The sequence below is a fragment of the Atractosteus spatula genome, chromosome 17 (genome assembly GCF_055471065.1).
Source record: "Atractosteus spatula isolate fAtrSpa1 chromosome 17, fAtrSpa1.hap1, whole genome shotgun sequence".
NCBI classification, from domain to species: domain Eukaryota; kingdom Metazoa; phylum Chordata; class Actinopteri; order Semionotiformes; family Lepisosteidae; genus Atractosteus; species Atractosteus spatula.
Window position 1 is genome coordinate 18,543,407 of NC_142722.1, and position 72,089 is coordinate 18,615,495.

The 72,089-nt window shown below is 41.5% G+C and overlaps 1 protein-coding gene across 2 annotated transcripts; it reads right to left on the reverse strand.

Annotated features, from left to right (window-relative positions):
* Positions 1-12,383: 12,383 nt before the first annotated feature.
* lhx5 (LIM homeobox 5) lies at positions 12,384-43,749 on the reverse strand. 2 transcript variants are annotated; one of them, XM_088935900.1, is made up of 6 exons: positions 43,580-43,749; positions 40,340-40,563; positions 37,654-37,668; positions 33,912-34,189; positions 21,671-21,836; positions 12,384-12,739 (listed from the first exon to the last, which is right to left on the reverse strand). In XM_088935900.1, exons 1-6 carry the CDS (start codon positions 43,747-43,749, stop codon positions 12,384-12,386), a joined length of 1,209 nt encoding a protein of 402 aa, XP_088792026.1. The 2 variants fall into 2 exon arrangements, with proteins under 2 accessions (XP_088792026.1, XP_088792027.1); XM_088935901.1 differs by lacking the exon at positions 37,654-37,668.
* Between the last annotated feature and the right edge of the window lie 28,340 nt (positions 43,750-72,089).

Here is a 72,089-nt window from a genome sequence, read left to right on the forward strand (position 1 = left end):
AATTACTTCAGAACAGAATTAAGGTGGAACTATAGGTCTCCAGTTTGCACAATCTGAGGGTAGAATTTAGCCAGGACACCAGGGTTCACAACCCTACTCCTTTGAAAAGTTGCAAATGAAGGCAACACGTTAGTTTAATGTCTCATTCAAATGACAGCATCCTTAACCAGACAGTTTTTCCAGTCCCCATACTGGAGCATTGCATTGAAAATTCTTGTCTCAAAGCCCCACCTACCATTTACAGCAGCACATTGTCTTCGCTTGGAGGTCTCCCATCCTAGTAGTGACCAGGCTCAGCCTAGTTGAACTTCCAGGGTAAAAGTGTACGTTCTAAACCGCACGTGGATGTATCGCCTCATTTTGAATACTGTTCACATTTGGTCTTTGGTCAGCATGTTACAAAAAACTATTTGGAATCAGTTAGTTACATTCCCAGGCTTAAAGGGATTTTATGCCTTGACTTGCTTAAAGCACTGAATCTTGTTCATATTAAACATTGATAAGGCCAACTAAACTCAACTTCTTCAAAATCAGAACTGGCACGCAGACCAGGAGACAAGCAGAAAACTACATGGAAGTGACTTCAAAACTAAAAAGCAAGAGGTACCTGTTTTATAAAACCACCATGGGGGTCCAGAGTAAGCTACCCAACTCTGATGTTCAAGCTGATACCCTGATGCATTCAATAAATATCAGGTTGACTTCGCTAGATTAATTAGCTACTAGAATCCACATGAGTTACAGGGGGCAGATGTCTTTCTCTTGTTTCTAACATATTTTATTTTTCTCCGTGTGTAATGAAAATAAATACAACTATCAAATGTGTTTTTCCTTCAGCTAGAAAACTACAGCCTAATAATAGCACTGAACCATGAAAAAGAAATCCAGGTGAATACCAACTAATTCATATTCAGGGTTAAGTGAAAATGTGCAACTGTTGTTTGACTGCCATTGTTCCTTGTAGAATGCCAATCTTAAGGACTGGTGGGAAATCATCTCTCTGGGACATTCAGCATGGCAAATTGCCAAAATCATTGAAATACAAAAAGCTTTTCACTTTGGTCAATCAGGACTGCTATTGGTGCATTAGCGTGAATGAATTATTGTAATCCTCGTCAGAGCTGCAGTTAATTACAATTACTCACGCTGACAGGTAATTTATTTCAGGTACTGTAACTGTATTAACTGTAATATTCACTAATTCCTCCAAGGTGCAGTATGAAACAGCAGATGTAATTGCATTATAAATTACAGAGAACACCGCTTGTGTGCACAGCTCTGAACGGGGACTGGCAGCCCGGCGGTGCTGATACCGTCAGGCTCTGGGACTGGATTGGATGACGGAACTGGTCACACCTTCTCAGTAGCAGCCCATGGGAAACAAAAAGGTCGAGTGCTTCCCCTCTACAACCAGGATTTGTTATGGACTGGTACATGCAGGCAACTCTAGAAAGGTAATTCACTGTGTCTGATTGCTTCCATGTCTGACGGTTCAGTAAAACTATAAGAATAAGACCGCGGAGAAGGAACCCAGAATTCCTATAGCATTCTGCGATGAATGAATTTGAAAAAGCATATATGTGATATAAGGGTCTTGTCACACAGGCCACCTGAGTGTCGAACTTCGCTCCAGTTGCTACAAAACCCTTCCCTCCCACATGGCCTCATCACGAGACCCTGTCGCGTGACCTTGAGGTGCAGCGAGCTTCAGCCTCTTCTTGTGTTTTCAACCCCTCCGCTCGGAGCTGAACGTGACAGGAAGTGGGTGTTTGTGCGCCAGTGCTGGCCCAGGTCTGTGCCAGAGAAAGGGGGACCCTTGCTTCTTTGTGCTCCTGGATTGAAGAAGCTGTTCAGCTGTGTGGTTCCCTTCACCCTTCTCAGTTAGTCTCCAGCCCCCTGCCCTCCTGGGGGTCCTCCTCATTGTCTGCTACCTGAAGCCTACCTGACCAGCATTGTTCCAGCTGGGAAACAAAGCCACTGCCGCAGGTGTTTGGAATAAAAGACACGTCTATCTCTTATCTTCTTATCTGTAATTCCCTGTTGCTCATGTGGGGGCCATGCTTGCCTGCGTTTAGCAAACATTGACATCAGCAGTACATGCGGCGCGGGCTTGTGTGCATGTAGAAGCTTTACACATCTACTGTATATAGACTGTACACACGCGGAGGGAAATACAGGTTTTCCAAGACCTAGATCTGCAGCACTAAATCATTTTCATTTCTTTTGTAGTGCTCTTCTTATGAAGACATTCTAAAGGACGACACAATTGAGGGAACTGGGTAATAAGCTATTAAAAAACAGCAAGAATAATTAAATGTTGTTTTTGTACACAGCGATAGAAAAAGAAATAGTACGTGAAATATAAATAAAATAGAGCTTCAACAAGAGGCAGTGCAGCTCATTTAAAATCAAATAGAAAGACAAGCAAGTACATTAAAGTACGATAATCTGTATAGGAATGATGTTGATTTAATCGGTAAATAATGGTTTCGGCACTTCTCATTAAGAATGGACATCAGTCCAGGTTTGGATTCTATGAAACGAGTTGAAAACTGAGAGCAAGTCACTCAGGAACGTGTCCTTACTCAGCTTTCTCCATCCTTGCTGTTCTCATTTCTGACTGAGGGTGCAGGGTGGTCAGAATGAACCTGGCCACTGCTCCAGCTCTGTTAGTTTGTGCTCATCTCCCCACCCCCACTCTCCACAAACACACCTTGACAACCCCCCACCCCCCCTTCCCAGTTTTGTAATGGATTTCCCCGGTCTGCTCCTGCGGGAGAGAGCAGTGCCGCGCGCAGTGCCCTTATAAATCACCCGCTCAGCCCTGCTCCCCATCCCCCCTCACCCAGAGTGCGAGCAGCGCTGGCACACCAGAGCTCCGAGCTCCGAGCTCCGAGCTCCTGCCTGGGGCTGGGAAATCCTATTACCCTGCAAGTAGGAGACAGAGGGAAGGTCACAGCATTAATTACAGCAGGGTCCCCGAACCGCCACTGCCTCGCTCAGCCCCTCACCACACATCCGTAGAGCTTCCCCTTCAGCTGCAGGAGAGCTGTGGCTCTGTGCTCAGCGCGCAGTGAGCCTCCAGCTCCCTTTACAACCGAGTGGATCAGCATCATATCTCATTTTCCGGTATTGTCCATATCTGATCCACAGAGAGGGCCGGCACGGGGACGTGGGTTTCCACCAGGTGCTCTGGTTTCCTCCCGCAGTCCAAAGACCTGCTGGTAGGTTGGTTGGCTTCTGGGACAATGGGCCCTGGTGTGTGTGTGTCTTGTGTGGCCTGAGATGGTTGGCCCTGTGCTCTTAGCCTGCTGGGATAGGCTCCGGACCACTGTGATCCTGCACAGGAAAGTTGATGACGATGATGGGATAATAACAGTCTACAGTGATTAGAGATGCGAAATTCCTATGGTAGCAATTCTTGGTCTTCATGCAAGGCATTATCTTAGACATGCTGGACTGTGAGAGAGGTTGATGCCGATGTTTCTTTATTTCCCTCTGTTGCACACTGGGGCCTTGGGCTTCTCAGGGTCACTGGCAAATTGGTGCGGCTCTCTACACTGGAGGCTGGCTGGAAAAGTGATTTTAATGCTTTGTGGATACAACCAGAAGCACCTACCACTGACATATCACTCAGATTCTGAGAGTCATTCACCGTCTGGGCCTGTCCTGAAAGGCATTCACAAAGTTATTCCAATGGACTGCTTCAGGATCAGTAAACACAAGGACCTGCAGATGTTAAAATAAATGAATAGCAAGTGCTTACAGCCACAAGCTACTAAGACACAGTATTGAACCTGTTTGTCTGGAATCTTTCAGGAAGTGGCAGGACGAGAACATTGGATCAATAATCTGCTGGGAACCAAAGAAGCATCTCTTGTTTGTGACCCTACTAGTTATCTTATATATTCTCAAGCTGGCATTAAGGTTGTGTTCTCTGTAAGGCCCTGCTGTGTGTTGGTTTTATCTGAAATGCAAAAAATATTCATGCCTGAAATACATACACAATGTTCTATTGAGCTCAAAGTGAATGTGTCTTATGGTAGCTTGCATAAATTGTCCAATAACTTAATCATATCATAAGACGGTGAAGGACAGTGCAAGAGAAAAATGTACATTAATTAAAAGACAAATATGTTTCATTGCCTCAGCAAACCAATTTTTTACAACAAATATTTACTGTTCTATCCCTTATTTATATTGATGCTCTCCATGTAGAGCATTGTTTGCCATACTACATAGGTGTTCAAGGAATACAAAGATGGTTCATTCCACAGGAGTTTGCACCTTTGATGAAATGCACTTCCAAAACCTCTGTTTGGAGGAATTCTGTCCCTAATTCCCCCAGAGAGCCAGCTGAAAGCTCTGTGGGACTCGGGAATGTCACCTTGAAGCTCACCTGTAATGGCAATCCAAAGAACACCCCTGGGACTGCACTGGAGAGGAATGTAGCGAGAGGTGTGTTCAAGAAGCAAGGTATTGCTTAAACTCTGAGGGTATCTATCTTGTCCGTGTTTGTACATTACGGCTGAGAGTAGAGCCAGGTTTTCTTCCTGGTCTTCAATGAAATGCACAAAGACCCCCCAGGGAGAGAACTGTGCAGGGCCTAGCCTGCCTCTCATTACTCTTACATTAAAACTAGTCATGGGGAAAATTGCTACAACCCCCCACACACACACCAGAGGACCACCTGGATTATAGCAGGAGGAAACAATGTGTGTATCTGGCAAGGGTATGGTACAGAACCTTTATACTACCACAGTACCAAATCAGATAACTTATGGACTTTGTTAATAGTGCTGACACGTTGCAAAGATCATGCACAAAGCAAGAAACCCAAAAATGCTAATTAAAAATCTATTTTATAGCTTTACAGCATAGATATACCAAAAACCAGAGCACAGATGTTCCTAATTGAGGATGCTTTGTTTTTAAATTTGTTGCATGTGATACAGCAAGATTATATGATATAGCTTATGGGCAGTCATGCATGAAAATGCATAAATGTATTATTAAACAAACGAAGTCTAATTTATTTGTTTAGGTAAGAGTGTACTATCATACTATACAAATAGGAAAAATACACATGAGTTTAAAAAGGTAGTGTCGACTCAACATAGCATTGCAATAACTAACTGCACCATGCTAAAATGTTAAGATTTCTTTATTGTGTGATGGACTTCAATTACTGTCACAGCACAGTATGATGTGAAGAACTGGGTATGAGGAGGAAATGCATCAAAGTACCAGGTTCTTGTTTCCAAAACATCTGCAGTGACAGCAACATCTTAAAAAAAGCTGATACTCAGCATAACAAAAAGAGGATGTTTCTGTTTCAGTCATCCGGAGGACGATGAAGTTAGGCCTTTGTGACGATATGAAAAAGAATGACTCAGAGGCTCAGGGAGGATTTCCAAGAGCCCGGAGTTGCTTGCAGATGATGTTAAACACAAAGTCCTCCAAGACTGATCAGATCAGGGTTGAGTGTTACAGCATGGAGCTACAGCTGAGCTGCACTGTGGCCTCACAGCAGTCACTGGAAGGTCTGCAAGACATCTCCACTCATCCACTTATCTGAAGAAAGTGTTTAAGGTACTGTAAGTATAATTATTATTATTATTATTATTGTTCAAGTAGGAAAATAAAACCCCAGGACACAGTGTGTAGTAATAAAGAAAAGACAAAAAGACAAAATAGTACAATAAAAAGAAAAAAAATAACTAGAACCATCATACAGGACAGAATGCAGGGCAATTGGACATAGGCCTTGGTAAAAAGGTGAGTTTGTAAGTTCTGGTTTACAGAGAGCCAAAGAATTGGTCTCTTGAAGAGTCAGAGGAAGAGCAGTCCATAACAAAGGGGCAGAGACAGAAAAAGCACAGCCATCAAAAGTCCAGGATTTAGTCCTGGGCACAGAGAGCAAAGGCCCTGCCTGGCTGAATGGTGCCTTGGAGAGGGAGTGTGAGTGTAAAGGAGCTCACTGATGTGTGATTGAGCCAGATAATTCAAAGAGTAAAGTCAGTAACAACATCTTGTATTGAATCTGTGGCTTTACAGACAACCAATGTGGAGACTGAAGAGTAGGAGTGATATGCTGCCAGGGTCTGCTGTGAGCAGCGCAGCTGCATTGGTTTGGACATATTGCATGTTGTTGAGAAGAGAGGGAGAAGTTAGGGAGCCCATAGAGTAAAGAGTTGCAGAAAACAAACATTGATATTGGAAATGCATGAATCAGGCACTCAGAAATTGCCTAATGCAGGCAAGATTTCTAAGGTGAGAAAAAGACGTCTTCATCAGATTTTTCACATGGGGCTCAAGAGAAAGGAGAGGATCAAGTGTGACTCCCAGATTCCTGACTATGGCTACTCCAGAATGGGGAAGCCATCAGCCATAACTGTGGTGCTCCCCAGCTTTTCCAGCTGACATCTGCTGCCCATCAATACAATTTCTGCTGTGTTGCTATCTAGCTTCAGCGAATGTGCTGATACACTACCAGAGCACCAGAAGAGATTTTGAGCAAGCCTCTCAGACCAGACAAGTGCACAAGGACATGAAGAGCACTGCGTCACTGCCTCTTCACGCCCTGTTCCTCTGACCTGCCACACGGCGGCGCTGGAGAGCGTGATCAGCAATGGCCATAGCAATCTGCACACGCAGCATAAGTGGCAGACCTGGGTTTTGACACACTTTCCAGGGTGCTAATCGACACCCCAGTAAAGAAAGACAGAGCAAAGTTGACAATCAAAAGAAGAGCTTGGTGTAAGGCTTAACTAAAACATTTTTTTATTATTGTTATTCACATTGAAACAACAGAAACAGCAACATGTATTCATCTGCCTGCACTGGCAGACGGATCCCTGCCCCCACCCCCGGCATCTTACTCCAGCCCACTCAGGCTTCACACGATACATAAGAGCTCCCAACAAAAGGCATACATCCCGTCTGGCTTCCATACGGAGTACGCAATCCAGGAGCAATCGATTTCCAGCAATTAGGAAAAATATAGATTATATATATATGTACATACAAACTCTCTGAAGGACATAGTTTACAAAATTTGTGATGAGACAAAAATTCAGGATATTCTTGTTTGCAGACATGAGAACAATGGTGAATCCGGTCAAAAAAAAAGAAAGCAATCTACTGATGTTTTCGCACATTCACATGAGAAAGATGAGAAAATCCATGTCTACCCCCTCTCTTGCTTTGTGTATTAGTAACACACCCGAAATGTCCTGGAGATGGATTTCGAGAGCACAACAGAATTAGACTGATCCTGTTAGAAGTTTTATTCAAATGTGTTCTTCTTATTAATTAACTTTGGATGAATGGAATTCACATTCTCTGGTGGCTATTTTATATTATAAACAAAGTACTCCAAACCAGATTATGTGCTAACAACACAAGTTGTATACTTACATGCACTTTTGTTTTCACTAGACAGAACCTTTCTTAAAAAACACCCAACTGAAAATGAGTTATTTATTCCTTATTTTCAGTAAGCAGTTATGTTCAGCCATGCGTCAGAGACTACTCTTGTTTAACCTTCTGACTTTACACAGCTTCTCCAACAGATGGCAAAGTGGAGCCTTTTCTCAGCACTCAGCTGCATGGCTGAGTCACATATGTTGCTGTTTATTGTTTTTTTTCATAGATTTTCTGGGTTGGGGTGGAAAAAAACACACCATTCACCAAGAAAGCCTCAGCTGTTGTAGGGAATCATCAATAATGGATTCAATGTTCTCTCCTTATGTTTTTCTTTAAAGCAAAAGCAGTGAAAATGGAGGTCAATAGGTACAAAACGAAATGAAGCAAGTATTTTAGAACCTCCTGTAGCATCCGGAGAACGGACACTGGGGACACGATGCTGTCTATGGAAAAGAGTTTTTTAAAAAGACTCCCCCTGCTCTCTCCCTGCAGCTAGACCACATTTTGTGAACCTGTCCTAAAACCGCAAAGGTCCTATTTCACCCTCAAGTCCTTCTCAAAGAGGACACTCGCCATGAGTTGGGGACAAAATACAGCCACACATAAAGTGTTGGGAAAATACTTTGATCTGTCTCAAGTCATCTCATGCCTGAAGAAACAGTGTTCAGCAATTTCATTATTAAAGTCATGTTTGTTTTAACAGCTTGATTTACATTTTCCACAGAGTGTACACCTACATATTTTCTGCAGGTTCTGGAAGTATAGGCAGTGTGGAACCCAGCTATGTTGTTGAAGCCAATACCCTGGCTTTGTTCAAGAACTGGCTGCAGTTCCTTGGATCAATGAACTATGAAGAAGGGTAAGATGGGGTGAACGGTCTCCTCTTGTCTGTAACCTCCCTTATTTTATTATGGATGAAAAATAGGATTTAAAAAAATATTTTAACACAATATACCAAGGGTGGCCAAATCTAATCCTGAAGAGACACAGTCCAGCAGATATTATGGGTGAATCATCTATTTTTATAAAACTCTGAAAAATCATCTATTTCTATAGAATGATTTCATTTTGTGAACAGGTCCATGTGATTTCTTCAATTAAATTGTTTAGGGATCATTTGATGTGAAATACAAATATCCAGCTCACAGTTTGCCATTGCTAATTGAATTGAACCAATTAACCTGGTAATTGATAAATAATCAAAACTCACATGTGTTCCAATCTTTAGAAATTGATGTCTTCAGGGTGACCTATGAGACCTGCTGGACTGTGGCTCTTTAGGACCAAGGTTGGCTCACACGTATTATGTACCACGTAAAACAAGAATAACAATTAAAGTTAATGCTCAGCATTATCATATAGAGGCCCAAAATGTATTGCTTGATCTTCTGGAAATAAATCATGGGAAAAGTAATACAGGAATATAACATGGTCATTCATGAATAAGTAATCTAATAAGAAAAGCAATCTTCCATTAATGCTAGCATTAGTACTAATTCTTAACATAATTCTTACTTAATTCTTCAACACTGAAGAGTTTTTTTTATATTCCCTCCTTAGTAACTTCATGAAAGCAAATCAAGAACAGATGACAGTTTAAAAATAAATTTGCTTCTTCTTCTGAAACAAGTGATTTAAAAACCTTATCCAAGAACAAATTAAAGCTTTCCTAAAGCTCAAAACGTTGGTCAATCTTAAATTCTGAAATCTCTGCTTCAATAGAAAATTGGTAATAAGATGATCTGACTATCGGGTAAAATGAAAGCTTAAATCATACTCATGGATTCTATGACTTTTATTTGGTATTTGGTGAGTGATCAGGACCAGAAATAGAAAGATATTTTACCCCTTCATGCCCCTGGAGCAGCAGGGGTTGTGGTGAAGGAGCACTTGGGACAAATGGCCTGGTCATTATTGTACAAGAATAATGACCTTCCTAAGAAGGAACAGAGAATCCATTACTGCATCATGTACTTCAAACATAGTGGCAAGTCAACAGTTTATGTCCAGAATACAGCTAGAGTGTTATATTGCAACTCCTCACCTATCAGTGTTGATTAGTCTTCCCTGCTGAACTCATAGATCTACATTATATCTGGAGTAGTTAATCTCTCTACTTAGTGAATTGAGTGACCCCAATAATCACCTGCACCCCAAGTTTCATTACTAAGATTGCAGTCATTGATTGGAGGTAGCAAAGAATACCACATACAGTATATGATTGATGTTTGAACCAAGAAACTTGTTAATTGATCACAGCACATTGGGCATATAAAGAGTAATTCACATTTATCAGTGTTATTCTGTGACTCCTCAATAATTCTTAAACAGTGAAAATACAATATCTTCAGTAAATACAGGCAAAACGGGGTTGTACTAAGATCCATAATATAAGATCACAGTATTAAATGTCTCAACCATGAGAGTACTATGTATGTCTGTTTAAAAAGTCACAATTTGCCTAGTGAGAGAGGTGCTCATGAGTCTAAACACATTCCTTTTCCACCATGCTGTACATTGCAAATAGCCAAATAAAAACAATGCATCTCACAGATTTTGTTATCAGTTTATTATGTTTACTAAAAATTCCTGACTTTGATGGGGTGCCACAGGGTAATTTGAGTGTGTGCAGGTGCAGTACAACTGCAGACATTGTCTTTCATTTTTCAAACCAGACTGTACATTTAATTGTTTAATTGATCCAGCTTTATTCCTATTTGGAATCTTTTCTGTGTCTTAAACACTGAGCTATTGCTAAGGTTGTTCCCATTAACAACACATTTCTACAATCCAACAGAACACTCTTTGGACTTTTGAGTCATTTCTTTCTTTCACTTTTTATGCAACCTATTGTCTTTTATTTATTTTTGTCTAAGTATTTCAAACCCATCAGTAAATCAGACAAACAAATCCTACAGTACAGTTAGGATTGTTGTGACAAATATAATCCTTTTCACAAAGCTTATATATATTTGTTGGATAACTGTCAATTGAATTCGATAGGATTTCTGATTTTTTTTAAAATGGGAATTGGAAACAGGAAAACACTGGTACAAATCAGAAGACATAAAAAAGAAATATTACGATAGCCAAATTGTCTTGCATGTTAGAAAAACAAGTATAGCAATAAAATATAAGTCCTTAGATTCCAAGACTGAATGTCAGCTGATCTTCAGGGTTTTTCGTGAATTGCTACTAGGAATAATTTAATTTGACAATCTGTGTTGGCACAAACTCTCTGATCAAAGTGGAAGAGCCATGAATATAAGTTTTGTTCCTGTCCTTGCTTCTGTATGGATCAGGTGTGGAGCAGGAGGGGCATTCATGAACACGGAGGTGTGGAAAATCAAGAGGCTGATAAAAGAAAGTACTTTTCTTCAGTCATCTTCTACGTGACACTATAAAGAACCTTGCATTTCTCTTGTGTTGAGGCTTTTCAGTAACACAAAAGGGAGACACAAAACAGTACTTTAAGATACTGAAGATGAAAAAATATTGGCATTGGTACAGTGTGTTTTTCTTAATATTGAAGGTGTGGTGTCAAAATATCAATGCAACGCAGACAAAATCAAACACTTCAAAAATAAAAGACATTTGTCTTGGCGTGTAATGTCAATGTGAATAGCACAGCATTATAAAAAAAACAGCAAAAATCTGGAGGACAGTCCTCACACCTTGTCAATTTCTTTGTTTAAGAATGAGAAATGTTATTATACATAACTGAAATCAGCTCACATTATTCCCATAGAAGTCACTGGATTTGACTTTGAAACTGCAGTTCCCTATGACAACTTCCAGCACATTGGAGGGGTACAGAATTAGCCCGTGAACTGCAGTCGAGTCTGACAAGATATGGATTCATCACTGTCTGCAGAACAGGTGATTAAATGTTATTTTGTTCTGTTTCCTGTGTGAATGTATATGTGAATAGACTCAAATAAATTGTAAAATAGTTCAAGCTTGTGCTGTTGAAGTTCTTGCCAATAATATTTCTCTGAATTTGCCGTTGACAGCAGGTAATGTCAATAGCATTAAAAGTGAAAAATCTTTCTTTAAGAGAGGTGTGTCCTTCAGATGCTGTTGTAATAATATTGATCACACCCACTGAGCCACTGATGTCAGGTTCTCTAACTGGTTAGACAAATAATGTTGCCTAAGTAACTGCCTGTTCTGTGCTCCATCTTAATCAATTTTCAGCATGTCTGTCATAACATAGCATACACCTGGGAGACTTGGATACTTTGACTTCATTATTCTTCATCATATTATTCAAACATGTATAACACTTAATACCTTAATCAGTATACACTGGTCGAGATTACCAGACACCCTGTATTGAGACACAGGCATGATAGAATTTGTTCCATTTTCTTCACTGTAAAGGATTTACAAAAAGCGTCACATTGTGCCTCCCCTCTGCAACTGTCACACATTTGGACTTCAATTATCATTCATTCGCTTTTTAACTACCGGCTAGATTTAACTTAATAAGGGCCATTACATTCAAATTAACTATTGAACAGATCGGAGAATGAACTGAATAAAGAACAGGTAAACATCTACTTGAGTTATCTGCACAGACTCAGCTATGTGGAAGGAGGTACCTGTATTAAGCCCATGAAGCTCTCAATCAAATACCGGTTAACCATAATCGGTACGGAAAATGTACATTACTCCTGAATTGCAAATGAAAGAGGAAGCATTGCCCTGATTTCTGTACTCAGTATCGTCTTGAGGAAACGCTGACGTGACTTTGAAACACACTGACAGTATCTGCAGCCCAGCCCTGGAGGGCGAAGAGGGGAGAGAGAGGACTGCGTGGCCGGCCAACCAACCCTGCCCAGAGTTCCCCCTGCCTGGGGCCCAGGTGTGGGTTCCGGGCGTGGCAGGATGCGTGGGTCCATGGATCCACAGCAGTACCCCAAATTAGAGTCCGCATCTGAGCCACAGGCCCTCTACCACACTGCTGTCTCACCCATCTCCTGGCTGGGGTGGGACAGAGGGGCACTGTAGCTGGAGTTACTGGCCAGGGAGAAGGGAGGGCTCGGCCCCCCACTGAAGACCTCCCCCGGAATGGGGTGCAGGGGTCCCGTGAGGCCCGGCTCGGGGCTAGGCGTGTCGGCGTGTGAGATCATGTCCGTGTACCTTTGGTTGTCCGAGGGGTGGTGGCCTGAGATGGGCCCTTCTAGGGGCCCCTGTCCCGAGCCAGGAAGGTAGTTGGACTCAGCGGGGGACTGGGCCTGGGAGGACGGGGGGCCGTGAGGGAAGAAATCATAGTTGGCTCCAGGGCCATAGTAGTCCCCTTGGTAATCTAGAAGGAAGAGCAGAGAAGCAGAAAGCGGTTACGCACGGTAACGGGAAGCAGTCCCATGCTCCTGCTGTGGAAAGGACACATTTTGAAGCGTTAGTTTGTTTTTTCCCAGGATGGCTTAGAGGCGCAGTGGTCAGCACTGTGGCCCTGGGCTCAGCTCCTGCGTGCTGTGTTCTCCCCGAGTTCGGGTGGGTTTCCTCCAGGTTACCTCCAACCGTCCCAGGACATGCTGGTGGGTTAGTTGGCTTCTGGGAAAACTGGCCCTGATGTGAGTGTGTCTACCCTCCTTCGAATGACTAGTGTCCCGCCCAGGCTGCGCCCTGCTTGCCCATTGCTTGCTGGGACAGCCTCCAGCTCCCCCTGTGACCCTGTAAACAAACACACTGCCCTGTCTAAAGAGGACGGGGCGAAGTGGAAGTCTAATGAGCTGGGTATAAATGAATCGGCAACATGAAGGGTTCTCTTTTTTGTCAGAAGACAAAAGACAGAGAGAAAGAAAAAGAAAAAAACCCATTGTGAAATATCAAAAGATGAAGTCTGGTCTGAGATGTAAGCAAATTTTAACCGGTGCCATTTCGCAGAAGTGGATACGTGTTCTGAAAACAATTCTGTTCTAACACGTATATATTTACCAGGAGAATAACGCTGAGAAGCACAGGTGGAGCTGAGAATGAGGGCTTCCCTTTGACAGTCAGGACCCCTGGGTGAGCAGAGGGTTGGGAATTGTGAGCAGGCTAATGAAAGTATCTGACATCCACAGCACAGCCTAGTGAGACAGAGAATGAGGGCATGCTGAGAAGGAGGCATGTTACACTGAGAGCAGGAAAGGGAGATGCCCACGCCTTTGTCATTACATCTTCCCTGCCTAGTCCCACTCTGGCACGTCCCTGTAATATTCCAGTGCCCTTAGCAAGCAAGAAGAAATGACTGCCATTTAGATCTGCGCTGTGAAAATTGACAGTTCAGAAGATTGCAGGTTAAGATGCCATCACATTGTGTGTGTCTGACAGTTCTGCATCGTCATGTGTTACTTTCACAGACCTGCAACCCTTCTTTTTCCTACCCTTTCCATGTCGTTTAGATAGTGTGAGGAAATGGCACCTGACATGAATCACAAAACTATTCAGAAGAAAAAAAAGAGGTGGATTTTTAATGTCAATTTTAAACCATCAATTTTTTGTTTCCTCATAATGCTGATTAATGATTAGTCATTTTGATGTGGTGTTGTATTGCTCTAAGGCTTAGTTACTGTACTGTATATGCTGATATTGTTATCAACAGCAAAGGTAGGAGAAAGGAACCTTCTTTTGGGCATATGTTAGGAATGAATAATGCATGGTAGGCCATCAATTCAGTTTCTTCTTTAAACCACAAACACCTTTTTCCTGCACCTGCAGATTTCAAGGAAGGCATGAGAAGTGCTCTGTACATTCAATCTAGAGCCTTCCTACCCTCTTCCATAGTGCCTCTCACACTGCCCAAAACCAAATGCCTTTGTCAAGCATTAACATGGTCAAGCTTTAAAAATACAGTGGTCTTTACTCCAGACTCCATTTATTCCATGGGAAAATGCCGTAGGTGACCATTTAGCCTTGATTCTGTGGTCCATAAAGATTCTAAACTAAAATGTAGAACTGATTTCACAATTATGCTATTAAAGATAATCACCTTTATTTGTGTTCGGCTTGCCCGTTTAGTGATAGAAACTGGAGAAGCCATGCCAAAGCTCTGTGTAAAGAAATCTAGGATATGTTTAGAGCCATAAAAATGAAAATTAATTTATGCACGTTGTGGACACTTCCTGATTTGTAACAGTCATTTACAACCCAAAGTTTGGGTCTATACCCTAATTGCAGTAACCTATCTCCCCGACAACAAATCTAAATCATCTGACTCACTAGCCCTAGAGATCTCATTGACTCGACCTAAATACACTATAACCTATTCCTAGTTATACGCTTGTACTGGTTACCCTATAACCTAGTTCTGAAGACCTCATACCTTAGTCCTACTAGTAGCATGGCTATCCTCAGTTCTAGTCCCTTGGTTCTTGTACATAATTTGCCTCCCACACCACCTGCTAAAGCTCTGGACAAGATCAATGAACAGTGCTCCCCTTAAGAAACAGTCAAAGATTTTACATTTTTATTGAGAAGAAGAATCAAATATGTTAGGTGATGATTCAAAGAAATTGTTTATAGGCATTTTAAAAGGGCAACACTCATCTGAAAACTCAACGAGCTGGGGGAAGCAAGGTCTTAAGGTTACAGTTGATGTTGCCACAGTATATTATAAATGCCTATCCCTTAACCCAGCGTCAACACCTGTTACATCATGTGATGGATTCAGCATGATACCATGTGCACGCAGACCTAATTCTCTAGTACTTTTATAGTGAAAGTTAATTTATTGGTGCCTTTTATAGGGGCCACCTCTGCAAGACTTCTAAAAGATGCCATGTATGATAATAATCCTTATATTTATATGGTGCTTTTCTAGACACTCCACTAAAAGCACTTTACAGGTCATGGGGATCCCCTCCACCACCACCAGTGTGCAGCCCCACCTGGATGATGCGACAGCAGCCAGTGCGCCAGTACGCTCCCCACACACCAGCTCTCAGTGGGGAGGAGAGCAGAGTGATGAAGCCCTGTATGTACGGATATAATATGTATGGCTATACAAAGGATATACAAAGCAGATGGGTTATTTTACAAAAAGCAAATGAACAAAATATCAGACAGATGGATAAGTGCCTTATCACCAAACTCTACTCTACCATAGAAATCATCTGCAGTTACATGTGTCAATCACCAGGTTGCGCTGTTGCCTTCAGAGAAAAAAGCAGTACTTTAGGACATCTCAGTTACAGAGGGCAGTTGTTGCCAACCTTGCTCAGCTGAAGGAAGGTTTGAAGAATTGTGAGGATAAGACCTATAATAATACACTCCATGAACTGTGTGCATCCTTAATAGTCATGGGGGAGGAAACAGGGAGTTCTGTGGAATTTGTGCTGCCAGTACTCTTCTGCTGCCCTCTATCAGAGCTGGAGCAGTCAGTTCAACAGCGACTGTTACTAATATCTCCAATTTGGCCTATACTGGGGATGAATCACACCTGGACATAAAGGATGACGAATATGTATTTTTCTCACTGGAGATTAAACAGTAACAGAAGGCATCTGAGAAAGTACGCTCAGCATAAGAGGGTTAGTGAGGGCTCCAGTGCCTGCTTACCTATCTATATATCTGTTTGTCTTTACTGATATATACCTACCCAACCTTAGACAAGAAAGCATACAGTATATGCTCTGTAACAGCTCCTTACTTATCCACCCATTTATCTCCATCTATCTCATCTATTCAATCTATTCTACCTAATTATCCATTTATGCCTCAAATATCTCCATTTTCAGCAATTCGTCTCTCCATCTCCTCACCTATCTATCTTCACACATGAAAAATGTTCACACATCACTCTTTCGCCAAGCCTGCCTGCCTATCTATCTGCCTTCGCATTAATATTTAACAGACCCCAAGACCGTTTAGGGAGCTGCAGGACTGCTCTGATTCAGTCTCAGCAGCAAGCATCATTAGTAAATGAATACATTTCATGGAAGAGAAAGACTTAAACGTAACTACCTCTCACCCTCTTCCAATCTTCTCCAGTGATTCCACAAAAAAAGAGCTTCATTGGAAATCGGGACGAGAATGTCGCAAAATTTTCCCCGCTGTAGGTGCCCATTCCGTTTGCTATGTAATGACCATTTCCCGTTTAATTAATGCGCTAATGTCACCAGTGTTTTTGTTTTGTTAAACGGCCTTGAAGGAAGTTCAAAATCTGTATTAGATTCTGCAATGGTAAAAAAAAGTCGAGTTCAACTACAAGAAGAATTGTGAGCTGCGAGAGAGGGTGTGTAGAATCTGGAATTACTATTTTACTTCAAATGCGAAGTACTGGCATGCGGATTATGTCACCTTCATCATTGCCCATGCTGACACTAAATTCAGGTTACAGATTTCAGCAAAGATAGTTTCACAAAACGAATATATGTAACTACTCAGCACAAAGGCAACCGCTGACAGTTGTTCGATGAATCCCGTTTATAGGCTAAAACCTTCTCTGAATTTTCTACCGTAAATTCCTTGTTGTTTCAAAAAAAAAGAAAAACAATACATTTCAGGTATTCGTTTTGCTTTTCATTCACTCAAGGCGTAGAATGAAAACAATAAGCCGTGCCTTCCATTTACATTGACGGAGCATTAACGAAACAGGAATATTTACATATTTTAAAAACAACGACAGGAGCGTATTACAATAATTATTCTCAATGTGATTAAAAGCGCCATGGGAGAGTAGTTTGTTATTAAAATGAGTAGTATTGTTATTATTATTGCTGTCATCATCATTTTTTTAGAATCAGAGCTCGTCTTTAAAATGCTTTAAATGGAATGTTAAATACCCTTTTTATACAGCTGCAGCATGTTTATAGAGAACCGTAAAACACAACAACAACAACAACAATAATAATAATAATACACAATGAACTTAATGACCGGCACACAAGCATTCTAATTTTTGAACTCGCAAAATCCTCAAGACACATGAATATGTTTAAGAATCATTGACAAGAACACGTCAAATTACGAATTGAACCCTACTGTGTTGTGTCATAAAAATCGCACATGTGTTTCGATTTTCATCATACACTAAGTTGTAAGCAATAATTGTTAAGTTATAAGTAAAACTCTTGGAAAAAATGTGTAAATTTACAATTTTACAAGAAAAGATCCATTTTACAAACGAGGTTATGGTCCAATTAGCGCTGTCGACTGACTGCAGACAATTAATAAACGCCATGCAACGCTATAACCAATAGCAAAAATTTAAAAACATGATTTTTCGCATGACAGGAATACTGGGATTAAAAGACACAGTAGACAGGTAAAATACCACCTTTTTGATCTATTGCTACTTTATCCCTTGATCTCTCAAAAAAGTATAAATTAATTAGCTAACAATTATACACTTAAACATTGTAATTTACTGTAATTTAAAAACATGACTGCGAAAAATTGGCATGAATAAAATAGAATATCAACGTTTTCTCTCGTTCACCGAGACTTGTAGGAACAGGCAGTTGCATTGTTGAATGGGCAGTTGCGTGTGTATTATGTGTGTGTTAGGATGAGTGTATGTGCATGTGTGTTGTGTGTGTGTTGGGGTGAGTGTGTGTGCGTGTGTGTTGTGTGTGTGTTGGGGGTGAATGTGTGTGCGTGTGTGTTGTGTGTGTGTTGGGGGTGAGTGTGTGTGCGTGTGTGTTGTGTGTGTGTTGGGGGTGAATGTGTGTGCGTGTGTGTTGTGTGTGTGTTGGGGGTGAGTGTGTGTGCGTGTGTGTTGTGTGTGTGTTGGGGGTGAATGTGTGTGCGTGTGTGTTGTGTGTGTGTTGGGGGTGAGTGTGTGTGCGTGTGTGTTGTGTGTGTGTTGGGGGTGAATGTGTGTGCGTGTGTGTTGTGTGTGTGTTGGGGGTGAGTGTGTGTGCGTGTGTGTTGTGTGTGTGTTGGGGGTGAGTGTGTGTGCGTGTGTGTTGTGTGTGTGTTGGGGGTGAATGTGTGTGCGTGTGTGTTGTGTGTGTGTTGGGGGTGAGTGTGTGTGCGTGTGTGTTGTGTGTGTGTTGGGGGTGAGTGTGTGTGCGTGTGTGTTGTGTGTGTGTTGGGGGTGAGTGTGTGTGCGTGTGTGTTGTGTGTGTTGGGGGTGAGTGTGTATGCGTGTGTGTTGTGTGTGTGTTGGGGGTGAGTGTGTGTGCGTGTGTGTTGTGTGTGTGTTGGGGGTGAGTGTGTGTGCGTGTGTGTTGTGTGTGTGTTGGGGGTGAGTGTGTATCCGTGTGTGTTGTGTGTGTGAGGCTCCAACAAAGCAGAAGCAGAGCAGCTCCCACTTCTCTGAAAGTGACCTTCCATATGCTAGCCAAGCTCGGGTGTAATTGGAACAAATGCTTGTGAATGCTCTACAAAAGGCTGCAGCTGGATCTTTGTTCCCGAAATCCAGAAGAAAGGCCAAGTAGATGTGGGGAGCAAGGCAGAGTGCGAGGGCAGAGAAAGAGGAAAACGGGAGATGCTGAATGTCTTTGTGTGTTCGTAACCGCGGATTAGATGTCTATATTCCGTCTGAAATGCTTTTAACTGCTAATAAGCTGTTGAGGTATTTTGTCGGTTTCCTGTCTTGGTATTGCTCTATCTTTAAAAAATACCTTTTCTTTTTAAGTTTTTCCTTAAACTAACTCACAAAGTGGCGTAAATTGGATTGTTATCTATAGAAGATGAATTTGAAAAGCCAGATGTTATATTTCTTGTATTCATTTTGTCCACCGCAGGATAACTTATGATCCTGATAACTGTTTTGATTCAGAAAAACGATGGAAATCCGGGGCACTTTAGCTTCGGACTCTCAAAGGGGTACCCGCTCTTCGGGTCATCTTCCGGCATTTCGGAATTAGGCTAGTACTTCTTCACCACTCGACCATGAAAGCGAAGGAATATAATTATAATTATAATTATACATCACGGGTTTACTTATCACTAGCGGCCGAAGCGTGTTAAGTATAAACGTGTGCGTTTTATTTTTGGGTTGGGGTTACTTAACGTCCTTTAACACTCGGAAAACGGGGTGTTGTTTTGATGACATTATGTCCTTTTTTCATAACGTGATTTCTTTTCTTTTTTTCCCCCAGCAGGGCTGCGGGCTTTGATGCAGGAGCCGAGTCGGAACCTCTGACGGAGGAGATTAGAGACACACCGACAAGCCGGGGGTGAATTCGGCCTCTGGGCTCAAGCAGATGCCGCTGAGAGGCTGGCGACGCCATGGCAACGGCCTGGGGCCCTAGCCGCAGGGGTGTCCTCCTCAGGGCCCAGCCTGGGGCGGAGGCGGACAGGACAAGCCCGCGTCTTAGGCCACATTTCAGTTGGAAAGCGAAGCCTGTCTCGGCACGCCGCTAGCCCCCTCTATGTAAAAGTATCCATCCTTATTATGAAAAGAGCTGCTCGCTCAAAATTAAAAGGTCCCCCCCCCCGGCAAATTAGGAGCGATGATCGCTAATCCTAAACCAATGTGTCATAATAAAGTGAAAGGTTATCAATTAAATTTGGCCCGTAACGCCCAAATCTCGTTACCTATTACAACAGCATACATTTTCAATCGCCTTCTCCAGCAAATGTGATTAGTTTTTTTTTCTTTTTAAGGTGGCGCAGTTTTCGGTTATAGTATTCCGCTCAGAGGTAATATACAGTATAAAGAGCAGGAATCTTTGCCACCCACGTTCATTTTCTTTCGGTTAAACTAGAGCTTTGCATACCTTAAGAATAAAACCAAATTAATATGGTGGATCTCTCCATAAAGGGGAGAGAAAAAAAGTACAAAAATAAATCCCTTGGATAGAAAACACCGATTAAGCGTGAATAATGGATGATACAATCTTTATATATTTAATGAAGTAACTGAATTGTGTGATGTTGTGATGGTTATTTACACATCCGTGTAGGCCTAGTGTCCTGTGTACATGATAAACTGTCATGTAATTTTAAAGCATTTTATATAAAGGCGGACTATTTGGATGATTTTCGACGTTTTTGTTTTTCTTCTATGAAACTTAAAACGGATCAGGTTACGCACTGAAAACGGCATTTGAAATAGAAAAATATTAATTCCTCAATATCATTTTATCTTTTGTTTTGAACCTTAAACTTTCGGAATACTTTCGGTAACTGGATTTTTATTTCAAGATGGGGCGAACCGCCAAGAAACCCCCCATATTCTAGCTTTGGTAAAATGAAATTCTCATGTTTTCCACAGCTTAATAAAGTTGTTTCATTATCAGTATCTTTGTGTAACAATGTAGGTCTCGAAAGAATAGTTTAACAGAGATGCAAAACCAGAAAGGCCTTAATAACACCTAAATTGAATTTAGTTGTGCGTTTCCTTTATTTTTAGTTATGAAGTGATACACACCCAACAATAAAGATACTCAGCCATTCATAAACTTCCCTCGTCTATGCAGTTTTAAGCTCGCTCTAAAACAAGGCCAGTGACCGTCTCGGTCGGTGTTGGTACAAAGTTCTTTTGTTTGCATAGTTATGCAGGAGAAATCAATGGACGAAAAGCACCTGAAAAATCAAAAATCCTATTCCAACAGCAACAGCAACAGCAACAACAACAACAACAACAACAATAATAATAATAATTATTATTAATAATAATAATTATTATTATTATTTGGCTACTGGTTACCGCAGACCGCCACGGGGAGTAGGTCGGTGTGCGGTGTGAATGAAGGAATCTCTCTCAACAAAGACGCTAACTACAATCAAAAAGACGACGTTGAGATGTTTAATTCATGTACACTACTTTTTATGAACCGCACCGTGTTTTCTTCTGCCACAAACTGTTTGCTGGTGGTCTTTTTTTTAGACGTTTAATTTGGTTAGAGTATAGAATGGAAAATAAAGATCGAATGAGAGCTGAAAGAGAATGAGGGATGTTCTCACTAGGAAACAATGTGTGTGTGGATCGGTGAGGTGTTATGGTCGGAAAGACGTCTGTCCTGCAAATGACGTTTCCGTCCACCGGTCGTCCCGCCGGTCTAACGCCTGTGTAACGTCAATCACACCTCTAGACACTTCCGGTTAGAGGTGGGGAGATCTGTTACAGCCTCAAACGAAACATGTTCTCTTTCTGACTCTCCCCATAACCCCATGCACAACATATGTATTTCTCTGTTCAAACGAAGGGGACATTTAAAGATCTTCTATAATGTAAGGTTCACCCATACTTTCAAGCACACCAACTCCCCGGTTGAAATTATAACACGAAACAATGGTATGGTTTTCAAGCGTCGTATGTGTCCGTCCCTGCATTGAAAATTATAGGGAGAGATTTTACCTCCATAATAATTGTAAGGCCCAGATCCCATAATTTCTGTTTCTTCTAATCTGGCACCAAGAGGCCTCATTCTTCTAGGGCTCCTAAAAAATGCATGTCTCCTCGCGCCCAACGCGCTCAGCTGCTTCATTCGCCTCTCCTTCGAGCGTCGATTCTGGAACCAAACCTGCAATGAAATGGACAGTCAGATCTTGGCTGCCAGTGCTCATAAGGCAGCCCATCTATCTGAAGACTTTTAGAAACTTTCAAGGAATACAGTAAAGTCTCAGTTTAATGGGCTCGCTTTAACGGACTTTAGATTTTAGATTTGATGGACAAAATCTGCTGAAGAGTGATGTTGTCTGTAAAATCAGAAATGCTAGACTTTCCCAGCAATACCAGGGACATACACAAATAATACAACAAGGAAAAATAAATATTACATAGGTTAAAATTCAGGAATATCAATGGTCCCCTATAAGGACAGATCATTTGCTTACAATGGGTGTTGTTTGTATTTTTTCATGCTTTTACCAAATTTTATACAGTATATTTACACCACATGAAATAAAGAACTTGTATATTAATGTTAAGAAAAGGCACAGGAACCATTTTCATTGAGTGTTTTGATTGCAATATTTAAAAAATAATTCAAAAGATCAAGAAAGGATATATATGACATATATATTTTTCTCATATCATGGTTGTTTATTCATAATTTAATGGACATTCAGCAATAATGAAAATCTTTCACCCCTATTAGTCCATTAGACCAAGGATTTACTGTATTGTTAAAATTCGTCTTTGATCTTTGATCATATTGTGGGGTACATTACCCTCAATTACCCTGAAATCAATTCTGTTATTAGCTTTTAGAATTATTTATAAAATGGGATTGCTGATTATCTCACTGTATTATGAAACACAAACATGTCACATGCAAAAAATGTTTAATTACAGGTGTGTGATTTTGAAGACTAAAATCAATCCAAACATTAATTGGGCATCGACTAATAAAACAAAGAATCTCGCTGTGGTTATTGGCAAATATGTATAGAATAGGACAGCATAAAAGTCTTCAATCAAAAGCATATCTTTTAGATTGGTTTTTGTCAAACCCCAGGCATTACTAAGCTTTATATTTGCCATTCAGGAATGTGCACATCCATTATTGAATTTATGGAAATAAAGATAAAAGACATTTCAAAAGTCATTTATATGTCCCTGGAATTGAAGAGCGCAACAAGAATAAAAGAATACAGACACACCAGATCAAGGATTAATTCTGAAAAACTGCATTTAAACTGTGGTGAGGACTGACAATTAGATATTTAAACAATTAAATGTATAGCAGGTTGTTCAGAATATGACACATGTTCTGTTAGCTTTGCATAGGTCATAGTTTTACCTTTGCTATTGTTCATGCCAAATACCTTTTTAAAACTACTCTAGAATGTATATCTGATGGGAGACCTTTTAAAGACCAAAGTACTATGGAGGCACAAGTGCTACACACACTTTGCAATTAATTTTATAAACACAAGGCAGAATTTCTCAGATAGCCACCATTTCGATATACAATCAAGACAATCACCTTGATGTGATTCTAGTGTTGAATAGGGGGGCGAGAGTAATGTGTCTTCATAACGGTAGAGGCTGGGCAAAGGAGGGGCAAGGAATGATGAAACGCTTGTTTATTCCAGCTGGTCTGGATTTGCAAGGGATCACAAGGCTGCCAGGAGCCAGGAAGAGGGCTGGAAGGGAGTGACTCAGGCCAATCCTCACATGCAGATTGCAAAGGCAACCCAATCTTCCCATGGGGAAGAAAATCTGAGGTTTCAGAAGCCAAAGTTTTAAACCTACAGAAACTGTTGCCTTTGTTCTTTTTTAAACGTTTGATCACAGCTACGTGAAACACATTTAGATGTTCTCCTAAGATGTCTAATAAAACCAAACAAAAGGAGAAGGAAGAAAAACAAAATGCTTCCATACCTGAGAGTAAAGACTGCACTCTTACATGCACACTTTTCTACGCCCCAGTACTATGTTTTACAGCTCACCCACAGCAGTATGCTGGAGCACATGACATTCAATTTCTGATCAAGCCTGTGCAATTAATACAAAAGCACAGATTCGATTGGCACATCATCAGCGGGATGGTAATTCAATTCTCTTCTGCGTCTCCGCGGCCCTCAGGTTGAAAACCCATCGAGTGTTTGTTTTCATTGTACATATTTACACATGGAAACAAACGGCAGCCTCCCGAGACAGGGGTAACAGGGGCCTTGTTTGTAAATGAAGTTTCCCAAAGCACATTTGAACACGCTTTCCCAATCACTGTGATTTCACAGCACTGCCTGGGCAAATTAAGACAGAATGAAGAGCAGCCCTGGTACTTTGACTTGGTTGGAAATGTAGCCATAATCACAAGGCTTGAGACTGCGCTTGTTTGTGATAGAAGCCGGAAGTGTGAGATTCAGGCACAACCCAGCTGTGCCAGAGTTTTTATCAAATTGCAAATCCTTATGGGACTTTTGCCCCTTCTCAAAGTAAAAAACAAGTTTTAAAATATTCAGATTTGCTGTAGTGCTTAAGACACGATTAGAGACTTTGAATTTTATATGTAAAAGTTTTTGCTGTAGTGTCATAGAAACCCCAGATCTTTTAAAGAATTTGATGCTATGAACCTGATACCCAATGTACCAGTAAATCTCAGATTGTGAAACGCATCTACTGTGGTGAGAGAAAGCAGTAAAGACGTGTGGAGATACAACCTAAGAAATGAGCTGATTTGAAAAATAAATTAGCCTGTACTGCAAGAATTCTTTGTGCTTTGCTGATGAGTTTGGGTTTTAAGTTTTAAGAAGCTTTGAATTAATTTGCAAGGAAAAACCATATTATTCAGACACTGTGCACCACCAGGATCTGAGGATCACTCTTCACCTGCCTTTGGTGGCACAGCAGGGACTCTAGAGAGCGACCATCAAACTCCACAGACAGCATTTGACTTTGCTCTGGAGGAGTGTGGCTGGAGAGCGAGTGTGAGATAGCCCCTAACACTTAAAACCCCATGGCACCACATTACAGCCACATGAGCCATTGGACGAGCAGTGAAATCCATACATATCAAACTGTGCACCTCTGCAAACACTGGTCTCCTTGAAAACTGAAACAACAACACCAAAGGCAGTGCTGTAGACATATTCTGCAGGAAAATACGAAAGGGCAGGACTTAAGAAACTGATTTTGCAATTTAGAAGATACCTACAGGATATCTGACGTGTAGAATGAAGTGGGACGCTTCTGTTATTTACTGTTCTCCCTGAAGGTATTGTTCTAGATACCTAGTACCTAGAGTAGAACAGTGATTTTGCATGTTACCAAGGTGTGATAAGATTCAGCTGAATGCCCAAAGCAAACTTAATCAGACACATTTTATTGTATTAGATTATTCATTTAGAATGATTCAGTTAGCACTTCATCAATAACTGGCTAATCTGAATCCTCATTATGTGCTTCTGACACTTCAAATCAAAAAGGTAATTTGACTGTTTATATGCATCACACATATAAACCATGAGCATGTGCAGACTTTTGCTTTTTGAGTCCCCCAGCAAAGTAGAGGAATTGGAAGACTGAATAAGAGTTGGCCCTTTCAGTTCCACGATACAAGCACTGCCCTACAAGAAACATGGTAGGACATAAGCACGCAAGGAAGAGACTTCATTTTAGAGAGCTGGTCGACTCAATGCAGAAACCACGGTAAAAACCTGGATATCCAGATGATTTACAGAGAACATTGGAAGCTTTTGTTTTCTGTGTGTACTGCTCAGTCTCCCCCAGGTGTAAATAAGTATTACTTTGCTTTCAGATTTCATTTCAAATTATTTATGTGCAAGAGAACAGTGAGCAGAGCTGCTGGCACCTTAACCCTAAGCAAGAGTCTCTCTCAGTGGCAGCTGAGATGTCATGGGCAAGCTGGTGAATAACCTCACAAAGGAAGTGTCCAGCGCATAACTGAGATCTGACAAGAGCGAACAACAAAGTGCCTCATTTAACCCAGCCTGGATGCTGGTTGTGCTGGTACACTTATCACCAGGAGCCAGCAGGGCTTCCCTTGTGTGCTGTGCCAGACCAAGGAGCTGGCCAGTGTGGTGTTGCCTGCAGTCAGGGTGCACCCTGATGGCACCAGCTCCCTGTGTACAGCATCGCCTTCAAGAGCAATCACACCGGAAACTGGCGCCATGCGATCTGAAACACCTGTGCACTGAGAGGCACAGCAAGCCCACAGCGCCGACTTTGCTGCTAATGAATGTAGACAGCATTACAAATAACAAGTCAAGCTGAAACAACAACAGAGAATCACACAGTACCAGAGTGGATAATAAAGTACGGTACTAGAACTAAATAAAGCAAGATCACACGATCTGCCTACTAAAGACAATGTTCCGTACTACAGGGCATAAACACCGCTGGTCTGGGGATCGGTACGTGGCAGCAGAAAGAACACTAGACCAATTACTAAAGAGTCGTGTGGTCAAATCCCAAAGTGGGCACCACTGTTGTATCCTTGACTCGAGACCTTTATCCTGATTTGCTCTGCCAAAGGTACAGTACCAGCACAGCTGCAAGGTTGTTCTGCATTAGTCTCCAGTTTCATTCAGGATTCAGGAGGAGTCTTGTAAGTTTTTTTTAGCACAAAAGAAAATCAGCACCCGACAAAACCAGTCTCAAGTTTTGAAAAGCATTTTTAACACAGATCCTGTGAGGAATTATTCTACAAGTGCAAAAAGATAAATATAACACAAAAACGACTAAAAATGCTCACAGATCACTAGAGCTCATAGCTCATTTGCAAGGAAATGTGTCATTTAAACATTGTCACTCTCTGAAACAATTTTGACAGGCACTCCACTTTTTCAAAGGAAAGACAGTCTCCTGCCTTATGATTCAAATTCCTTTCAAAACAGCATCTTAAAGGACAAATTTAAAGAAACAATGAATTAACAAGCACTCCATCTGAAGTAGCGGTATTTGTGTTTCATTTCTAAAAGCACAGGGTTTTCTCTCAGTCATAACAAATATTTAAGAACAAAATACTGGTATAGCTTCATTTTAGTCTGGATTCCAAAAATTATCATCAAAGAATTTGCAGACAGAACAGTGGCCACAGAAGAAAAGTATAAATCTAGCAAGAATTCAACAACAGTCAAAATGTCACAATGTCATATGTACATATTGTACATTGTGTAGTCCTTTTGTGTTATAGCCTATACCTCTTTGAGTTCTGCCCCAAAGGGTTTTGTGGCTCATTATTGCAGTATATTGTTTCTACACCTTTTATATTACGATAGAAAAAAACAAGAATAGATTATAGAGCTTTTTTCAACAACTGATTGCATCAAATGGCCACGATAACGAACCAGTTAACTGCAGCCCAATACGAGGGAGAAACACAAATGCTCTTATAAAAGCTTACGAAGAGGACCAATCGGCTTCGCAACATGTCCTGCTGAATGTGTTCAATCCAACTCTATGCATATTATGTACGTTAATCGAGGATATACAGTAAAAAATTGTAACAAAAAATGCAAACATCTCAACTTCCCATGATCACCAAGGGCACTGCATACAGTCCAAAACAGATTTCATACATATAGTTTTAGTTTTATTAAAAACTTTCAACCAAACTCAAGCCTTTGAGAATCTGTTGAGCATTGTTAGGTTTATATTGCCAGTGGACATGATCAGCTCCATCAGACCATTGATGGTTTGATCAAGAGTGACGCTTTCATATGGTGCGTTTCCAGGGAAATCTGGAGAGAAGACAATTGCAAAGTGGGGATTTGCGGTACCTAAAAGCAGGGAGCTCCAGTTGCCAAGTCACTCTCTTCTCACCTGCCGTGAATGTCAGAACACTCTTCCCTAGTTTAGGCCAGCACGGACCCTTGAGCAAACAAAACAGCTGCCCATTCACACAGACAAGCACAGCCATTCGAATGCAGGACTTTACATTCTATTCCAGTTGAGGATTGATGTTAATACAGGTATTTAATTAACTGCTATTTCATTCAGAAGCAGAATCACCACGTTGGCTATATGCTGGACCTGCACTACAACAGACTGCAAGCTTGGTAGTTTACACAGCAGGCTGCAACCTCAGCAAGCCATCACACACCAAAGATGAGTGCAGTAAACAAAACAACTTGTAGATTCGATACTGGGATGTACAGGGAATTAATTACCAACTCTTAACCAGTAGAGATCAGGATTCCTGCTTTTAGTCATCACTGTATGAACACAACAGGAAGATGCTCTGTGTTTATAGATTCATCCATCCATGCATTTTCTAACTGCTTCATCCAGTTCAGGGTCACAGGGGAACTGGAGCAACAGCACAAGGTAGGACACACCCTGGACTGGACGCCAGTCCATCACAGGGCAAACGGACACAGACACGCACACACTCACTCCCAGGAGACAGTTACTGTAACCTACAACTATGTCTTTGGACTGTGAGAGGACCCAGTGAGAGCATACAAACTCCACACAGACAGCAGCCAGTTTGTAGATTTATATTAAAGGCAGTCCATGGAGAACTAAACCTGTGCGTTCTGGAAACAACAAGGACATGCAGTCTGAGAAGATGTGAAAGATACATTTGCATCAAACTCAGCTGCCAGGAAAATCATTACCTCATATTCAGAGGATCCCTGGAAACACGAACTACCCAGACTCTCTGACACCTCACCCTTTCTGTGGCAATACCTGACAGTGGCTGGCCTCATTGCAGTGATGGGGAACTTCACCAATAGCACCTATACTGCACACTTGAACATGAGATTGCCTTGGTGATATCTGTCCTGTCATCAGGACAGACACTCAGCATCCTTTCTTGGGTGAAGTTCATGGCATTGCCTGTCTTTACAAGGTACTTAATTACTGTTCAAGTTTCACAGAGTCTTGACTTCTCTCTATACACTCTACCTCTAATCACATTGGAAATCTGCTAAAGCAAAAATATAGTTACATCATCAAAGTGAATGAATACATCTTGAAGAGTCTATTCTCTGGGCCTCTTGAAAAACAGATGGGTTAATGTTACCTTTTGTGGGTTTTGGGAACAGGACCATTTGTCCTAGAGATAAAGGGTGCCTGAATTCACTGAGGTACAATGCTGAGAAGCAGTGACAGAACAATGATTCAGATCTGACATACATACTCAATGAGATGCAAACAATGTGTTGTGGAAACACCTTCAGTGCAGTCATCCTCATTTAAGATCATTATTTGTTTTCTAAGACACAAGTACTAACTGTAGAAAAGAAACATTTTCAGGACATGTTCAACTTTTTGCAGAATTTCAACCCAGACACTGGGTTATCACATCACTTGGACCAGAAGCTAGAAAATACCAACGTGCTTTCCACAGGACTTTTAACGAAAAAACTCCCTACTATAAAACACGCAGCAGCACATATAGTAACAGACTATTCATACAAGCATCTGGTTTGAAAGAACATGCAACATTTTTTTTAATTTAAAGTTTCTTCTCTGAACATTTTATTTTAGCAATAATCCTCGATGTAACCTTTAAATTCCTTGCACATACAGTCTATTTAGCAAAGATTCAAGTGCACAGGCTGGGGATTTTAAAGAAGGAGGGAATTTTGTTCACCACCACAAAACTGCTGCAGTTGCATTACGAGAGTCAGTGAGTGAATGTGGCTTGTAGCATCAGAAATTCTGAAATATCTCAATATTTCTAAAGTTTTGGGACTATTTAGTGAACACCCTCATTCACTATCTTCATTTTTATTAATATTGCATTTTAAAAGGTATCAACTAGATGTGTGAAGGTGATAATCTAGCAGAAAAGCTATGCCTGATTGTTAAGTGTGAGATTTGTTTCTCAATTCTTTTTGTGAAATTAATAGAAAGAAAAAAAAATGAAAGGTGATCTTTCTCCATTACAGTTTCATCTCTGGTTGAAACGACAAGAAGGTGTTCACCTGTTTCAGTAATTAATGATTAATTTAATAACACATGAAAGGTAGGTTAATGGAGCAACCATGCAGAAAACATAACAGCATGCAGAGCAAGTAAGAAATTGAATAAGAAAAAGATTACAGCTATTTTATAAAGCCTTTCTGCCTATATCCCTAAATTTATCAGGTCCAACGGAACCAGTTTCACAACCGATACTGTCCACAGGTAAATGGAGACCTGTATCATTCTGTGACAGATATTTTTTGTAGTTCTCACAATGGTGAAGGTTTAAAGTCTCCATACCTTGTAAAGATCTGAGTGCTTCTGGTCATCAGCCATAAAGATTCATGTTTAGTCAACCCTGTTTGTAAAGTCACTATCTGTCAATACATTAGCTTAGCATCTTTTGCCAGGACAGTAAAATTCTACAACTCCCTTGTGAAGTAACAATTCTGAACAAATATTTCCTGCTTTTCAAAACCGAGTTCTTCAGCATCAGTTCTCATTCTGTTTTATCTGCCTTGGAAATGCCAGAAAAAAAAGAAAAGGCCTTAAATGAGTCATGTCCTAGATCGTAGTCTGTATTCATTGTACAGTCGCAACCAGCTGAAGGGAGACATTTTTCCTAATCAAAAAGTAAAAACTTTAGAATTAAGATTGAGGAGCCTGACACTGGGGGGGGCAGGTCACAGACAGCGATTGGATATCGCAGTATGTATTACGCAGCTAGAGTAAAGCACCATAAAATAAACATTGTATACAATACCATAAAATTGGTTAGACAACTTAAATTGAATTGATCTTCAGCAACCAGGTATTTTTAGTTAAGAGTCAATTAAGGAAACAATTTGTTGAACTGCAGTCCTGGAGGTTTATAGACTGGAAGAGGCCACATTTCTTAATGGCACTTATTGATAATATAGCTGCTTTGTAAGTAACGACTGACAAAGTCCAATTATAAAAAGGTCCGTATACAACTAGAATAACTGTTTCAAACCAAATTAAACTGGCTGGTGGAACACCAGCTCAGATCTGGAAGTTGCTGCCACAGTGTGAAGGTTTATCTTTTACTTTATCTTACTGTCTCTTGCTGGAAGTGCTACACCAGCTGGGCTCCTCGCTTGTTTTTTAAAGACGTGGATGTTTAAGACTGGAGCCTGGAAACCACAGGGTTCTGTTGCTTCTGTGACATTTCAGAGTGTTTTCCCATTTACGTCATGGGAAGCTCCTGACATGCATTACAGGTTCTAAGCATTATTTAGGAGGAAAACACTTCAGATTTAAAAAAAATAACTAATCCTGCATCGTATGTAAAGCTGTTATTATAACATTAAGCATTTATGTTTATGCTTCAGGTTTCATATGGATCCACAGGCTCTTACCCCAGCTCTCTGGTTCCCTTTTGCAGAAAGTACAATTAGCTCTGCATGCTGTGGCTGAATTGCTGAAAGCTGGTCACTGGTTTCCAATATATGTTGATCACATATCAGTCAGAGTGAGTCGGGTATTTAGTTCTTATTATTTAGATATATCACTGTTGTAAATGGGAAATATTGACTTCAGGTCAGCTTGGATCAAGGAGTTTTATCTGAAGACTAAGCAAAAAAAGAATGGATACATGCAGCCCACTGCAGTGCAAGGCTCCTTATAGCACAACAGACGTGTTGCTCCATAAAGTGTGTATTTCTTTGTTACTCGCGAGAAGTAACAAAGACAAAAGCTGTATATTTTACCAGAATTGGTGAGATACAACACTCTTAAGCAGACTGGTGATTGCTGCTCTCAAGCACAGGTCTTTTCTTTGCCTAGTGAAAACTGGTGGAGTGTGGAATGACTATTGATTAGCCACAGACATTTTGGAGGACCAACCTTTATTTTAAAAATGTAAGAAATGTTTTCATTTTACAGCCAGTAAGTTGTGTGCCTTCAATGCATATACTCAAGAGCTTAATATCCTTACCTTACCAACTACTATTCTGCTGCTCAAATTAATGATTTTCATGAGCTGTTGCATATGATCTAGAAAATGGTAAATGAGTCTTAAACTGAATTAAATAAATAAATCGTAAAGATTGTTAAATAGGCAACTGCTATAGGCAACATAATGTAACTGTTGTTATATCACGTCAGGCTCTTCCAAGTTAGTTCAGAGTGTTCAGTTTCCCGTTATTTGAGTTACATCTTACCTGAAAGAATAAAACGTAACGCTTGAGAAGTTTAAACTGAACCGTCTGTAGAAGTAGTCAACATGTTTAGAATCAAAGCTTTAATTAGGATATAAAAATAGCTACAGGGTATATACTGTACCTATAGCCCAGATCCAGAAATCACTGTTACTCAAATACAGAATCTACAGCACTTTAACAGTATTTTGCCCCTTAATTAAAACGTTTTTAAAGGTAAACAGAACAATATTTGTGTTGCGTGTTAATTTAGCATTTTAGCCTTAGGTTTCGTGATCTCTTAATTTATTATAATTTTCCAATAAACACTATGCCTAGAAGGCTATATATTTTTCCTTTATGTAAAAAATATGAAAAACATTACAAATGTAAACATGTCAACTTCAAAAGATACAGCTTTCGGATTTCTCCGTGCTACTACGTATCCATTACCAGTACTCTGTGACTAAAAGCGTTTAATGTGTACGTACTTTATGACTTTAGTCCAGTGTCCGATAATAACTTTAGACAGGCTCAAACTAGCGATTCAAAATGCCCTAAATGCCGAAGGCGAATTTAAGACATCGCAGATTTAATGAGTCTGATGACGCAACCGTGACTATATTTAGATTTACTCCTTATATATGTCAAAGTGGTCGTGATGTAAATAAACATTAGCAGTTAGAAAGTGGATGTTGGGGCGGAAGATTAATCAACGAACATATAATTTAATTATGAATAGAGATGCATTATTTCACAAGAAGATATAATACGGTTTCCTCATCATATTTTTCCTCTTAAAGAGTCATTTTGCAAGTTTTGCAAAAAAAAAAACAACGTTTCGTAGCTTTGTCCGGGAGAGCATATTTTCATGAATAAATTAAAATTATATCTGAATTTTTGTAAATGGATGTGTTTTTTTAGAAAGCAGTTGAAAGTTACTACAGGTTTAGCTGTTTTCTCCCAGTGGATCAGAGATGAACCACAGATGTTTTAGAACTAGAACTATCGGGAGCCCCTATAAATCGTAATTAAAAACGAGCGCAGTAGCTTAACCACGCAGTTCGCCTATTTCAGAATTTAAGGTATGTAGTTTAGACTTTGATTATATCATCAGTGGCGTGATTATAACACTGTGGGGTACATTTTGCTAGGCCTGTACATTATTTTGTTTTTCTGTTTGCAAACGAAGCAGTTTTGCAGTTTCTCGTTCCTCATAAAAGCACGGAAAACAAGTGTACATTGCCAACCGAATTGCAGCGTCACTGTGATCGAGTCGCACTTGTTTTACTGCGCCTATTTAATTGAAAGCTGTTCTGTGCATATTCTCGGAATCATATCAAAGAGCTTTTAATGGACAACCCAAGGTACCGCTCTTCGAAAGAGCTTCTGTCAATTCAGTGGATGCTGTTTTTATTTAAATATCAAGGTGAATTGTAAATAGAGCATTGATTTCTCTGATGTAATCCACAACTATATAAAAAGCAAAAAATAATCCATGGTCTTATTTTAATCGTGTAATCCTTGGTGCAAAAAACGACGTTTTGCATAACTCATACCAAGATATTTAATTTAAATTTGTGCACCATTTTTTGAGAATATAGCATAGGGCGATGCGCCCTACTAATGACCAATCCATTCTCGAAATTAAACAACAGTTCTTGAAAATTACCCCTGTGTCTGCATTAAGTTTGCGATGCTACAGGAAAAACAATATCAAGCGCACCATCCACGCCCAGAATGCCGCATTCTGTATCCGGGAACTGGCGGACACGTACTGTATGTTGTCCTAGAAAGCGAAAAATCACATGTGGTATTCGTGTTTTCCTGTCGTATTTAATTCTGATGTACTTTTCCATGATGTAAAAAAAACACCATAGTATTTCAGTAAACAAAGACCATATTTTATATTCTACAAGAACCTAAGATTCGCAGTTTCAATGTTCTGTGTTGAGTTTTTGCTGTTCCTGATCTTGCTGCTTTGGCCTAAGCGCGCTGCTTCCAGCACGTAGCTGCAACGACCACACTCAATTTCGCTCTCTTTCACGACAGACGAGTGCAGACAGGCCGACAGCCAGTGATACACAGAGGGAGCCCCTCTTCTCTCATACCTGAATGACTCTCATGTTGAGGCCCGTCTCCTGCGCCAGCTGCTCCCGGATGTGCCTGGTGGGTTTCGGCGTGGCAGCGAAGGCAGCCTTCAGTGTCTCCAGCTGCTTGGCCTTGATAGTGGTCCGGGGGCCTCTTCTCTTGGCTCCAGAGTTCTGCTCCTCGTTCTCGTTATTGTTCGTCTCCTTATCTGAGGAGGTGGAATTGTCCGTTTCTTTTGTGTCGTCCTGAATCGGGTCTTGGAGGTCCGGCGACAAACTTCTATCGGTACACGAAGACACTGTGGACGGACAACAGAAAGCTCTTTATCCGTTTGCTCGGGTGGACACCTCGCCTTCGACACACGTCGCTTTCCAACACCAATTACTCGTCATTTCGAAGAAAGACTAAAATCCTCTCAAGAAAGTAACAAAGAGAGGAACGCAGGCAGCGCTCTGTCAGAATGAGGTGTTTCTTAGTTCCTCGTTTTATTTCTGGGATGTTTTAAACTCACTGGAAGGAGAGCTGCTGAAAGGGTACGCTTTGTGAAACGAGCCCCATACGTTGGAAAAACAGTTCACACTTTCACTAACAGTTCACAAAAACCGCCATTACAAAGCTACATTTTCTTTTTTAAGATATGAAAGCATAATTTGCTAAGTTTTCAAATTTAGCTGAGTAGAAATATACTCACTGGGGCCACTTTGTTCAAGATTTCAACAAAATTACAATATGACATTCCACAGATCTTGCTGTGAGGCTTGTAAATGAGCTTTTAATGCAGACAGGTAGACATTTGGCTATAAAGATCTGTAAAGAACACTGAGTTTACCAAACATTTCCAAACTTAGCAAAAGGCCTGCTCAGTACAAAATGTTAATGTCCCTGCATAAAACATAAATAACATACATGTGTTGTCTGCTGGCTATTTCTCCAGATAGGCCAGCTAACCTCGAAACAAATATGAGGTCTTCAGGTAATACATTGTTGGGAACAAACTAACACAACTCAGTTTTCACACAATACACACTTCATACTCAGGTAGCTGCCAAAAACGATACTGTGGTACTTGGAATAATCTTTTATATCTTATTTAGTCATGCGCATTATTTCAAAGAGGTACAGAACAGACTAATGTACACTTTGTTTCGAAAATCTGATTTGGAGTCTGCGAATATTATAGGTCTATGTAGATTTCAGAGGGATTAGTTTATACAGCTAGTCACGCACCAAGTCGCTGAACTTAAAATCATGGAAGATATATTTAGAATAAACATCAAGCCACATAACAGGGACTTTAAAATCGGGATTTGTTATTATGTTTCACGAGGATCATGCTTTCGGTTGGGCTAATATAAAAATACGAAATCAGAATATAACACGAGCTTGATTAGAAAGACGTATTCTTAAAATCGGTGTCTAAATTAAGGCTTTTCGTCTTGCATTGTCAAAAGGCAGCTATTCTGTTCAAAGGTGACGGATGCACAGCACCAAATGGCCCCGTTACCTCCGGTATTATAGACCGCCAACAGCCGACTGCTGAGTTCTTTATTCTAGAGCCTGTTCTCCAGGAATATTCTGCGTAAATGATGAAAATTAATTTACACTATTGCGCCACGAAGTAATAAACAAGGACCGAACAGGCCTGTATTCGAGATTTCCGACCACAAATACGTATAAGAAGTTCTTTCGAGAACCACTAAATAATAAGTGGAAATTAAGTACAGTAAGTGTCTTTAAAAAGACGTTTCTTTGTAACTTTCTGAATTTGATTGTTCCTGTGTCACTATTTCAATGGATTATTGTCCGTATGGATTTACTGCGTGGGCTAATGTCACAATAAATAATAAATAATCACAAAACAAAAGCATTCTGGCCAAAAAACAACGCAGGCCAGTCCTGCATTCAAATGCAAAATGTTGAGGATAACTAGGTGCTTTTGGATAGACCTTTAAATCACATGGACACTGGATGTTTAGCGTTAGATTCAAACGCGAATTCCTTTCTTTCTTACTGTCTTAATTCCCTCCGTTCATTCGCAAAATTCATTCAACTCACAACCTAGAGGTTAGACTTTAGTTTGCATAAAATATCTGTCATTTCTTTCAATAGTATTAGCCTTCTTCTACGTTTAAGCCTTGTTTTTTTGTAGCAATATTCTTATAAAAGGGTTTCCAAATATTTCAAGGGCACATTCTTTTAATAAACTGTAAAAGGAGAGAAATGGGTTGCAGGTGAAGAATTCAGCTTAATTAAACTACTGTCTTTTTACTACGTTCTTCCCTCGTGAAAATAAACTATGGATGAGGTGTAGATTCGTATCGACATTTTCCATTCTTCTATAGAAATAACCACAAGTTAAAATGCCAAACTATCAGATACCAGTAACAGGCAGAATTCCAGGTCTGAACGTTTAATGTATGCTGTCATATTTTCTTCCCTTTTCTTCGTGACTATAGATCTGAAGGCGTCTTGCTTAAAACTTGTGACAGATTCTTCAAGAAACAAAAGTCTGGAGAGTTTTTCAACACGGCGAAGCTATACGGAGCCACACTGCGTACAGTTTACACACGCAGTACAAAAATAACTATCAATGACGGATGTAGTCCAAGACAAATTAATATTTTAAGACTGGCACTAGCGACTCAGGGGCTCGCTGCCAGCTGACGCCACACGAGCTTCCTGTAACACTGTTCTAAACACACCTCACTGAACTGAGCGCTGCATCCTGTTTAGCAATGGACCTCTGCCAGGCCCTGCGCGGATATTCGCCAAAGTGTGCGGTGCGCTACTTGAGCGCTTGGAACCCACAGCAGTTTGGGAATAGAAGCGAGTTTTCCAGACACACGTTTCGTGTGAAGCAGACTGATGGATAATGTGTCGGAAAGAGGGGGAGAGAGAAAGTCTAAACCGTTTGTCAAAAAAAAAGAAGAAAATGTCAAAAAAGGCATCTGAGCTCTGCGGTGTAAAAATATCATTTAGATTATTTCACAGTGTCTGTACTAGCATAGAGCTTTAAAATCTGGAAACTCTGGTGAGGTGATTTCAAAAAATATTCCCAGGAAAAATACGAACCGCTTCTCTGGAGTCTTTCTAATCGCGCCAACCACTTGGGTACCTTTGCGTTTGCGCTGACTTGTAACGAGACGTTGCCCTGTCCGTGGTGCTGAATTAGGGCTCCATGCAGCACAGGGTCGAGGGGGAGCCGGAGCCTATCCCTGCAAGCAGTGGGCGGAGGGCAGGATACACCCTGGACGGGACATCACAGACTTTGCCCTGCACACACTGACACCTGGGCCGATATTCCCAGAAGCCCATTAACCTAGTGTATTTGGACTGTGGGAGGAAACTGGAGCGCCGGGGGGACACCAGTACGAACACAGTGGGAACATACCAATTCCACACAGACAGCACCCCAGATCTGGAACAGACCCCAGGGCTCAGCAGTGCTCACCACTGCACCGCCAGGAGAACCGCGTTCTTCTTCACTTGTACGCTGTCACGCAAACACGCTGTCACACAAAAGTGCTTAAACACTTATCCACGATTATGAAAATCTCATGCCAGCCTTGTATATAACACGTCTGAAAGTAATTTACTTTAATGGAATTTGAAATCTAATTAAAATACACATATTTTCTACTGAACAGGATTATGCGGGATAATCTCGTAAGAAAAAAACATGGATCATTTGAAACGTTTTAAGCGATTAAAAATGCATTGGATTCGCCGAAAATGACATTATTAAACAAAATACGTGGGTACCTATGTGCACCATGTCTTTTTATAGTTTCTTTTCTTTGCAGTTCAATATTAATATGAGTTGTTGGAAGAGGAGGAAGCAGTAACTGACGCGTCAGATGTAAAACGCTTCCTAACAGGTAATCGTTTTAATTTGCCACGGCAGGGATGTAAAATCACGTCAGATAAGAACTGGTATACACTATTATTCTATTCTCGGTACTAGTTTTATCCCTCTTTGCTGTGTCTTTGGTCCTGTACAAACGCCCTCAGCATTAAGACAGCCTGTACAGCGACACCTGGCACCCAAGCCTGTGGTTCTTGCAGGATTCTTTTAAAAGCGTGTTTTCACAAACAGCAGCAAAAACAACAAAAAGCAACACTCCAACCAACTGTTTCTATAAAAGAGATCGTTTCACCTTTATTCTCCCTGTAGATTTGTTTTTTCTATAAACACGAGCCGATCATACTTTCGAACAGGCCTGGAATAAATTACACTGCGGTTAATTAAAGTTGGATCATTCCAGGGGTAGCTTGAAGACTTCAGAAGCATCAACAGGGAAAAGGATCCACTCATTGCGTCCATTTGACAAATTTCTCTTAGCCTACATCAGACTTCTGTTTGTGTACACAACGGATCGACCAGCCAGTCATATTCCAGTCACATCTGTTGTATGATAACGCCCCAGTATCTACAACTAAGGCGATACCAGCCCGCTTGGATGCGTTTCTACGTTTGTTTGAGAAAGCACGCGCCTTTGTTTTTGCGTGTATTTAACACCGTGCTTGGTGGGGGGGAGGGGGGTACGGAGAGGCGCGCCTCGGAGAAAGTGCTGCTGCGAGGGGGGGGGAGCTGCAGCCCCGCGGGGCGACAGATACCCCCAGGAAGCGCCTCGTGCTAACCCCACGCGCCCCAGCGTCGTCGTTGGCATGATCGGTGATCGGTGATCGGTGATCGGTGATCGGTGTACTAGACCACAGTGCAGCAGGACAGTGTCACATCTGTTACAGCCCCCCCAACACACACACTATAAACGAGATATTCACACCAGGGGAGAAGTATGATAAAGAAGCAGGTGTTTATAACCTCCAGCTCATCTGCCTACGTGCGCGGTTCTGAATGGTAAAAGATGGCGGAATTTGGATGGGGGCTCCCTGCGTTTTGAAATTGAAAGCACACGGAATTCGTCATGGCTGGCGCCAAACATCATTTTGCTGAACGACTGTTTTGCTTGTTTTATTTTCCTTAATTCATGCGACGATTCAATTAAACAAGGCCGAAGGTGGTACAAGACGCAGACTTAGAAAACTATTTATTTAGTTGATTGTTTATTTGTTTGTCTCACAAGCGCCGGCGTTGTGTTAATATGGTTATGGATATTTTCCCGCAAAGCAGGAGCTGATGCCAAAACGGCTTCATGTTTTTCCGGGTAGCCAGCCTAAGCTCTCCCCGTGTGCCAGTACAAACTGGAATAAACTGGAGTGTTTGCTTTTCAATATTAATTGAGGGAAAATCACGACCACTTTTTTTTTTAGTTTTCACACAGTCAAACATAAACTGTTACCGTAACATCCCTTTAACAGTCGTTATTAGACGACTGGGAAATTGCATGTCTTGGAGGTAAGAGCTCCAGATGCCCAAAAAAAAAACTAAAAATATTTTCATTCTCTATACTGCATGGAAATAAATGTAGATTGGTTTATCTATAGGATAAAATGCGTTAAAATACTCAGGTTTCTCTTATTTGGTGGGGTTTCTATAGAAAGATGATGCATCCATATATCTAAAACTGTGTAAATAATGTTTCATATTGATTTAAGCGGATAACTGTCTTAAAACGTCTTGGGCCTGATTTTGGTTAATTTGGTCAATTAAACTTTCAATCCTTCCCACCAATGGTAGGTCAACAACTTAATTCCCTCTCTGCGGAAGGAAACCCGGCGCCCGGTATTGGGTAAGTAATTCGCGAGAAAGACGCAGATCGAAAGATTTTTGGATCTCAATGAAGATCTGAGTAAACGAATGCATCAATAAACCTGAATGCAAAATTTGACCTTGCCCTTGGCGAACTGTTTCTTTAAAAAAGTCCTTAATCCCTGCTTGTGACAGATCAGAAGTTATGAATGTAGCAAAAATCAAAGTCCATACAAAGTAGACGAAAGCGCATGTGCCGTGTGCCACCACATCCCCGCTCCCGAGCCCAAACGGCAGCTCAGGCAGTATCCTGTCACAGTAAAAACTGCGAGAAAGATCAACAGAGATAATCGGATGATATATGTAAACTTGAAACCGGGCAGGTTAAGAGATAAAGAAATGTCAAATATTCATAAAAAGAAGGCACCGTTCGCTTCCACTCTCGCTGAAAGTGTTAGCAAGCACTGGGTGACTCTAAAACGAAAACTGGTCTCAGCAGAACCGTGACAGGCGGTAAACCTCTCCTTTTCTCACTTCGAAGGCTTCAAATGTTTGCAGCAGGTTTCTTCAAAAGAACTAGATTTTCTTAAAAACCAACACGCCTCACTAAAAGCAGAAGAATTGAACATAACCCTCAAAACACTGAAATAAGACTGCCCCACTGAAGCCCACGGAAACGGACGAAACTGCTCATATTGTTCATGTGAGTGAACCTGTGTGCTGCTTTACAGCGTCATTTTTGGTTGGATTCTGCATGCTGAACATACTACAAACACGAGTGCAACGCAACTTTACCTGAATTTAAACTGACTTCCTTAATGGCGCTAGTGTTCAAGTAATCTTCTTTACACACAAACTTGTTCTCGTCAATTATATACAGTTCCTCTCCAGTGGATAGCTGCTTGTTGCAGACCATGCAGGTAAAGCAGTTTAAATGGAACACCTTGCTCCGAGCTTTTCTGACGAGGTCGCTGGGGGAGATGCCCTGAAGGCAGCCGGCGCATTTTGTGCCGAAACGTCTAAAACAGAAAAGGGAAAAAAACAAACGGTCAAAGAGCCACGTTTTATGCCAAACACATAAAAGCGAGAAATGATAGTAACCATCTGAAAACAGACAGCGCGGCTGTACGTGTTAAGACAACAATATGGTTAAAACAATGATCCATCTCGATAATTATAAAATGGAGGTTGTTTTCCTTCTCACCCGGAAAATGGATGATATTAGCAACTCTGTGACAGATTCGACCTTTTATTTTGCCATCGCAGTAGAGCTGAAGGAGGCCTTGAGAGGTTTCAAATTTACATTTAAATTGGCCTTACCTCACAAAAAAATCTGTTTCGGGTTTGCAGGCTGCAAGACTGCTATTGTTCAGTATAGGAGAAAACAGGTTCACATTCCATACGAAAATCAACAGATCATTTCTCTTCCGTTATATTCGTGTACTGCATTATTCGTCTAATAATAATAATAATAATAATAATAATAATAATAATAATGTTTGATTTTTAAGAACAGAAATAAATTCGCGAACCTCCAACATTTTTAGCTGTAATTCATTCATCTGTAGTGATGAATAAAGACGGTACGGTCAGAGAAAACTCCGGTTTATTACTCTTAATGAACGGCTGATGGGTGTCGAGCAACATTACCTTCCCTTTTTAAGGCCCCAAACAGATTATTGCAATTGTGACTGAGAGCTAAAAATTAACCCGACAACAGGCTTCCGCAATTCGCATTACTGACCATCGACACATTCAGGACAGCGGCAGATACGACAGGATTGAGAAGACTGCGAGCGTTTCGCCCTGTAAAACCATTTGCCTAAAATAAACTGATAAGAGTGTAATTCACATGTACCTTTCTGAGATCACAACATGAGTGTCAGGCTATAATGTCGGCAAAGCAAACTCAATTCTGAGGAGAAATTTAGATCTATTTCTTTTATTCTTTCTTTGTCATGATCAAATGCTACCGTCTTCGGAACATGCGCCTCATTTTCCAACATTATTTGAGGAATTAATGGGATTCATCTTTCTTATTTTTGCTGCTGTTTTTTATAATGTATTAAACGTTTAATTTTTAAAAATGAAAACGAACAGAATAATATTATCGACTGCTTCACATTGCTGTGATTATCTTTTTGTGCGAGCTCCTTAATTTATTTAATGAATGAGATATTTATCACTGGAAACTACAAATAGGTAACTATTTCACCAACACCCAGCCTTTTAACGCTGTGTCTTGTGTTGGTTTTTTTCTTCAACGACCGCATTTACCTAAATGACTTTGATTTAGAGTAGGCACTGGAGGTCATAAGTCATTTGTGTCCTATCCTGGGGGCATAATTGTCTCATTTACAGTTTTTTTTCTCTTTCTCATGGTGAATGTTTACAAGGGCCCCTCCACACAAACGGCGCGCAATGTAAATCCACTGTCAATAGATTTATTTGCAATGGGCTGGTATCGCTCCCTGCGCACTTTTCAAATGCACCTGGAGAAGGTCCGTAGAAAAAGAGGCTTTGCCTCTACTTACACAACAAATAGACACATTATCGTCATTATTGTCAGCAGATAAGAGGCCTTGTAGGGTCATTTGAGGGGGATACAATTGAAATTCCGAATTTGATGGCCCCCGCTAATATCGTGATAATTAGGGCTGTTTGGGGCCTCAGAAACTTTAATAAGGAAATTCTCCGCTTGTCATCACTTTCAAAGCATCGCGTTACTTTAAGTCTTTTAAAGACCTAGATGTTGATGTTTTTATTTGTATGAATATAAAAACACGGATGTACTGGAAGTAATACAGCTGCAGGATTTGGTACTAACCAGATGCTGCTGAACAATGAGATATATCTTTACAGAAGGAAACCGGCGAGCAAGGGCGATTTCAGACAGAAACATTTGCAATCGGGAGCCTGTAAGATGTACAGGGTGTGTGACAGTCGATCCACAAGAACTAAACTTGATTCCACTTCAATTCTTGAAGGGGGTTAGAGAATCTCTTAATAATGAAATCAGTTTAAATGCTTTTCTTTTAATATGGCGTTGTTTAATATGACGGGGGTTTAAGACAATTGTCATCTAAGCTTCTAGTTATTTTTCCTCTTATTTGATTGCTCTTCAAGTCTGTGAACCTCCGCACAGAAACTGTCATGTGAAAAAAAATTACGCAAACAAGGAAATAAACGTCAATGCTATTCCCCGTTACTTGTATTTTAAAAGTGAAATAAAACTGGGTATTGTTCAAGAATGAATAACAATATCGATTCTCCCCCCCAAAAAAACAACAAACAGAAATCCTCATTATTTCGATTTTCTTTAGATTCACAAACGGGTTATTCAGCCTCTTCACCTCTTGATTATTTTTAAGTCTGACTCCAATAGAACAACTGTAAAGATATCGATTAATCCTGGAAGTTAAAGTCCACATAGGAAAGACATAGGAAAGGCCGTCACCAGTACTGGTCGGATTTCTTCGTCACAGACAGACCCATAGGTTAAGCACGCAAAAGAAAGCTTTTTGGCTAGACATTGAATGTTACTGTTTGTGAGCGGTTGACGTTGATTTTATCCATTTAATTAGAAATATCTCTGAAGTGCATGTGTATAGTTTAGAATGCGTTTAGAAGGATATTTCGTGTTGTGTTAGGGATAAAATAAAACATCAGCATAACAGTGAGCTTTCTAATGCAGGAATGAGCTGTTTCAACACTATTGTGTTAACGACATATTATTGTGTTATTTCTTCTTGAAATGATGTAGTCATCGCATGAGCGTGGTTTTCAACATCTAGAAATATATTTTAAATAGATGTGAGATATTAGAATTGCTTTCAACAAAAGGTTGAAACTGTAACAAAAGGAATGATATCTAAAGTTTACATACATATATGTCCAATGACATGAACACCACGAGCTAATAATCCCCAGCGTCACGCGTGTCCTGGGCAGCGCTGAAGAAAAGGCCGTCTGTACTGGAGGTGCGCGCTGCACAGACTGCCTGCGCCGTCACCTGCGGAAACTAAAACGCCTTACCTGAAAAAGTCATTTTTGCAATAAAGCTTGCCGTCCCGGGAAAAGCATTTCTCAGTCAAATTGCACTTGCAGTCGCAGCACTGCACGCACTTGACGTGCCAGGCTCGGTCCAGCACGTTGAGCAGGAAGCGGTCCAGAATGGGCCGCTCGCAGCCCGCACAGTGCACCATCCTCACGCTGTCCTGGAGGCGACCCAGTGGCGACCTGGCGGAGCGGTCACGGCTGTCCGGACCCTGGTCCCCGGACCCTGCGTGGAACAACGTGTTGGCTGCCGGAGAGTACCGCCCGCGGAGCAGGTCTGTCCCCCCTCGCCGCGTCTCCAGCCCCACCGCGCAGTGGGCGACCTCCTTGGGCGCTGGTACCTACAGCGGGCAACCTGAGGAGCTACTCCTGCCTCCCAGCGTCCGTCATCCTGATCCTCGGGGGCTACGAGCGGCGGACAGCGTGGTCTTCTTCTGCGCGGAAGCGCTCTGTGATGATGGGTCGCATGAATGTTCTTGTCCGCTGGGGCGAACGCATGGATTGAAAATGTACTTTTTTCGTCTTCTTCTCCTTCTTGGTACTTTTTTTCCCCCCCGAAACACCTCACGCAGTCACCATTCCTCCCATCATTGTGCTGCCCGTCTTAGGTAATTCGCGCATCCTTATTCAGATTCGGTGACGTTTCGGGTCACGTTCCGACCTCGACGGCCAATCAGGATAGGGTCGCTATAGCAACCTATTTAATTTATAGTACATCTAAATTGGCTCAAACGTTGCGCCGGGCACACTGGAAACAAACAACTCCTCAAAATGGTTGAGGGTGTTATATATTTTTTTAAATGGCGTGGCTTAAGACTAAAAACAAAAGTATGTTTATTTTTTTTCTCGATGTTGGTGTCGTTTTTATTATAGCAGACGTCACACTACGTTCAAGTTGGACTCAGAACAACAAAAGCAATAATTCTTTCCAGCCGCTCAGACATGCCGCTTGGGTCCTTTTACATTCAAAAGCAATACTGAAAAGTGCTTTCAGGAATAATGGCTTTTCTACATAAATACAAAAGCCCGAAGCCACCAACTTTGCAAAGAGATATACTCGAGAGAAAAAAAAACGAAACGAAGGATACGTAGGTAGGCCGCAGCGGGATAAAACTCACAGAACACAAGCTCCCCGGGCTGTCCTGAGCCACAAATCTGCGCCAGTTTCTTCCTACATGTAGGCTATCCTGTTCGGTGCTTAATCGATATAAAGCGAAAAGCAATCTACTCCCCACTGAGCAACACGGCTGTGATACTCTGGCGGGTGACTTACATACCAACCAGCGCGGGGGATCCGTCGCGTAAAGACCACAGACAGCTGCAACTTGTTTCCTCTTCTTCGTCTCTCTTTACTTGCAAAAGTAGACAGAAGACGGCTCTAAAGCTAAAGGCAATCGGGGGAGTCAATGCCAGCTTCACTTATAGGACTTCTATCTGCTGACTGAAATAAAACCTTCTAGGGGGTCACATAGGTAGGTCAGCTCTTTATTGGTTTGGAATTGTAACACCACAGAAGTGTCTTGCTAGCGCTGTGAATATGGGATGTGAATTACTGTGGGTGTATGTTTTTTTACACTAACCCTTAGGTTTTGTTATTATTTTCATTTTTTTTTCCTTACCGAAGGTGTAGTCTGTATATTTCAAATAAAACTGTCTCCGCACTTACGGTTTTCAAATCTTAACTTGCTATCGTGCATATTTACGCATTTGTGCTTATCTTCGCAGGTTATCCTGTAAGATTACACAGGGAAAAAAAACCCGACCCGAAGGAAGAAGAGAGAGTCTGTTGACATCTTTTACACAGCAGCGCCAGAGGCAAAAAAAACAAAACAAGAAAGTTTTTAGGAATAAAAATAAAACCGAGGTTCTACAGCAGCGCACGCAAGTTGTGTCTCGCAATATTTACAGGGAGATGTAAAGGGATTAAGATGGCGGGACTCCCCTTCTCAAATACAAGGGGAGGGTTTGACAACGGGCTAGACAAAGTAGCTGTTAATGGGGAGGAATCGGGATGATAAGTTAGTCATTTCATTAGCGGCGTTAATGAAGGCTGGGAGCCCGCTCGGACCCCGCTCGGACCCCGGCGGCGCAGCTGCAGGCCTGCGGGCTCGTGTGTCCGAGAAGCGGGGTTTTATTTGTCTGGCACGATCATTATTCGGCTCCGAATAAGAACGTCATGCTCTTGACTAGGTCTCTACAGTTTTGTGATTTGTCCGTCCTCACGTTTTATGTTATTACTGAATATAGCGATTTTGTTCTGTATTATCAGCAGCGATAACGGCAATCCCCGGCTCTCTTCGAGGTTTTTAAATTATTGATCTTTTAAACATTTGAAGCCTCTTTTCTCCGAACCATCGTGGGAGATAATATTTTATTGTAAATCATACCTGCAAGGTATAAACGACATATCATAATAACACGACAGCAGAAACAAACCCCCCCCCGCAAAAGCCCGTTTAAAATAAAAAAGGCTTCATTTAAATACCGCAAAGAAAATCTCGAAGCGATACCACACGCTATTACATTACTACTAATTATCGTTTGTTTTTGATTCTGGAGTTTCGAAAAAAAGACTTGAAATTTAATTTAAATTTCGTGTAGGTAAAAACCTTTTATGAATTATACATTTGTGACTTTGTCTTTTCGCAGTGTGCATGTTTTGGTTGGGTTGAGATATTCTTGTGGAAAATTGCGGTAGCTGGTACTATGGGATGGTTGTAGATTGTTATATATGCAAAGACAGATCACAGCAGTAACATACCAGGCGCTAATATGCCAAAAGTGACGGGAACTGGGTGAAACGTCATGCACCTTTTGCAAAAAAAATGATTCTGTGTAACTTTTGAGAGACAATACGCTTTTTTAAAAGTAGAGTAACGAAAACCACCTTCTAGTTTTAATAGCGAGTCTAAATGCTGAAGTCCTTTTGAAGGCACTACGAACGTGTTAATGTAACACACGCACCTCCGCGTATGTGTGCGATGATGATATAGCGGAGTCTCCGTGTTGAGCTAAACAATAGTCTGTATTTAAACACTCATTCAATCAGTCGGTTTCTAACCCGTTAGGTTTCTAACCCAACCCACAAGACTAGGTTAAAAGGGTGCATACCTTTGGATTTACAACACCAAAACACTATTTTTAAAAGATTAGTCCAGATACATTCTTTGAATTTTCACTCGCATTTGCCCAATCACCTGTACGTGGTTTCATTAATTTCTTATTTTCGTTTGAGGGAGGAAAAATCGGTTTTACGGACATTTTCGCCTAAGTATTAAGTCTACTTTGTAATTATTATAAATAAAGAAGCAGCGCATAAGACTATCAGACAAGCAATCAGTAAAATAAGTCATTTTTACACGTTGAAAGGGCATCTTTGATCGCTGGGGTTGGAATGCTATGACCTAGTTGATTAACTCTTAAATGTATTAGTATTCCAGCGGAAAAGACCGGCATCTTAATACACAGCGGACAGTGTATATGCTCCGGGACACACACAAGCTCGAGTTTTAAAATCCCATGCAGGGGGTGCAAATGTTTAGATAGAGTTATCCAAAACAGAACAAGGAAGGAAAAATAAATCACAACTGACTGAGTTAAAGGTAGGGTTATTTGAAACTAACTGCGAAAGAGAGGCGTTCGGAATGCAAAAGAAGTGGATGATCTATACTGTGTAAAATAGATGGACGAGAATACTCGTTTCAGTATTTCGGTATTCGACGAATTCTTTAGCCGGTCATATTCACCCCGCGGCAAAATTCGTTCCAGTAAGTCCAGTAGCGTTACAGACAGATTTTTTATGTCAGTATTGATCCCCAAATAAGCAGTAAGGAGAAACCAAACGCGAATTTGAAGGGGTTCCTGTCTCTGTCTCCCCTGCTCTGCTCTGCTCTCCCAGCCTCTCTTGACGCCAGACGAGCCGAGTGTCTCACACGCAGGGGCTATCAGCTTGTTTTTTTCCCAATGTTGTTTTGCGACTGGACTTCTCTTCCCAGAGCTCAACAAATTGTCACCGAGAGGATTTGACTCTTTTGTGTTTCAATATTTTCATTTGACGTAATACTACTTCCAGGAGAAGACAAGAGAAAAGACGTCGATATAGCCGGGCTCAGCGTGTGAAAATCATTTATTTACTGAATGTCACCCCAACAGCTCTGTGGAACACGTGCTACCTGCCTTCTCGCTCCGACACCAGTTAGACAATGACCACCAGGCTTAACAGCTAAATGTCACACGATTTGGAGTCAAACCCTGCCTTATTTTTTTTTAAAGCAAAATTAATATTAGTAGGTACAGAATTAGTCAGGAAAATGACAGAACGTGCTTAAAAAGGGAGAACATTTTTTTTCAGACGGCCTCTTAACACAATTAATCAATCAATTCACATATCGATAAAACAAGGGTCCTGTTCATCTTGTACATTAAAATGGTGAACGAAAATGGCCAGGACGATTGTTGGAGTAGTTTGTAACAGTGTTTGTAAATCACTATGCGATTCCACATCTAAATCGGAATGCAGCAAATTGCAGAAACTAGACATGAAGCCCTCAAGATCGTTTCCATAAAAAATAGAAATCTGAAACAAACGAATTTATTATTTTCTCCACGTGACAGGTCTTGCTAATGCATCAGTAGTAATAAAACAGTTTCGGATTACCTATTTTATCTTTTGTCGAGACTGTTAGTTTCTCTGCTCAAGGACGCAGCGGTTAAGAGAACGAGGGATCTAAATGTTTTGACACCTCATAATTAGTCAAAACAGTTTTCTGGCTTTTAGTGTTTGGAGAGAGCATGAGCCTCATTACTAGACTGGAGCTTTTGCAACACAGGAAAGCTACGTCTGCTCAGAGCGTGTCTACAGTCTCGACTTCCCTGGTCCGGGAACTGCAGGTGTGAAGCAAGTCGCCTGTCCTTTCGCTTTTTTATTCCCTGATATATTAACGGCCCAATTTTAACCTTAAACAAACCCAGCATGCTTCTCATAGTTCTCCTGTTTTTTACACGAGTGGCTGAGTTCCAAATTGTATATTTAAATAGTTCGCAGCATTCATGATAGCGCCCCTTTGATTTCGGCCAAGCGGAACAGGCCCAGCCAATGAGACCTCGCCGTCGACACTTCTCAGCAGTGTAGCAGTGACTCAGAAGGAGAAGCTCTCAGTTCCCTGCATAAAGCCTCTTTTCTTTTTTTCTCCTCTTTTTTTCAGGAGGTGAAGGGGTGGTTATTACCTAACGGGCGGTTTCTGAATTAAAGCTCAAATCTGTCAGTTATTTCATCAGATCGCCCGGAGCTCAGACTACAGCTGTGTGCTTGCTATGGACCTCCTTCATCGAGATGTTCCGCCCAGCAAACCCTGACGGTGTTTACATATCTACTAGTTAAACACTTAACTACATTTTCTCAATTAGCTATCTAGTGCACTGGCGTTCCCACTTCTCTGTCCGATAGTAAAGCAAACAACCAAAAACATCGCTTAAAACATAGCGACACAAGTCCTTTCAATGTTTCACTATGACGAAAATTTCATAAATTCACCCAAGACAAATTTGATACAAATAACCCGTCACATTAAGATATACTAATCTCGGTTTTCACGATGCCTGTAGTTACTGTTATTAGCAGTACTAGTAAATTGGCAGCGGTAGTGTCAAACACGTGCTGTTTGGCGTTTTTTACTCGTGAAAAGTCTGCTCACCCCTGCCCCATGTCTGCATGAGAGCCACAGCTGAAACTCCGACAGACCGCATGGCTTTATTCAATTCAATTAATTAATTATCTCATTAACGGGAGCAGTCCAAACAAGCAAACTCCGCAGGTTGAGTGCATTTCTTTTGTTTCATCACCTCGGAACACTGAGGAGCTCTTGCACAACAAAACAAATTATTATTATTATTTTTTGTTGTTGTTGTTATTAATCGCGGAAATGAACGGTACAGAAACAGGCCATGGCTTTATCTTAGAGTATGTAGGGAGATTTTATTTTGTTTAATATTAAATAAATACGATAAACAATCGCAAAATTAAAAGCACAACTAAGCTGAAAGCACAACTATATGTTATTGTATTGACATATTACGGTAAAGGAGATCCATATAAACAAAAGCACGTAACCAGATATTTTGCTTCTTCCACAGGTCAAGTGTTAACTGACCAACTGCGTTTATGCGTTAAAATCAACAAAAAAAATACACAAAGATGATTTCACGCAATTCTGATTGAGATATAAAAAATGTTACAATCCATAATCACCAGTGGCATCAGGAATACAACCCTACTGCTGCCTCTCATAGAAAAAAATGTCTTAAACGTATTTATAAAAGTTATCAGGAATAGATGTTCTCGGTAATGCAATTGGTACTGGCCAGTCATTTATAATCAATTAAAATATAATCAATTTATCAGACCATAATTATTCTGAATACGCGAGCGGTCAGAAAACCCGCTGTCTCGCAGGGTGCTGTAAACCGTGTCTGGCGGATATCGGCGAGTCGGCTGCGCACGGTCTGCGACAGCTTGGTGGGACGGCCGGGTTTCACGGGCTTTGGCTCAGTGTTACATTTGGCAGGATCCCACATCTGCTGTAAAAACAGAGCAATATTCACCAACAATACGCCGCCGAACCTTTCACACCGTTTGTTTCGGAGATGTAAACAATGACTTGATGAGCTGTTTATAAGGAGAGGTTAATTTTAGAGTTTATGTGCGCAGGCGGGCTGCGTGCAGCTTTTCAATTTCTGCTCTTTGATCTCTTTCTACACAGGCCTAGATATAGCGGAAGCGGCTATATCTAGAAATAGAAATTAAAAAAACGTTTCTTCTGCAGATTTCCTGTGAACACCCTCCAGGACTGGAATTTGGGATTGGGAAAACAGGAACGCTTCCAAAACCAAATCGATTCTAGGCATTCTGTATAAATTATGGAGATGCATAACTCGGCCTTTTAGTTTAAAAAACTTCTGTCTTCGCCCCTTTAATTAGAAATAGAACGCAAATTGTCCTTATTGTGCTAAAATCCGTTCGCTCACACAGAATACAAAACCTACAAACACATTCGCAGCGCCAACAATTCTACAACACGCACCTGTCTCTCAAAATTTTTAAACTTGGCCCGCACGGTGTTAAGGTAAATAGCTTTCTGTTGACGCTGAAATCCCTGCCTTCATTATCCTTTGTTAAGGTGTGAAAAAGTGAATCTGCATAATAAAAAAGCTGCGATTTGCTCTCTCCGGGGAAGTCGTTGCGGTTTCGCGGAGAGAAAGGGAAGCCGGCGGGCGCAGCGGAGACTCCCGCAGTCACGGGCAGGAGACTGCAGCCTCGGGCCCGGGCCAGCGGGGGTGCTCTCGGCCCCCCTTGCCGCTTCTCTCCTGTCCGCAAGGAGCCCGAGACTCCTTAACCCGGAGTGTCACATCCCAGAACCCTGGCAACGGCACCGACGTGCAGAGTGATGGGGTTCTTGACAGATATTTTTAGGTTTTAAAAGAGAACATTGCCACCGAGGAACAGGCTATGGTGTGACATCGGTCTAACTGAAATTCCTAGAACTAGTTGAAGTATAAATCCGGTGTAACATGATGATTACACTATCGCACATGCAGTCTGCGCAGTCTATGACTGCCTGTAGTTGCGCACACGTAGTTTTTTTATTCTGTGTAGTAATGTCATGGCGAATTGCACATAGAATAACAGTTACAATAGGCTAGATTCCCGTTTTTCCGTTTTCCTTTTCCTTTGTGTCTTTCTTTGCTCTGCAGTTTTGTTGTATCAAAACTGAAGGTGTGGTCCTTCTGTAATGAGTAATTTTATCCAATCAGATGTATCCAGTCCGAGCCCGCAGTTAACTGAACGCTCAGCAGGAAAAAAACACCTAGATATTCACTCTCACTACAGACAGCCGTTTAGAATAGTGATTTTTCTTCGTGTGTCTTCAATAATAATAATAATAATAATAATCATTGCAGTATTATTTCCAATAATAGACTACAATTCGTCTGGTATTGTTTACCATAGCTCTAATTTATTTGACCACCTTAGTATTAAAAATGTAACTTCACGTGTTTACCGTGTTTCTTGTGTGTATCCACCGGAATGTTATCATGCTCTTGTACTTACATTTCGGCTTAAGCGGCACAGATTCTGAAATCTCACACTGCAAATGAACGCACAAACCGTTAAGAGTTAGCTATCCTTCAGTTAGGCACCTTGTACAGGGGAAAATATCCCGGGGAAAACAAGCATGTTTCTTTCCAATAATCCAACCCTAAATCCTTAATATACCAAATATTAAAGACACCGCAGGTCTGTTTTGAACATTCGTACACCGGAATATGAATTTTTCTGGCGTATACACTTCTCCTCGGAGCTTTGAAAGCTCTTTGGTTTTGGTCTCCGTGTTCACACAGCTGGCCCGCTCACCGAACACTAATCTTCTGGGCGTCTTTGGGTAATTTTAGGTGTCGTGTCCAGTCACACAATGCAGAAAGGGGGTTAAATATAGTTGTTTCAAATAGGATTCGTGGTTACAGCCCCGGAGACAATAAAAGGGTCTTGTGCACAAATATATTTAAAAATAAAGCTCAGGGAGCGCCATTAATATACACTGTTTTTGTGCGTAAAATGAGGACGCGGTTGGTTGTAAATTTAACACGCGCTGTGCAATCATTAACACAACGCGTGTTGTCTTTAATGAGACATTTAACACATAGTGTGTATTCGTTAATCGTGGTGCACGTGGATTTCAACGGTGCAATACACAGCACAGTTTACTGGAAAAATACAGTACGTGAAAGAACAAATATATTTCTTATGTTTTTTTTTTCACAATAAATTCGAGGTGGAAATCGTGATTTGGTTTTCTCCTGCATAATCTGTACTCTTTAATGTCCTTTGAAAACCAACTGAACGTGCGTTTGAATAAAGCCTGTCTATATAATATATAACGTGTTTACAATGACTCAAATAAAGTTAAAAAGGAACAATAAAAACATATAAACGTATTTGACGGAGGAGAGGTTCGGTCTTTCTGTTATTTTGCGCGCATCAATCCCTTAAAAAGAATCGCAATGATTACAGGCTGTGCCGGGCAATGAGACCGGCGATTGGTGTGTTCTCCTGTTGCTAATCACCATAGAAGTCTTAGTCCTGTTTACGTCCAACTAAAGACGAGCTGATGTTACACTGTGTCCAAACCCCCAGTGCTCATTGCAGTAGCGCAAGACTGCCATTAGTGATATTACCTATAATAAAAATAGGAATTAAAACAGTCAGACAGATTACAAAGAAAAATAGTTCAGAGAAGAACTATGGTTGACCACTCAAAGCCGAGTTATGATTCTGTTCCTTATTTTTGGAAATCACAACTCACACTTTTGGCTAAAACGGTATTATCTGACCATGTTATTTGGAAAATTGTGTCACAAACGTGTATCACATTAATAATTATTACTAGCAGTAATCTTTGTGATTTTATAAAACAGGCTGAATCCAAACAGCACATTGTATCAAGGATGTTAATTGAGTTAGCTACTTTATTTCTGAATTTGTCTATACATTAGTCAAGCCTTTTCCAGACTACAGCATGTGTTTCTGGTGATCGGCAATGTTTGTGCACAATGAGGCGATGTTTGAAGCACATTGACAGGTTTCAGTCTTTGTAGCATTAACTGAAAGAAATAATTTGTGCTTGTGAAGACAGCACCCAGTATGTACAACACCGCTCTGTAAGCGATTAGCTCTGCAGGAACAGGCTCATTCGAATAGGAATGAAAACAAACATATAGAATATGGAATATATTCCTCGAAATTAATTCGTCTGTGTACGGTGTGGTTGTGTTTGAACGGATTTGCTGAAGGACTGTGTTCGCGGTTATGCTATTTCACACTCTCACGCTTTGTTATCGCTTATCTATGGCAACTACAGCTTGCGGGACTCCCTTAACTTCATTTCTAAGTTGAATCCTCACTAATTCTACAGTTTAGCTTTGTTGTCAGATTTCAACATAGGCAGTCCATCGACTTTCACAAAAAACACAGGACAGAATAGATAAACATTACACTAAACTGTAACCCAAACTGTGCATACGGAAACGCCTGGGATTAATTTAATACACGTTTAAACAAAACATAAAGTGCTACTATATAGCAGTCTATTAAGTTTGAAAGATGAGCGCCTCATCTTCAGCAGCTTTCTCTAAAAGCGTCATTTTCCAATAAAGTAAGACAAACAGTCCGCATCTAACATCTCCGCTAACCCGTGTCCAGCCCATATGCGAACACGAGTACCTTCGGCTTCTCCAGAAGTGAGGACAGTCACATGGCCACTATATTTGATTCAAAGTGCGTCCTGCCCTCCTCTTTACTGCGTGTGTGTTTCTATTCCTTTCCTGTGTACCATAATATTCCCTGTTTATCACACATCCCACTCCGTACAGGCAGCCACTAATCAGACTTGGCGGAGACCACCTGCGAAACTTCGAGCCTTGTCCAAGGTGCTGAAACTAGAAGCGTCCCCACGGATCCTTCTCCTTTCCCTCCTGCTCTGAAAATCGTACCGTATTGAGCCGAATAAAAGCACCCACCGGTGTGTACATGGCTCAGGCTGGGTCTCAGTACGTCCCTCAACTATTTTACTGCTTAGATGGTTTTCGTACTTTCCCAATCACTTTGACACGTCTGAGAAATTCAATCCGCGCTGTGCCTATTCTTGCAAGGAGAGAGGTGATGACAACCTGACATTTGACCGTGTGCGATTCAGAAAAACCCGCCATGAATGGCATTAAAATCATTATCACGGAGAATTCTCTGCTGCCATAATGCAGCGCATCCTGTGGCAATTATGCAGGGGCGCCTTCTGCCTGTGGCCCTTTAGTAATCGGTAATTCGGCGCGGAGCAAATTGACGACAGATCTATCACATACATCGTCTAGGGGGAGATGGCCAATGTTTTAGAAATATAAGGAGCAATAAGTTTGTGGAGGACTTGCCTTTCATTTCACCCAGACCTATATCTTTCTTATTATCCAGATGGCTTGGTCTAATCTTAGACTCTTTCATACTTCCATTTGCTTTTGAACAGGTCCCATCCTAAATGCGGCCAGCAATCAAGATCTTGTCTGTTTTTTAACCTGTTATTGCCGACTGACTGAGAGGAATTTGGTGTGGTACATGGTGTTTGTCTACAAAGAGAGTCCAAGACATACCAAAACAGATCGGGTTAAGAGGAAAGATATCACCACATAAAAAAAGATAAAAAAAACTAAATTTAATGACCTGAGACAAAAAGGAGGCTGGGAAGAGTGTGGTAGATGGAAACTTACTGATTTGTGATGCTGATCTGGGAAAAGGACACATCAGCTGTTCAGAAATGCCAAATTCTTAAATCTAAAAAATCTATCATTGTGAGAATCTCTCAACCAGCTGATCGGCACTGAATGAAATGATGTAAGATTTAGAGGAATTACACTACTAGGGCAATTTCCTTTTGTCTGCATTGACAGAACTGCAATCCATTTTCTGATGCTTTATAATAACTTATTAATTTCAGAGGTTATGTTCAAAACCACATCTTTATTAAGGAAGCACTTATAAACACAGTATTAGTACAACCACTGATTTATTATAATACAATCTTGACTCTTGACTCGTAAGTGATTACAGAGTACGAGGGTAAAATGTATGAACTCAGATTTCAGAAATTAAATGAAAGTTAAAACATTACCTAAGCAGGCCTTTAACATTATGAACCAGTCAATGGAGATCTAGGATCAGAAGTGGCACCGCAAACTGGAGTTCATTTCAAATGCTGACTTTTTAATTTGAGCAATACAGTTCATACATCCAGACTGCAGAGTTATTTGTCTCTTTCCTATAAACCTGTTTTGACCACCAGTACATTTTACTATAATACTACAATTATTTAATTTAATGTTTGGTATATATCACATCTTTTATGAAATATATCTAACATCTGCACTGACCTGTGTTCAGTAAATATTGGGTTTTTTTTCTGAATTGATCACTTCAAAACTGTTTATGCCGATGATCTGTATGATAACAAGCTAAGGTCCTTTTCTCAGTTTCTCATTAGACACTGTCAGTGTTTCTTCCACATGGGCTCACTGTGCTCTATGGGTAAGAGCATAAGGAAGGCAGCAAATGAGGGGAGACCATTCAACTCATCCAGAACATCTGGGAGTTAGAAGGTATTTGATCCCAGGATGTCATCTGGCCTTTTCTTGAAAGAAGCCAGGGTACTGGATTCATCATCATGACTAGATAGCTGGTTCTACCCTCGCACAAGCCTTTGCATAAGAAGTGCATACTGTTCTGAGTTTCAAATGCAGTGCCACGAAGTAGAAAAAAACAGGTTTCTCATTAACTGTGCACTTGAATTGGGATACACCTCACAAGCAACTGGTGCCACTTAATTTCAATTATTCACAGCATTTCACAGGACAGTTATCAGAAACTACACAAGACCCTGTCAAATGGAAAAGAAAAAGAAAGCCCCTTCTAATTCCCCATCAAGCAGCGAGCAGGACAGATTCAGCAAGGATAGTTAAATCTCAACTGTTGAAAAAAAGACAAAGGGTCACCCTGTAGGCCTTGAAGATGATTCATAAAGTATTTAATTTAAACTTCAATTAGTCAGAAAAACATTAAGATAAACAACAAAAACATTTTAAGCACACTGCCAAGATTCTGTCACAACACGAGTAGTGTAGGACTAAGAAGTTAAAGCTTTAAAAGAGGACGGCACACAATCTGTATTTCATACAGAAGAGAGCATTCCACAGTCTAGTACCATTGTCCAAAACCCCTGTTTGTCCCTTCCTTTAATCAGCCTCTGCTGTAGACAGGGGGTCAGCATCAGCTGGGAAATACAGCTGCTCTGCACACAAAGCAATGCCTGACCTTCGGTGTTTTGTGACCAGAATGTGTTTCACACTTGAGAATGAATGCTTGTGCTGTCTAAAACAAACACATGAAACATAAATTTTAACAAGTTAAACAACCTCATTTTCAACAATACCTCATGATCAGCTCTATATTCATACAGAAAATCAAGTGACTGTTATCTGAAGACTTGAAAGACATTTTCTCCAGTTTAAAAAAAATAATTGACAAGGTCAAGTCTTCAGTGCTAGATATGGCAAGGAAGGCCAGTGTTAGAGCATAAGTAAATTGCTGCCCATTAGCATTAATACTGGATATCAAAACCACATGGGGGTGTGTCACTTATCTTATCATTCACCACCTGGAGTGTAGGGAGGTTTGGCAATTTAAATTAATGACATCTGTAATACTTACCACCAGTGAACACATACTGTAAACACAGTGCTGCAGAACATTCCATCAACTGTTGCATGTTTTTTTACAACTGATATGAAGAAGAAAGTTTCAACAATTAAATTAACCGTGACAGTAACTGCTGTAGTTAAGTAGGAGGGCTAAAGTCCTGACTTTGTTAATACTCTGATACCCTCTCCTGAAGGCCAACTCTGATTGACACTGTGGCAACAAACGACTGTTGCAGATAGAGAGATCTCAGCAGCGGTCTCTGAAAAACAGGCCATCTGACCCTATTGATCCCAGCTCAGAAGGATTCCCGAAGCTGGCCAACAAGACCTGATAGCAGGGGGACAAGAGGCTCACATTGGCTGAAACAGAAACACCTCCCCACACTAACACATAAACACACACTGTACCTTCAAACAGCAAACCTCACACTTTGCTTTCTCCCAAAACAAAGAAATTTCTGTAACAAACTTGGCCAAACAATTGACGTCCTCATATCTATTCAATGTTTAAATATAATTATTGAATTATAATCATTTATATTAGTCGTAATTATTAAATTGATTTATACATACTGTATATATAAATCCATTCTATGCAATATTTAATTCATGTTAAGATTATTGCCACCATCTTTTGAACTGATGACACGCTCTTTTTGAGAATTTTGATGTATTGGGACAGACGTCCTACAGTATTTCATCACAAGGGAGACAGAGCCTAGTTTGTCAAGCGACAGGCGACAGATACTGTAGTATACTAGTCCATTGCAGGGCAGATGGACAGACATGCACACCTAGGTGCAATTATCCCAGAAGGAAATGAACCTGCCAGTATATCTTCAGACTGTTTGAGGAAACCGGAGCACCTGGAGGAAACCCATGTGAACACGGGGAGAACACGCAAACTCCACACAGGTCTGGAATTGTATCCATGGCAGCAGCACTGCAAGGCTACCCACTGCGCCACTGTGCCATCTTTTTAGTGAATTAACTCTTTGACAATACTAGATACCAAGACTGATGAGAGCAACAGTGCATATACCAGATAACGTCTTGAACAGACAGTTGGCTAGAGCTTACCTGTTGCCCATTCACACAATGATTTTCCATGAATAAACTTTCAGCCAGCAAAGTGACGACAACAGCCAGTGTACCTTGTGGGATATGATCAGGAGTTCAAGAGACATTTTCTATTCATTCACAGAGTGCTCTGCCAGTTTCTCATGACAAACACAGCTCCTCAGGCGAACAGTAAAATGCACATGCATGCACAGACAATTCTGCACTCAACATAAGAGGAGAGGAAAGGTCACAAATAAAGGCAATTCAGCACATTCTTTCCCTGTGAGCTAGTTAAAGTCTGCCCAACAAAGAAAAGTATCACATGGGTTTACACACACATATGCTACTGCTCAAAAAATAAACACTCAAATCTAACGGATTTAATAAAATATTTTTAAAAAATACTTTATGGAATGGAATGGAAATGGAAACTAAATAGTGAGTAAATCATACAAATTATGCATCAATGCAATTTTTATATCATAGATTAATAGAGTTTGTGTAAAATTGAAATTTTGCCTAATACAATATGATTTTAGCATGCTACACAGTCATCAGTTGTTAGACAACCTGTCAGAAAGGGTAACACTATGTCTGCACTGAAGTGATTGTAGGTGGTGTGTAACAGGTCAGCTGTCGTTGTGGGGGGGTTGGTTGCTCAGGGTGTCTGGAGGTCTGTATTAAGGTTATAATGGTTGGAGTTAAAAGGGTTATTTGGAGATGTTGGTGCAAATTAGTGCACTCACGCTGGTAGACCATTTACCTGACAGTCTCTTTAGAGAGGGATACAGAAAGACAGAGAGAGAGATACACACAGAGTGTCAACAGGAGAGAAATCATCCTCGTGACCCACACACCCTCTGGCCTTCATCCCATCCCATCTTCCTTCGATAACTCGAGCCTCATGTGATAGAAGAGGCTGCTACATTGGAATATTTGCATTTTGTTTACAGTCACATGTTTGGGATTTTATTTCGCAGACGAAAATCAAGAGTTAAAGCTCCAGCATGTTTAAGAGCTGAGTACAAGCATGTCAAATATTTCTTACCATTACTAGGTCAGTGGAGAGTTTGATTGTGTAACTGGGGGCTCAGCTGCAACAAAAACCTACAGGTGTGGGGGCTGCCAGGACCAGGATTGTGAAGCACAGTGCCGGAGAGTTGACAGCTGTCGCTTGGATACAAGGATAAACAGGTCAGTTAAAGACATGGCGAGTCTAGATGGGTGGGAGAAGCAAGGCTGTCTCTCCCGCGGGATGTGTCTAGCCAGGAGAGCATTCTCAGAGCGGTGGGCTGGCTTCCTTGTGGAAGGGCAGACCAGGAGGGAAGAAGCAAAGTTAGCTCTCCCCATCAGGTTAACTCCAATAGTTCAGGAGTTCCAGTCCTGCCCTGTGGTTAGCTGGAGTTGTACGGGCCTAGGTGGAAGCCATATACTTGGCAACATGGCGGGCAGGGAAAGTGGTAGTGGGTCTGATTGCTGCTGGGTCAAGAGCACAGCATCTCCTGCTGCAGCAGCAGTTAGGGCTAGGGTTGGTGTCCCTGGCCAAACAGGATCAACTGGGTTGTGTTACTCTGCTACTACCAGTGGTTATTAGTGGTTATTGTTTCTTCTGGTTAAACCAGTGACAACTAGGAACCATACTGTCTTGGAGTCTTAAATATGTGATGAACGCTATAGGTCCTCCACTTGTTCTGTTGAAAGATCAACACTGCAGGAATTGAAAAACCACTGGCTTGGAACTGTGTCCTTGTAATGGTATCATCTGCAATAACACTGTCCTCCAACTGCATTCCTGTGTTAGAGGAGATTTCAGTTCACGTCATCTCACCTCTGGCAGCTTGAACAATCCAAGATTCAGTATAACCCTCACCATAGCATCCCCACACACATGGTCTTTCATCAGGGCTGTCAAGGCTATTGGTGAGTGAAACACTCCACCACTCCCTGTTACCATTTCAGATATTCCCTGATTCACAGAAGGCAGCAATATTATTTACCAGCTGGCAGCACTGCTCTCTGAATTCTCTCGCTCTTGCAGAAGGAAGGATGATGAGGCTGATGAGATACTTAGATCAATTAGCTACTAATGGACTTCTGCTCATTTGTAACCATTTTTATGTTCTTATGTATATTAGTTTCAATACATCTTTATATAAAGAGGGTTTGTAGTCTTCCCATTATATAGAGAACCCAGAGTTTATTCTAAATCTCTGGTCCAAGGGTCTGGTTGTGCTCTAGCTATCTAGGAGCTGCTATCAATGGTTGACCGGAAGCTCAGTGCACTGTGTTGAATGAAGGACCAAATAGTATTCTGGACTGAAAAGACCTTTATACTCACATATATCAAAGGAACTGAAACTTTTCTAACACTGAACAGAGAAGATTACACAAGGACCTGACAAGAGTATTGAAAAGCCCAAAAGGGTTTGACCAAGTCAGCCCAAGGCACGTCTTTAAGGCCAACAATGACACAAGGGCCTGGGGACATAAAGTGCATTCAGGATAGAAAATAGGAGATAAATCTTTACAAAGAAAGCTGTGGCAGTCCCTGGCAAACTACCTAGCTCTCCATTCCATTGAGTCCTGTAAAAAACACACTGATGGCTGATGGCATTCTTGGGTCATTAAGCTACTAGGAAGCCATCAAGATAGAGCACATGGACAACCTGCTTTAATCTTTCTTTTGCTCCTAGACTGTACTTCTTTGTGCTTTGCAGGAAAGAGACAACTAAGTAAAGAGGCGGTGTTATGAGAAAAGCAGTGGCATGTGACTCTGAGGACTTACTCTTGTGAATACACCTACAATTAAGATTTGTGTTCCTGAAAAAAGGACAAATTGTAAATAACTTAGAATCTCATCAATCCACCTCTCCCTAAAACTATGTTTTATTGATAAGTGGTAACCCGAGAAGGAGGGAAGTCACATGCCCTCTAGTCCGCTTAACACCACAGAAACTAGGACGAGTTCTGGCCCGATAAGCTGTTATGGGTCTGGTATGGACTCAACCTTTCACTTTCGTTCTACAAAGAACGCTGATTACATATAGGAGATCCTGAACACTTTGAACAGTGATGATTCTCTTGTATTACAAAAATAAAGTGTATTTAACATTTTCTTGCTGTGTCTCTTTTGGCTCTAATATTCTCTTTTTGCTGGCCTGAAGACTGAAAATGGAGCCTTTAGCTGCTTTCCAAAGGCAGCTATACTTAGGCAAGCGCTCTAACCTTGCAAACTCCTCTTGCTGACTATTGTCTTGTAGGTGAAGATGGGATTAAGCCCCTTCGCCTATATGGGGGATTTGTATTGCTGGATTCGTACAGGATGATGACTGCGGCTGCAGAGGCACTGCTGACCGATCAGCTGACAGGGCTGGATTGAACACAGAGCTGAAATGCAGAACAGCAAATGTTTACACCCAGCTAGGCTGGCAGCTACAAGCCTCTGAAAGCAAGCGTGCTCACGCCCAAGTGGCAGATTTTAAATGACCTCAACAGGTGGCAGTTCTTAACTGAATTTCCAATAATATTTCATAATACTGAAATCAAAGCCATGCAAAGGCCTATTACATGAATTTTTATTTAAAAACAAAGCATACGATGTTTTGATGTCTGTTTGTAGTGTGATAGACAAATTGTTTGGCAAAGAATTTAAAAGTGAACGCAGAGCATTAAAAATATCTAACAGTCACAGCAGTTTCTCTGGCAGGTGAGCTGATTCTGGTTAGGTAAATTATGCTTATACACATAACCTAAACCAACCACCAGTCCTGCCAGCCAGCGAAACAAGGAACCATGAGACATACAGATAGAAAGATTACCATGCAAAAAACTCACAGAAATGCAGAATGGCAATGGATATAAGCTAAAAGCTTTAAGGAATTGCAAAACCATCAAACAGAAGGCCAGTTGGAGCCATGGGCCCATACAAAGAAAAATGGAAAACCAGACAGTTAAGGTGGAATAAATGTTAGACAGCAGGAAGACGGGGCTGAGGGGCTGACCCAAGAGCTTCTGAGTTCTGGGCAGGCTTCAGTCTGGAGGCAGACAGGCAGGGAGCAGAGAGTGAGAGCATGCGTCTACCTCTCCAGATGACATTAGAGTGCTGAAGACAGGGGGCGAGAGTGAGGCCAGACAGTCTGACGGCCTGCTATTAACCCTCAGCAGTACAACACACCTCATACAGCAGGACTACTGCACTTCACCACCTGCTGGCCTCATACCCCTCACGGCACCTGCATGCAGAATTAGATCGGGTCTATTGAACTTTGGATAAAATTCATTAAGTTCATACAGCTGGGAAAAGCTTAAAGCTCAGGGAATTAAGTGAAGCTGTAGCATGGCTTGAAACCGTGAGCTCTTTTCAAGAAAAGATTTCCAACACACTCAGCTTACACCTGTTGTTCTAGGACCAACATACAAACCTTTTAAATATGCCCGTTTATATGGCTCTACAGGTAGATACAGCATTTCCTTTCCATTGTGTCCAGGCCAAGTTGCAAACCCTAAGGTGAGAAAGACCTCATTCACAGTTCTAAAGGAGTTCTCATGGATTTCCAGCTTGCTACTGTCATAGGATTCTCTACAGGAAATGTAAAAGCCCTGCTGTCCCAAGCAGCACCACTGACACTAACATTTTTGGATGCTAGAATCAGCACACACATCTTGGATGGGAAGCTCTCTTTTCTTTTTCCGTTTGGAGTATGTCTCCATGCTGCTACCCTTGCAGGAGCATGAGAAGAATGTGGGCTGTCTGTTCTCCTCCAGAAGCGTGCACTTGTCAGAGCCTGTGTGGGGGGCTTACACACCGAGCCCCGGGGAATCACAAGAGCACTAGCACTGAGTGGAGAAAAGATGAGGCTCTCCCTGACAACACTGCTACAGGAGCCCAGCATGTGCCAAGGCTCACTTTTCTATAGAGAGCCAGGGCCAAGACCGCCCTGGCCAACAGAAGCCCGTCCAAGTCCTGCAGTGCTTTGCCAGTTGCACACAGCTGTGCTGGAAACACAGGTCTAGTGAGTTAAAGACATAACCCAGAACTGAATCAACAGCGTCCAGCCTACAGTCAGCCTGAAAAGAGCACCTTTACCATGTAACATAACCATTTTGTATGTAACCACTCCCATTAAAATGCAAATACAAAGCTACTGTGTGAAACACAAAGCACAAAGCAGTGAGCTCACACAACATTACAGTGCACAGTTGAATTGTTATCAGCTATGTGCAACATTAACCTTGCAGTGTACTGGGACAGTGTGCTTTAAAAGGACCATGAGTATCTGCGTCATGAGAAGATCAGCCTACAGCAAAACTATCAGGAACGGAAAAGTGTATTTCTGCTAATAAAGCTGGTTGTTCTATCAAGTAATAGCCGTGATGTAAATAAAAGATTGCTCTATTATCATTTTCAGATACAGATTTATAAAAACAAAACTTTCCATTTAGGTTTAAAATTGATTTGAACAAATTTTTACACGATCAGGTTTATTTTAAATGCAATCCTTTATTTAACACATTCTCACATTTAACACATTCTCATTGAAACTGACCACCTGCAGAGGACCCACTTATACAGCAGGGACCTGATCAGAGCGACCCGAGTGAAACACCGTGTTCAAGGGTACAACAGCAGAACGTCCAGCCGGGATTCAGACCCGCAGCTCTCCAGTAAGCTCTCTCCAATACCACACAGCACCGCCCAAGTAATAGCAGTGATGCTGCTATTCAAAGATGTCATAAAAAACGCCATCATTCATTCTCGCATTCGCGTGTTCGGAGCCCTTCAGATCTCGTTGCACGAGCGTGGATTCCTGAAGGCCGCCGCAGAGCAGTGAGGAGACCTGGCGGTGAGCAGTGGGCAGTCCCCAGGGGGAGGTTAGCATGATGGATGTCTGATTGCAAGCCTTCCCCGGGGCCTCTGTCCATCACCTCTTGTGCTCTGAATTAAAAGCCTGTTTGTCACCTTTGAGAGAGAGCAGCCGAGCCCTCAGGTGCAGAGCGGCGGCCGGCAATTTCACAGCCCTGAAAGAAGCTATTAGAGGGGGCTGTCAGGGGAGCCATCGCGGCCGGGACATGCTTAAGGGGGTCCCACTGAGGGGTATGTCTGGGATGCCCAGCCCCCCTCCCCCCATACACACACACACCGCGATTGTCTCCTTCACAATGCTACAGAGTGCCTCCATTGTGAGAGCCCAATGAGCTGTGGAGGCTGCATCACTCGTACTGCCTCTGTCTCACACAGTCATGCACGCTGTAATGTAGGCAATTGGGACCTACTTTTATAGCAGATGTACACCTGCCATGTTGCACCTACTGGAGTTCACGGATTGATGTGCGTTGCGTGTGCAAAAAGTTCTGATTACGATGACGACTGCAGCTCAGATGCCCAGTCTTTATGGCTTGATGTAGGTGTGTTGTAGGGTAAAAAAACAAAGCACACTAAAACACAGACTCGCCCTGCCTTTCGTCTGAGTACACAGCGGCAAGCAGTGCCACCGAAACACTGGGGCTCACACGCAGCCAGCATCACAGCCCAGACACACAAACCAGCCCTTACAGAGATGCAAACTACAGCACACCCTAAAACATGTACAGCCACCTCCATCCTACAAACATTTTCCATGGCTATATGCATTCAGTGAAAATGAAAAGTCAACATAAAAGATAACATTTAAATGTAACTTCAAGCAAGTGATTCTGTAAAAGAAACACCAGAGTGGTGGTTTAAAATACAATTATAGTGTAGACCCCCAGATCCAAGGAGAATACAGGCTGATATTTAGACAGCTACCTGTTCCTTGAAGGATTTCAGCACTTACTACCAAGAAATTAGAAATGTTATTGTTAATAGATGATCTATCAGGGCATTTAAACATTCCATTTCTTGTGTTCCTTTTCACTGGTCTGCAGTATGGTTTCTGCCCGCCTATAAATATTGAATTAAGCTTGACTCAGTGGAAGCACATGAAAGGGGCTTATAGCAGGAGCCGGATGCATCCCTGACTCCTGTAGACCAGTGAAGGAGGTGGAGGCTTCACATCAGAAGTATCCTTCACTTGCAGGAGTAGGAGGGCATGAGTTTGGAGTCAGTGACTTAATCGAGGCAATATTATAGAAGCAGCGGGAAAGCAGAAGAGAACGTATAGGGGACAGCACAGGTGCAGATGCTCCAGGCACATTTAGCACAGAAAGATCCCATGAGGGGACACCTGCATCTCGTGGCGGGCTCCTGGCTCCCTCCACACAATAATCCAACCTCCCACTTCAGACCACAAGAGCAATTCCCTGCCGCCGCCTCTCCTAAAGTGGACTTTTTTTCCCCTAAACTGCGCTCAATAGAGGCTTTTATCTGTCATCTAATTCACTTATCGCCACTAATAGACACTATCTCCATTAGCACTGAGTCAACCTCCCGACCGCAGGAGGATCATGAAACTCACAGACGCATGCAGACAGGCAGAGCTGCGAGAGGGGAAAATGACCAAACTGCTCTGCATCTCTACCGCTGGGGAGTAAAGTCGCATACTGGTGGGTGACAGGAACGCTCGTTTCAAGTCTTCTCACCACAACAATAACCTGAGTGTAAATAAAAACTTTACTGTTCTGGGGATGTGGCTGCTCACTATGAGTGATCATCAAAATGTGCAGCTGAAGGCTTTGGGCAGGCAAAAATAACAAGAACACCAAATGTACTGTACTGTGGCATCAGTGCAGCTTTTGGTAATAATTCTTTATGGATCTCAGTCGTAATGATGTACTGTATGTAAGCTTATTATTAGGAGGTTTATCATGTATTAAACACATGCTTTTAAATCCCAAATTCAGGTAAAAATCAACCAAAAACCCATCTTAAAAAGTTCACCATGGCAAATTTGTGCAGCATTTTTGCTAGTTTTCTACAGTTTTGCCATCTTACAACATGCATTTCGTTTGCTGTGATTGGCATCACGTGTTCGGTAAAGATGACTGAACTGTTGGGGGCCAACACACACCAACTTTCAACACATCCTGGCAACAACAGCTTGTCAAACGTTTGACTTTCAGTAACAATCTCTGAGCGGTCTTGGAAACCTCTTGTTCATGATAACCTGTATCAAGTTGAAAAACAGAATTAATTCTCTAAAGCCCCTTTTCAATTAATGGAAAGCAATGGATTAAGAGTCCCAAGTGTCTGGTTTGAAAATCAATTAAATATGCATACCTGTCACTGAATCCAAGATTTTCTAGATGTATATATAGTGTATATACATCTAGTAAAAGATCCATTCAATATGTCTTTGAAAAGAGAGAGTCTACGACACTGACATAATGAGGGAAATTACCTGCTGCTGACAATAAAATCTCGTCGCTAATGACCAAGGACGGGGGGTAAGTCAGCACACAGTGTGACTGTGATCTTTCTCCTCATTTATTCCATTAATCGGATTAGGGGCAGAGATTTCAAGCTGCCAGTTCATCCTCGTCCCACAGTCACTAATGGATTGATTGAGGTGCATGTTAACCAGACAGCTCTGCCCCTTGGATGATGAGGCAGATAATATAAGGGGGTTGTGAAAGCAAACTCAGACGCCCACATCATCAGGTAATTCTGTTCCCTTCCAATTGCAGCTGTGTGGGCAAACCAAGTCTGGAATCTCAAATCAAAAACTTGATCATTTCCCCATTTAGTAGCTGGAGAAACCAGCAACTGTGGAATGATCATCACTTTTGTTTGGTTGCTAGTTTTAGTAGGAGCACAATCGGTCATAATTTATTTTTAAACCTGGAGGACAAGACGGAACCATATTACTACTATGGGTCCAACTATTGGCACATTATACTGGAAGAATATTATACCATTTGCAAGACTACATGGACATTGACAAGCAGGCAATACTAGCGTACGTGCCCTTATGATTAACCTACTTATCCATGGACAGACGGTGGAAGAAATATGGCCTCTTTAGATTATGGACTAATGGACAGTTTTACTAATTCCATGGTCACGTTTCGATTGCAGAACCATTTTCAGACACCTTGAGATTCTACACACTTTGTATTTGACCAAACAGTAGCAGCTTCATCACAGCTTCACAATGTTGACCAGGATTAGTCACATTTATACAGCCCTTTTCATCCTGAAGGACCCCCAAGCGCTTCACATGTGGGTGGCGTGTGCCAGGAGCCCCACTACACGGGAGATGAGGGAGAGAAGTCAGAAATGTGGGTTCACCAGTTGAACTAAGGGTTAGTTGTTGCTCAGCCCACATTGTGAGAACCCACTGAACACCATTCACACATTCATCAGTGAGGATAAAATTGATAATCTGTGTGCTGTTACTGGAATTAAGCTCCACTTTAATTTCTGAGAATAAAAAAGAAACTGTGTAGACTGACGCAGTGATTAGCGTTGCTGCATGACAGTGCTGGGGCCCAGGCTGTAGGGTTTGTATGTTCTTTCCATGATCATGTTGGTTTTCTGTGGGGGCTCCAGCTTCCTCCTGTTGTCCAAAAACGTGCTGGTAGGAAAACTTGCTTTTTGGGGAAAATTGGCCCTGGTGTGTGTGCCTGTGTCTGCCCTGTGATGAACTGGCATCCTGAACAAGGAGCGCCTTGCCGGGCTCCCCCAGACCCTAAACTATGTTAGAAAATGGATGAATGGAAAACATATGTACTTTTCAAGTAGGGAGCGGGGTCAGCATGCATAGCCTGCTAAGGAACAAGTAATAGGTTTATTCCCTGCTGAAAAGAGAAGAAAACACAATGTTTCGGCTGTGGAGCCTTCTTCAGGTGACTTTTCAGACTGTCCCCATTTATGGCAAATTGCTATTGATCACATAATTATTTTTGTTAAGCAAATTTATTAGAAGGGTCGTCTTTCACAGAGTAGTACAAGATATTGTCACCTTAAATAGATAGATTATTTTTAAAGCCAGTCAGGGCATGTTAACAAGCATTTAATAGCACAGCCCTAGCAATGCTCAGTTAAAATGTTACAAGTCCCACACACTCACAAATTACTGTACAGTAATTCACAATCAATACTGTACAGAGGATTTTCTAGATTTGGAAGCAGTTAATGTCCCTCAGCACAAACATTTATATGCAATGATAAAAAATTAAAAAGTTAATCAATACATGTGAAAGTGTCAATCTATGTTTGTTTGTAGCCCCATTCCTCTGACCAAATTACTTATAAGAATATAATTTAAATATAATTGAAGAGAGAGGCATGGCTATGAAATATTTGCAGGAGAATGTCAAACACAGTGTAAATACATGATTTACTCACAGTAGTTTAGAAGAGATGAGGGTACAGTCTGAACACAAATTAACTTTTACTGTTGACCTGATCTGTAGGTGCACACCTTCCCGTTATTCACAGAGTCGAGACACAGCTCTGTGTGGACTGATTTTGTTGAATGTCGTGTGATAGTATGTCTTCTAATTTAAAATGCAGCATGTCAGACTTGTCCATAGCCAAGAGGAGTGAGACTGAAGCCCAGAATCCCGCAAGAAGAGGCAAGTGCTGCCCTTATCTCAGATGACGTTCAGCCTTCTTTACTCCAGACTCAGCAACAGAAAATGGAAGCATCAGGTGTAATAATAATAATAATAATAATAATACACACCCCATTTGTAATCTGTGGACCTCTGGCACTGCAACACTTGTGCTGTGGGACTGTCCAGATGTTCATTGTTTTTTGGGGGTCAGGTAGGCACCCCCTCTCCAACCTTTCTGGGCAGCTGAGCTTTCCACAGGATCCCTGCTTCCTTTGGAATGACAACACTGGTTTCCTGCTTCGGAGAAATGAGAAACTGTGGTTAAGAAGATCCAATCACTGAAAGCTTTTCTCTGACTGTCTTCAGCCGGAAGAACATAAGCAAGGTTACAAACAGGAGGCGGCCATTTAGCCTGCCCAGCGTGCGGAGAAGTTTGCAGCTCCAGTCGTTTCTTGGAAAGAAGCCAGGGCACTGCCTTGACTGCCTTTGACAGAACATCCAAACTCCACACAGACAGTAATCCAGAGCTGAATCTGAACCCAGGTCCCCAGCACTGCAAGACAGCAATGCTAACCACTGCTCCGCTCTGCCACTCATATACACTTTAATCGTTTAAAAAGTACATAAATCACAGAACAAATATTAATTATATTTGAATTCCACCCAAAAATGCTGTTTTTAATATTTTATTTTTTTAAAAAAGCATTTTAAATAAATTGAAAAAAGACCTCTCTGCTGACAACTCTCAGTAGAATCAGACAATGCAAAAGTTAAATAAGAACGATGTGAGTCTGCAAACAGTGAGTTTGGAGAAAAAATAACATTCAAGCTTCTGTGATGTTTCTGTTTGACAGGGGAGGCTTTCATCTGAGCCGAGGACGCTGCTCTCCAGCCCACGATCTCAGAACAGCCGTCTAGACAAGCAGGAAACACTGAACTGCACGCGTTTCTAACAGACCTTGAAGAGAGGAGTGCAGAGCTCTGGGATGAAAATGGAAAATTGTGATGTACATTGAAACAGGGCTTCCCTTCATTTGTGGAAAACTCTTGGGACAAATAACGGGACTCGCTGCTTTACACAAAGAGAGGTGAAGGAGGGGACGTGATCCACAGTCTGTGTTCTTGGATGAGTCCCACCAATCTTCCAGGACAAACAATTAAAAAAACACATTATGATCAATAACCTAACAAACCTCCGATACCCACCACCACAACAGTCCATCTCCCTTTCTTAACCCTTGCTGTTTCCTTTTGTAAAAGAAAATATTTGTTTTATGACGGGACCATTGGGGGAAAAAAAACCGACCCTCAATTAACCTCTGGAAAAATCCATTAGCCAAAGAACAGGGAAAGGGGCTCTGTGCATAGCTGCACCACTGCAGGATATCAGCAAACGGGAGTCACAGAAATAAAGAAGTGAGATCCACAGAGGCCGTTTATGAGCTTCTCTGCACCAGTGCACAAACCCAGCTCATTAAAATTCAGCTCCCATCAGCAGACACCCTGCGAGCCAATGTGGCAGTGTGTAGGTGCTCGTGCCTCTCAGCCTGCACGCGTGTTTATTCCTGTATGATCGTGGAAACGCACTGGGCTTGCAGAGGGATGCTCTCAGCTGCCGCCTGTGTGAATGTCGGTGTGTGCACACTGATGGGCCGAGTCCTACTTTTAAAGCACAAGCGTTTGGAAAAGCATGATTATCACAGCTCGATATGACATGATCGATCTGGTTCCACTGATTAAAAAACATCCATGTTCAAGAGCAGACACTCATTTGGCCAAAGCTCATCCTGGTGTCTTTTACATTAGGTGGACAAAGAGCACGACTCCTCCATGGATGGGACACTGGTTGTTCTAAGGACTATCAAAAACAAGGTCATAGGATCAGATTGACGACGATGTATAAAATGACTCACAGAGACTAACATATATTATACGTACGTTGCACAACAATTGTGCCTAACAGAGTAACATTTTGTTTATTAAGACAAAGTATAAGTTATCATTTTAAATGATTGTTGTGGTGTAAATACTGTATATGCAAGTGTTTGTGTGTGAAGGAGTGTGTCTTTTTGTAAATGCTGATCAGTCATAAAATTCAGATGTCTGATTCCCAAAGGCTGATTCTGCATCAAAAGGAGCTGTATAAGTGAGTTTATCATTTCTGTCCTTTTGCAGTCTGCTCATTTCAGCTCATATACGATTGTCAATGTCTGCCTGGGTCGGGGAGTTGTGCATTTTAGGGAAACAGGACACGGCAATGTGGTCGAGGTTTCGGGCAGGTTGAACTGGAGCGATCTGGCTTCTGAGCAGAGGCCTTGGGTGTCTGAAAGCGACTGCATGTGTTGAAACTGCATGTGCATGGTGTGTGTGTGCAGAGGCTGGCCAGGGAGACGGATTCCCTGTGTGCTTCGCTCTGCTGCCTTCTCACAGCCACTATAAATCTGAGGAGAGTGCAGCCTGCCTTCTCTCCTTCAGCCTCTGCTCAGCAATATCTCACTTGGACAGGAGAAGCTCGACTGCAACACAAAGGTGGAAGTCTCCATTAAATTCCCCAATACTCAAGATCACAGATGTAATATTTATATAGCTTAATATAATCCAGAAACGTTCTATAATAATGAGCTTCTTCCTGACCATAGAATACTTACGATGTGATATTACTGTTGGGTATAACAAAAAATGCCTATAGAATCAGTTACATATCTATGGAGGAAATTATTTTAAATCCAGAAACCTGGTCTAAACAAATCTCAAAAATGAACTAAAGTTTGACCTTGCCCTAACAGAGATGGGAGACCTCGAAGGAAAATAAAGCTGCTACTGTGCACAGTATTGGTAGACCAGTAGGTGACGTTGTTCCCTCTGGAGCACAATGTCCAGTATAGTGACAGGGTCACATGCTGCAGAAGAGACCATCCTTCAGATGAGACATTAAACGAGGGTCTTGGCTATGTGGTTTTTAAAGACCCCATGTCACTGTTTGTGAGTAGTAGTGTTGAGAACACCTGCTGCACTGGATCCAGAGCTGGATGAGAGGATGCTCTCCTTTAAGATCCACCCAACTATTCCCTAACTGCTTTATCGAATTGAGGGTCATGGGGAGCCTGTACTGGCAGGCACTGGGCACAAGAATGGGTACACACTGGACAGGAATGGGTACACACTGGACAGGACGCCAGTCCACTGCAAGGCACACACAGGCTCAGACATGCACATGCTCGAACTAGGGCCAACTTTCCCAGAAGCAGATTGAGCAACCAGTATGTTTTTGAAACCAGGGTGCCCAGGGGCAACCCAGCCCACGGGGAGAACATGCAAACTCCGCACAGACAGCATCCCAGGAACTGGACTCAGGGCCCCTGGGCTGAGAGGCAGCAATGCTAAACACTGCCCCACTGTTCTATTCCATTTAACATCCTATGGGTTGAAGAGTGTTAATGGGAAGAATTATTAATGATTAGTAGTATATATACCTGTAAGCACATCGTCAAGACCATTGAGCGTGGACAGCTGGTGGTCTTTGAGGAAATTATTCCTCTAGCCCATATGTGTAGATTGTTCCAGAGAGAACACAGGCTGTCTCTACCAGTGATCATTGTCTACAGTGGCTTGCAAGCCTACATTTTTAAAAATGCAACTCAGATGTTTATATACC

Bases quoted from the DNA above. Each gene is read 5' to 3' on its own strand.
- lhx5 (XM_088935900.1), bottom strand. From the start codon at position 43,749: ATGGTGCACTGTGCGGGCTGCGAGCGGCCCATTCTGGACCGCTTCCTG. The intron at 40,564-43,579 runs GTAAGGCGTTTT...TTTCTGTTTTAG, and splicing joins TGCAAAAATGACTTTTTCAG to ACGTTTCGGCACAAAATGCG. The intron at 12,740-21,670 runs GTAAAATCTCTC...TCTTCCTTCTAG, and splicing joins GCCTTACAATTATTATGGAG to ATTACCAAGGGGACTACTAT.